Source organism: Vipera ursinii, assembly GCF_947247035.1.
Source record: "Vipera ursinii genome assembly, chromosome: 2".
In the NCBI taxonomy this organism is placed as follows: Eukaryota; Metazoa; Chordata; class Lepidosauria; order Squamata; family Viperidae; genus Vipera; species Vipera ursinii.
The window spans coordinates 28,412,720-28,484,112 of record NC_139513.1 but is presented as its reverse complement, the minus strand read 5'-3'; the positions used below and the strand labels follow the sequence as shown (position 1 = coordinate 28,484,112).

At 44.0% G+C, this 71,393-nt stretch overlaps 3 protein-coding genes and 2 long non-coding RNA genes across 5 annotated transcripts in view; all 5 read left to right on the top strand.

Annotated features, from left to right (window-relative positions):
• LOC310635387 (uncharacterized protein) overlaps nt 1–8,030 on the top strand; it is a 9,522-nt gene extending 1,492 nt beyond the window's left edge. The window contains exons 4-5 of the mRNA XM_083354266.1: nt 1,541–1,670; nt 5,656–8,030. Of these exons, the coding sequence (XP_083210392.1) occupies nt 1,541–1,670; nt 5,656–7,538 (2,013 nt within the window). The 3' untranslated portion in view covers nt 7,539–8,030. The remainder of the gene's footprint in view (nt 1–1,540; nt 1,671–5,655) is intronic.
• A 9,202-nt stretch (nt 8,031–17,232) lies between these two features.
• On the top strand, nt 17,233–27,789 carry LOC310636152 (uncharacterized protein). The gene is made up of 4 exons (XM_083355693.1): nt 17,233–17,495; nt 17,605–17,672; nt 19,765–19,894; nt 25,800–27,789. Exons 1-4 carry the CDS (start codon nt 17,390–17,392, stop codon nt 26,924–26,926), a joined length of 1,431 nt encoding a protein of 476 aa, XP_083211819.1. The 5' UTR covers nt 17,233–17,389; the 3' UTR covers nt 26,927–27,789.
• Nucleotides 27,790–27,960: 171 nt separating this feature from the next.
• On the top strand, nt 27,961–30,844 carry LOC310636153. Its single transcript, XR_014491623.1, has 2 exons — nt 27,961–30,069; nt 30,157–30,844. It is a non-coding gene; the product is annotated as an uncharacterized lncRNA (long non-coding RNA).
• A 7,578-nt stretch (nt 30,845–38,422) lies between these two features.
• On the top strand, nt 38,423–50,555 carry LOC310635386 (putative zinc finger protein 75C). Its single transcript, XM_083354265.1, has 7 exons — nt 38,423–38,475; nt 38,679–38,800; nt 39,511–39,939; nt 43,701–43,815; nt 43,925–43,992; nt 45,054–45,183; nt 48,445–50,555. The coding sequence occupies exons 3-7, from the start codon at nt 39,523–39,525 to the stop codon at nt 48,447–48,449; spliced, it is 735 nt and encodes a 244-aa protein (XP_083210391.1). The 5' UTR covers nt 38,423–38,475; nt 38,679–38,800; nt 39,511–39,522; the 3' UTR covers nt 48,450–50,555.
• A 10,343-nt stretch (nt 50,556–60,898) lies between these two features.
• LOC310635388 lies at nt 60,899–62,055 on the top strand. Its single transcript, XR_014491396.1, has 3 exons — nt 60,899–60,963; nt 61,052–61,381; nt 61,854–62,055. It is a non-coding gene; the product is annotated as an uncharacterized lncRNA (long non-coding RNA).
• Nucleotides 62,056–71,393: the final 9,338 nt, after the last annotated feature.

Genomic DNA, 71,393 nt, shown 5'->3' with positions numbered 1-71,393 from the left:
TTGTATTTTCCTTTTCCCTCGGGAAATCAGCTGATGTACATAGTAGAGGTAGTCCTTCATTTATGACCACAATTGAAACCCAAATTTTTGTTGCTAAACAACACATTTGTTAAGTGACCTTTGCTCCATTTTATGACCTTTCTTGCCACATGTGTTAAGTCAATGACTGCAGTTGTTAAGTTTGTAATATGGTTGTTAAGTGAATCTGGCTCCCCTATTGACTTTGCTCTGAGAACGTCACAAAAGGTGATCACATGACCCAAGGACCCTGGAACCGTCATAAATATGAGTCAGTTGCCAAGCATCCGAATTTTGGTCATGTGGCCACGGGGATGCTGCAGCAGTCGTGGGTGTGAAAACTGGGTATAAGCCATTTTTCATGGTGCTGTTGTAACTTTGAACACTCACTAAAAACTGTTGTAAGTAGAGGACTATCTCTACTGTCTTCTTCCATTGTCCCCTCAGCTTTTGATTGGGGATTTTTTTAGGATTTTCTTTTAAGACTACTACTTTAAAAACAAAACTCTTTCCCGTAATTATTCTCCCAACCTTTCAGTAAATAATGTTTTACAGATATTTTCATGGCACCCATTCTTTCTGTAATTCTTTGAGTTGCATTTGTGCAAGGATCCTCAAAAGTATTTAATATTCACACCGGGATATTAACATTTTTAAAAGTTTTATTTACCATCATTGATAAGAAAATAAGTGATTAAGAAGAAAGATTTTATAAATCCCAGGACATTCCTCCAAATAAAAATTATTCTGAAAGCGCACATAATCAAGGCCCTGTTGGCTTGCAAAATACCTTTTAATCCCCTGATTTGTGCCTGGATTTGGAGGCCAAACTATCCAGCTTTGCAAAGGCTAAGAAATGCCTTCCTCAAAAAATGTTCTCCATTTTCTTATTTACTGTCGAGTCAATGGCTCAGACTACTACCAGTTTCCTTGCAATCGGAGGAGGGGCAGAGTCTCTGGATATTGATGGCACAAAACACAGATCCATGGCTGATCTCTCCCAGCTCTTTCATGAAGGCGTTGAGGATGAACAGGATTGCTCCTTCTTAGCCACTTCATAAAATTCTACAAAGAATCCCTTCCTCTACAGAGACATTTATGCCTTTAAACCCAGGTTAAACAAGTTAGTGTCACTGATTGGTGGGTTTTCCAAGGGCCACCTGCTAATTGATTGTCTCCTGACACTGAGTGCCTTTTGATTGAGGATGGATGAATTGATCCTGGCTGGCTGGCTGGATATTTGGTAAATCCAGAAGGATCTTGAGGTTGATCCAGAAGGAAATTGGGGTTACTTAACTGAATTGCACTGAAAGTCCTACAAAATCATTCAAGTTGATGAAACCTGTCTAAAACATTTCTTCAATCAAAAGTTTTTTTCTTCTGTCCACTTTCTCACCTAAAGTATGGAATCCTACTAAACATAACCATTTACCTTAGTTCATAGCTTTGCTTTGGGAATTTCTAAACAATAGGATAGATCCTATAGTCCCTCCTCAATCTGTTCTGAACTGTTGCCTTTCAGGAGGGTCTTCTGCCCTTTGAGGAGGTGGCTGTGTATTTCTCAGAGGAGGAGTGGTCTCTACTGGATCCTCACCAGAAAACGCTGCATTGGGAAGTCATGCTGGACAATTATAAGAACGTGGCCTCTCTTGGTAAGGGTTTCCTATTCTGCAGTCAGGCAGTTCAGGAAGACATTTTGTAGTCAGATGCCACGGATTGCTTCTTATGAAATCATCTCCAAATAGATATCCTCTCCTCAGAGGGAGAAGGAAAAGTCATGCTGTTCCACTGCTCCTATTAAGGAAATAGGTCAATGGCAATCTGTATTTGTTTTTTGTATTTCTATTTAAACATATTAGTAACAAAGTAATTCCTTGGTTTGCAGTAATACCAAACTTCATCAAACAGTTTTCAAATATTTTGGCCCAGGTGCTTCCGTATCAATCCTATCAAGAATTGCCACTCATGTTTTTTGACTTAATGCCTTTATTCTGGAACCGGGAACCGAGATGCATTATAGTTCTGATCCAGACAGCATAAACTCCACGAAAATGGTTTTAAACAAATATTTATTGTCCAGAAATTCTAAGCAGGGACTTACTTTGCAGTAGATACATCCAGTCATAGTCATATCTGTCCATTCTCGTAGGTAAAAAGGAATAATTCCCCATCTCAGCTAGGCATGGTTACGAATGCCAATAGATGCTTGCATGATGCTTGATTAGACAAGGGCTTTAACCACCCTGGCACGTAGCCAGTACATCCTGTAATAAACTTTGAAGCTCCTCCCACTGACTAGATAAGATATAGGACTGACTAACAAGTAGACTACATTTCCCAGAGTCCATCTCTTAAAGAGACAGCGTTTAACCCTTTAAATGCTAAATGCTCTAACACAGTTCTTAATTCCTAATCTAGCTATATAATGGACCAGAGTTACATACTGGTCCAGCACAGCCTTTTACAAGTTTTTATGCTTTTTGAATTGCGATATTATCATTTCTATACCAAACCATAATAATTAGACAAATATACAATATATTGGAATCTGGCAAAATACCTGAAGGCAATTACAGGTAGTCCTCAAGTTACGAATATAATGGAGCCTGCCCATTTCATTCGTAACTCAAAAATTCATGGGAATAAATCTTTTTTTTTTATTGAAAAGTTTTAAAATACAGTTTTCCTTTAAAAAGCCCCCCTTCCCCCTCCCTGCTCCCCCCCTACCTCCCCCCTACCTCCCTCCCTCCCCCCCTCCCTCCTCCCCCCCTACCTCCCCCCTCCCCCCCTCCCCCCCCGACTTCCCAGAGCTAAATACAAGGTATATATATATAAAAAAGCAATCATAAACAACCATATACTAACAACTATAAATTCTAAAATCCATCACTCTCTAGCTTATATAGGATAAAACAAACCTTAGCAATATTAAATATATATAAAAAACTAAAATAGAAAAAGAAGAAAAAAACGAAAGAAGACTTATTCGAATGCTACATGAAACTTCTTAACCCTATATTTGTTCTGGATAAACTCAATCCATTTTCTCCATATAACGTTCTTGCGAATGATCTTTCAAATAGGCCGAAATCTTCGCCATCTCTGCCAGGTCAGAAACCTTTAAAGTCCACTCTTCTATGGTCGGCAGTTCCTCTTTCTTCCAATATTGACCTATCAAAAGTTTTGCTGCCGTAACTAAGTTCAACATCAACTTGGAGTCCACAACTGTAGCGTCGACAATTATTCCCAACAAAAAAAATTGCGGACAAAACTTTATCCTCCGTTTAAAAATCTTCTGCATATTCCACCAGACTTTTATCCAAAAAACCTTAACCTTCTTACATGTCCACCATATGTGAAAATATGTTGCATCTTCATCACCACACCTCCAACATTTAGGCTGGTAATTCGGATACATACTTGCAAGCTTTTTAGGATCTAAATGCCATCTATAAAACATTTTGTAAAAGTTCTCTCTTAGATTTTGAGCTTGAGTAAATTTTACATTCCTCACCCAAATCTTTTCCCACGTGTCCATTGTAATAACTTCCTGAATGTTTTGGGCCCATTTTATCATACAATCCTTAACAAGCTCTGTTTCTGAATCAATCTCTATCAGTGCAAGATATATCCGTTTGATATGTGCTGGTCCCTGATTTCTAATTTGCTTTATCAAATTTTCATCAGTCATTGCAAATCCATTTTTCTGGTCTTCTTTCCACCTGGCCCGTAACTGAATATATTGAAACCAAGTTTGAACAACCTTCTCTTCTCGCAAGAGGCTATATGATTTCAAACGCCAAACATTCCTTTCCAAGCTTAAAATTTCCTTGTACGTAGTCACATCATGTTTGAAACCAGCATGTATATTTTCTATTGCGTGTTTTGGAATTGCCCACAATGGTATCTTGCTGCTTAACTTATGTCTATACTTCTTCCAAACTCTCAGCAATGCCTGCCTTAAAATATGCATCCTAAACACAGTATCTACCTTCTTATCATACAACAAATATGCATGCCAGCCAAACAACAAATCATGGCCCTCAAGATTTAATAACCTCGATTGCGTCAAATTAATCCAATCGCTTATTCCTACTAATGCAGCAGCTTCATAATATAGTTTAAAATTAGGCAATTTAAGGCCACCTCTCTCACGAGTATCCTGCATAATCTTAAGTTTAACTCGTGGCTTTTTCCCTGCCCACACAAATTTATTGATACCACGCTGCCATTCCTCCAAGTTAGAATCTTTCTTAAGAATCGGTATCATTTGAAATAAAAATAAAAATTTGTGCAGGACATTCATTTTCACTGCTGCAATCCGTCCCAACAAAGACAATTGCAATTTTTCCCAACTCTCCAATTCTTTTTGAATTTTCCCCCATAGTTTTTCATAGTTATTTTTATATAGCTTTGTATTAGAGGGCGACAGAATCACCCCCAAATATTTAACCCTTTTAACAATCTCAAATCCAGTTAATCCTTCTAAGAGAGCCTTCTGTGAAACTGTCATATTTCTAGCCAAAATTTTAGTTTTCTGTGTATTTACTTTAAATCCAGAAACCTTCCCATATTGTGTTATTATCTCCATCAGGTCCACAACAGAGTTCTCTGGCTGGGTCACTGTAATGTAATGGAGCCTGCCCATTTCATTTGTAACTCAAAAATTCATGGGAATAAATCTTGTACCTCAAAGAAGATCACCTCCTGCTTTCATCCACATATTTGCTAATTGAATGCATGGGGAAATAGGCGGTTCATTATTTGCACATGAGGTATCTCGGTGGGGAAGGCCATGGAAGGCCTAGTGATGGAACAGGCCCCCAAGGCCTCCACGATTCACAAAGATATCTCATGCTTCCCCCTCCATTTCTGCCGTGGCATATTGACTTACCTTGAAAAGATCCATCTCTTCTGTGCCGGCCTGCTTTTGAGGCATAGGAGGGTCAACGGAAGCTCCTCTGTGCTGTAATATCTTGTGAGTTCAGGTACCCATCCTCTTTTGCAGAGAATGAGTGCCTGAACTCTCACGACGCTTGTGGTGCCTATCTCCTGCTCACCCCCACCCCGAACTCGAGCCACATGGCCACCGGCCTTGGCTTCTGTTCTGCCGAATTGGGCCTCCGGAGGCAATTGGAAGCCTCCCCCAGCTTCCGTTCAATTCTCTGTTGCAGAAAAAGAGGTCTAAACTACTGTGAGATCATTCGAAATCAGTAGTGTGAGATCTCACATCACTGATCTCACATGATCTTGCGTTACTTTAGGCTTCCATTTTCTATGAAAGCACCAAAGGCCTAGAACAGCCAAGAAAGCAAAGGTGCATACCCACAGTCCTAGTGACTCTAGGGAGACTGGGGTGCGGGGGGAGGAATTAGCTAGGGTGAATGTTGCAGTGCTACTGTGGTTATTCCTAATGGTGAATGACTGTCGTAGTGTGGAAACATTCGTAATTTCACGAGTTTTTCGTAAACACTACTGGGAGATTATCGTGTAAATTCGAACATTCGCTAAGGGAAGGTTCATAACTCAGGGATTTTCTGATTTCTGACAGAGTGATCTTTTCCCCTATTTGATTTCTGACAGAGTGTTCATTTCCCCTAACATTTCTATCACTTTCATTTCTCTTTTCCTTTGAAGGTGATAATGAGAATGACAATAAAGTCGCTAGAGAATTAATGAAAGTGTTCAAACAAAGAGACGTAATGGAGAAGCCTGCAATTCGGACGGGATTCCAAAGGCAGGAAAGAAACACTTCAAATAATTGGAATAAAGAAAGCTCATCTTCCATTGATGCACAGATGCAGGACTTTATTGATCAACAAGGAAAAATAAAGAAAAAATACATTGGGAAAGGTTTAAGACTATTCAAAGATACAATAGATGTAAACGAGCACTATCTATCCCAAGTCAAAGGACAAGATTATATATCCAAAGACAAAGGAAAAAATTACAATTGGACTTTCACACTTTCTCAAGAAATTGGGTCTCTTACGTCACAGAAAAGTTTTCACATGGGAGAGAAGCCAAATAAATGCACTGAGGATGGAAATAAGACTGTTTATAAAAGAATAAGCACAAGGGAGAAGCTATATAAATGCAGGAAGTGTGGAAAGGGCTTCAGCAAACCAAGTCATCTTACATCCCATCAAAGGATCCACATAGGAGAGAATCCATATAAATGCATGGAGTGTGGAAAGGATTTCAGAACAAGAGGTGAACTTACATCCCATCAAATGATACACACAGGGGAGAAGCCCTATAAATGCACGGAGTGTGGAAAGGGCTTCAGAACAAACAGTCAACTTACAATCCATCAAAGGTTCCACACAGGAGAGAAGCCCTATAAATGCACGGAGTGTGGAAAGGTCTTCACAACAAACAGTCAACTTACAATCCATCAAAGGTTCCACACAGGAGAGAAGCCATATAAATGCATGGAGTGTCGAAAGGATTTCAGAACAAGAGGTGAACGTACATGCCATCAAAGGATACACACAGGGGAGATGCCTTATAAATGCATGGAGTGTGGGAAGGATTTCAGAACAAACACTAATCTTACATCCCATCAAAGGATCCACACAGGAGAGAAGACATATAAATGCATGGAGTGTGGAAAGGGCTTCAAGACAAGCAGGGAACGTACATGCCATCAAAGTATCCACACAGGGGAAAAGCCATATAGATGCACGGAGTGTGGAAAGGCCTTCAGAACAAACGGTCATCTTACATCCCATCAAAGGATCCACATAGGAGAGAAGCCCTATAAATGCATGGAGTGTGGAAAGGACTTCAGGACAAGCAGTGAACTTACATCCCATCAAAGGATACACACAGGGGAGAGGCCATATAAATGCATGGAGTGTGGGAAGGATTTCAGAACAAGCTGTGAACGTACATCCCATCAAAGGATCCACACAGGGGAAAAGCCATATAAATGCACGGAGTGTGGAAAGGGCTTCAGAACAAACACTCATCTTACACTCCATCAAAGGATCCACACAGGAGAGAAGCCCTATAAATGCATGGAGTGTGGAAAGGACTTCAGGACAAGCAGTGAACTTACATCCCATCAAAGAATACACACAGGGGAGATGCCATATAAATGCATGGAGTGTGGAAAGGGCTTCAGAACAAGCAGTGAACTTACATCCCATCAAAGGATACATACAGGGGAGAGGCCATATAAATGTATGGAGTGTGGGAAGGATTTCAGAACAAGCTGTGAACGTACATACCATCAAAGGATCCACACAGGGGAAAAGCCATATAAATGCACGGAGTGTGGAAAGGGCTTTAGAACAAAGAGTCAACTTACAATCCATCAAAGGAACCACACAGGAGGGAAGCCCTATAAATTGATGGAGTGTGGAAAGGGCTTCAGGAGAAGCGGTGACCATACTTGCCATCAAAAGATACACACAGGGGAGAAGCCCTATAAATGCATGGAATGTGGAAAGGGCTTCATCAGCCATTATCATCTTACAACCCATCAAAGGATACACACAGTGGAGAGGCCATAGAAATGCATTGAGTGTAGAAAGGTCTTCAGGAGAAGCAGTGACCATACACACAGGGGAGGAGCCCTATAAATGCATGGAGTGTGGGAAGGGCTTCACCCGAAATACTCATCTTATTTCCCATAAAAGAATCCACACGGGAGAGAGGCCATATAAATGCATGGAGCGTGGAAAGGGCTTCGCTGAACATAGGTGAAGGTGTCCACACAAGAGAAAAGCCATATAAATGCATGGAATGTGGAAAGGCCTTCAGTCAACGCAATAAACTTGCATCCCATCAAAGGATACACACAGGAGAAGCCCTATAAAGTGTGGAAAGGGCTTCGGCCGACACCATACTGTTACTTCCCATAACATGATGTGTTGACGTGAGAAGTCAATCCCCAAAACAAAGATACATTTGGGTGAGAATGAATGCTAATTATAGACTTAGTGAGCTTAGTCTGTGGATTTCCAATGTACACAGACTGAATTCTGGAAAGAGGGTTGGTTTTTTTTGTCTGTTTCATCCTTCTAACTTAGAGGCCTAGAGAGATGAATTTAGTAACGAAAATAAAAACAATGGGCATGTGCCATTATAATTATTATCTATAGGTTTTTGAATTTGTTTGTATAGGTTCATTTTATTTTATTTTTTTAGTAATGCGCTTCCTGCTCCCCAACTGTCATGTTTCTCCCACTTGGTCATAGCTCTCAAAAGAATGTGAAGACATTGAAAAGGTGCTGCTTTCCCAAGCACAAATGAAAAAATAAAAGAAAAATCAAATGTATACCCTTGGTGTAGAACTGGGGCATCCCAAATGTAATCAAATTTGCATTCTCAGTGTACAACTGAGACATGAGTCAACCACTATCTATGGAGAAAGAGGGAACATTATTCATTCCAAGGCCTGAAGATGTATGAGGGAATTGTCACATGCCCATCAATGTTTAGCGTCTGGGAAGAGCTGAAACAATGAAGAAGGCAAGGGAAAAAGTGGATAAGAAAAACAAGATAACATGATAGTCAATGGAAGGACTAATTTAATTAAACAACAAAAGAAATTGAATAGTTGGCAACTAAATGATTTCCCTTATTTCAAATAATATGATTTATTAAAGGGGATACTGTATTGTTATAGATCAGACATGTCAAACACAAGGCCCGGGTGTCAGATCCGGCCCGCGAAGTGGTTTCATGTGGCCCGCGAAGCCATCCTGGAAACAGTGAGGGAATGGCCCCCGCTGCCTTGGCTCCGGCCCAGGCCAGCCAGGAGCCAATGTACAATTTTGTGGTGGCCATCTATGTTGAAATACATTCAGTCTTAGCTCCACAAGGCCATCTGGAAACAGTGAGGGACCGTCCCCTGCCGCATCGGCCCTGCCCCCTGGGTGCATGCTAGGGAGATATCACCCTTTGTGAGGAATGAAGAAATGAACCATCGCCTGGAAGTGGCCAGCACATGGCCCTGGCTACTTCAGGCAGGCTAGGGGCTGTGCAGCGTTGTGCTTCTCTTCAGATTTGTGCCACCCGGCTCAGCCTCTTAGCGCTGTGAGGAGAGGGCCATGTGCTGGCCACTTCCAGATGATGGTGCATTGCTTCATTCCTCATGAAGGATGACACTTTCCCAGCTGCATTTCTTGCCTGTTTTTCTCCCTCATCTCAAATATTTTCCCATCACTCTGTTCTTAGGAAGGAAGGAAGGAAGGAAGGAGGAAGGAAGTAGAGAAGGAGGGTCTGAGGGAAGTCCTGCCTTAGTCCTTCCCTGCTGCCATTTCACCATCCCCTTGCCACCGCCTCCTGGCCTAACCTGGGGGGGGTCTCCCATCCTATTGCTAAGGAGGTTTTGGATACAAAGCCAGGTCTCCTCAAATGGAGAGGAAGTGGGCCTCCCTCTTGACGTTGTCCTCATACCCATCATGAGCAACCTGGCTAAGGAGAGCAAGCACAGCAGCAGGGCGCCCCCTTGGGGGCTGGGCTTAGTGCTGCGGGTACTTGAGGGCTGGGCTGGGCATTTGACCTCCGCACCACCATCCAGCCTTCCCCCCCCCCTGCATGGCCTGAGAGGAACAGTGAAGCTCTTCCAGTGGACCATGCCTTGGCACTTGCCCCAGTCCCATCTCCTGCCAGAGACCCTCAGATTTGTCCCACTCCTGCCCAGGCTCCCGTAGGCACCATTGACGCAAACAATGTAAGGCTGGCCATGCCCACCCAGTAGGTCACACACACTCCAGCCACGCCCACCCAGTAGGCCACGCCCACCCTGGCCACACCCACCCGGCCCCTCAAGGGTAACTGCAATGCTGATGCGGCCCTCAATGTATTCGAGTTTGACACCCCTGTTATAGATGATTTAATGTGGTGGGAAATAGATAGCTTTTAGGAAATTGAACAAGACTATATTCAAATAGATAAGATGTGATTCTGTTATGAATTGAGATGAGGGAAACTATTACCTAAAGCCTGGGAATTACAAATATCAAATGTTAAGTTTGAATATTGATGGGAAACTAAAAATTGGGAAAAATCAATAACAGGACATTGATAGTCTATAAAGATTGAATGTAAAAGTAATTAAGATATGTATAAGCTAAAAATTTATTGATAAATGTAATAATGATGTTTTCACTTAGTTGATATAATAAGAACTGTAGTAGCTTAAATACGAGATAGTAGATATTAAGGGAAAAAGAGGAAATATTTAATGTTATAACTTGAAGTTTGTACTAAAGATTTTTGTATGTTATTGAACTATTGATTAACACAGCCACCACGTTGCTTTTTAAATACTTAAATGTAAAATTAGAAAATTAATAAAATACTATTTAAAAAAGAAAGAAAAAAAGTTTTGTGAAAACAAGGGGTGTCTGGCTTTCCTTTTACACACTGCTGCCTGCATGCTGAGGAAATACACCCAGCTTCTTCGGAAACCTGGACAGATGCCCTGGACGCAAGCTGGCTTGGAGAGATATTTGGTGATTGGCGAAGGGAAATTTTTCTGGTTGTGTTAGCTTTTTGAGGTCTTCTGGTTTTGCCATGTTTGATTCCTGTTATCCAAAGAACAGTTGCTTCTACCATCTCAGGGATGATGGTCATAGCATCCTCTGATAAACCCCATAAGCCAGCCAAGTTCCTGACTATCACCGCAACAACAAAGGAATATATATCATTGGTCGCCAAGTAACAGAATGCATTCTGTTACAAAATTAAAAAGGGAGGAATGAAGGGTCCTGTAACTGGAACAAAAAGAAATTGTTTAGCCTAACTACTTCTGTCTCGCTTCTATAATCAGCATTTGTGTCAGGGACAAATTTCACACAAGTGTGGGAAACATGTACATGGATGGGATGTACAGAAGGAGGGAATAAGGGAGTGTACAAGAATGATTGATGTCTTCCTTATGAAAGGAATAGATTATTATTCAGAAATTTCTAATGAGTCTAAAGATCGATAGAAGAAGCCAGCTGAAAGTCATAAATTCTGACAAGTAGTTGTAGCTAACCTAAACCACAAGCAGAGGAAATACAGAAATAACTATAGGAGCCGAGCTTTGTTAATGGAAAATTAGATGGTGATAGATATGATGTGTACAAAGGAGCTTCCTGGAACATGAGAGGGACAGTGGTTTTAGGCGGTTTGGATAATTTATTGGATGATTAGGGAAGGGGCGTTGAGTGTGATAGGGGAGGGGGGAATCTGCGTCGGGAGCAGGATATAAAAATGTGTCAAACAGCTGTTTAAGGTGTGACTGAACTCCTGTGTGTGTGTTTCAGTTCACCAAGCCTTTGCAGATGCTTCTTTTTAAATAAAACTTTGTTGCTGGAATTCCAAGTGACTTTGTTTTGGGATCTTGAGCCACGTTCCAAACACTTATCATGTAATGGCTCTGTTGTCTGATTTTCATTGGCTAGCAAAGTTTATAAAGCAATGTTTTATAAGGTGTGGCACTTCTGGATGTAACTCTTCCAGGGTTCCAGATTGTTTGCAACCCAGCTGTTTTATTTGATCAATTAAAGCACTGTTTCCTCAAGAAGCCTCAGCTTGAGTTGCCTGAATAAAGTTTTAATGGTATCTCAAATTTAAGTAAGGGCCAGTGAACTTACAATAGTTAAAGATGCAGAGGCTCATTATTAACAATCAACCAATAATAATTATCAATAATCTAAAGGGCCAAGAGGCAGCCAGAACAGAAAAGAAAAGTAGTTTGTGCTGGGGCTGAGAAAGTAATATAGGGGCCCTCCTCTTGAAACTTGGAGTACATCAACCTATGCAACTATTGCTGATATGCGGTCTGAGGTCGCCTCCTGTGATGGTTCTGCCCACTGGAGACAAAGGTCCTAACATGCTTAAATCTAGAAAATCCAAGAAGGGTCTCGAATTCTGAAGCAATGGTCAGTCTGCAGAAAGTAAAGGGAATAAGCAATCAAATGGAAAATAGAATAATGTCTAGTATGGATGAATGAAGGAGGTGAAAGAGAATGCAAGTGAGAAAGTGAATAAGAGAAACGTATTCTGACTCTAACTGTTGTTTAATGATGAATCCCCTTGCTGAGACCCCTGTGCCTGGCCTGTATAAGTGGATACTATCACTGCTAACAGCCTTTGCCAGATAGCAGAACTCATGAAATTACCTTTTTGTCATCCACAAGGACCTTTATTTGCATGCAGAGAAGATTACAGCAGACAAGATGTAGTAGATGATGAAATGGATGGTATTTCAAGGTCAAAAACAGTAATGGTCCTACCATGAGAGGAGACTGCATGTGAATGGTGCCCCGGAAGTGATAGAACATTCAGGGTTAAGAAGAAACAGGAAGTACGTCACAAATGAGAGGAGTTGGCTGAACAAATTAACATAAATGTTGTAGTTCCCAAACAACCACATGGTGGCAGCACAATATGCACTGCATAATACTTTATGGCTGATATAACAGCACACTCCCCATCTGGTATTGTAAAATACCACTATATAATCCTATAATGATAGTTATTCAAATGCAAAAAATATTGGTGATTTGCTTGTTGTCTTCAAGACCTGAAAGACATAAAAGAGGAACATGCATATATTGCAACAATAACAACTGCAATTTCAGGCCTCAAATAGTCTAGATTAAAGTTTAAATCACTTTTCTTCTTGAACTCAGGATCCAACAAGGAAAGGCGACGAGTTCAATCTTCAAGGGGCAAAAGCAAGACAAGTTCTGTGATGGGTCTGTTGAAAGTTTATGGTGCCTTGCCTTGCAACCTTTACCTCCTCCTTACGTATGTTCCCATCATCACTGGGAATGGCTTTCACAATGAGTCCCTTGGGCCATTCAATTCTTTCAGCTTATTGGTCCTTGAGCAGAACAAGGTCTCCAACTTGGAGATTGGGGTTCTGATGTTGCCATTTTCTGCGTCCTTGCAAAAGAGAAAGATACTCCATCTTCCATCGATTCCAGAGGCAGTTGTCTTTTGCAGAGAGAGGTTTTTGGCAGAAGTGCCAGCCTTGACCATTCAGTGTCATTAGATTTGGTGTGATAGCATTGTGCAATATGGACTAACCTTGCAATGATGCGTACAAGCTTTGTCCAGTTGGAGAACCATTCAAAGCATTGACAGTCGATGATGGTGCTCTGCTCAGATCTGGTGAGAAGTGTCTTGACGTCAGGACGAATCTCTGGATCGTCAGGATCTTGAAGATTGAAGACCTCAGCTGTGCTTTCTCCTGAGGCATGAAGAGGTAATGGTGCAACTCTTTTATGGGATGCAGAACGAAGAGAGCATTATTGTGATCCTCTTGAGTACAAAGGACACTATATTCCATTTTGTGTCTGTTCCTTTGATCCCCCTGTTACCTTTATTCAGGGGTGTGGTTTTTACAGAATCGTTCTTCAAAATAGATGTTTGGAGAGGAATCTTATATTGTCAAAAGCACATGGATTGACAAGGCTTGTTGATCAGGGCAAACGTAACAGCCTCCTTCTTCCTCGCCTCTCATGGGAAATGTACCTTTTCTTCGCACTTTGCATGAGCACCTGCCTTGCACGCAGAGTCCACCAGGGGCTCCTCTGCAAAGAGAAGGCAACACAATGGGCCTCCATCATTGAGCCACTGGAGGGCGAACGCCACACATTGCTTTCCAGAAGGGAGATTGAAAGGCATTGACATCAACCGGTCTTGCCTCTTTAGGATGCTGTATTCGCTCTCTTGAGCATTTGAGCTGTGCAGAACTCTTGAAGGAAAGAGATCCAGAAAGGGCCAGGATAAGTGGCCAGATTCTTCCAGTGTGAAGGGAGGGCTCTTGAACTGAAGAAGTTAGAGATGCATCCCAAGTTCTCGTCTTAGCAATAGATAAGAAGGAACTAAGTCACTAAGGAAAGAAAGTAAAATGTCACTCAATCCAGACAAAAGAAATTGGACAAGAGCTGATATGAAAGCTTTCTCCAAATCCCATCAACAGCTACCAGGCTTGAAAATCAACAAGAATAACTGTCATCTGATGAATCAGGAAAAAGCAAGGAATTTGTTGGAGGGAAAGGATCCTAAAGTACAAACACTTTTTGAATTGCTCTTCATCTAGAGTTGGCAGCTGGCAGCTTCTGTCCTTCTGGCAAGTGCCAGCCAGCCTAATCGAGAAGGACTTAGGTCAGTATGGATGAGCGTGTACATGTGAAAAAGAACAAATATATATGTTGTACCAGTAAACGTCTGTTATTTTAAATTCACTGACTCTCCCTGTATTTTAAAGAACGATTTGTCCCTCAGGGTGTGGGTGAAACTGGCTATTTCCCAGGGCTGTGAGAGTGTGAGTGACCATAAGCTTTAAATACAACACTCTTCGGAAGTGTAACATTGCCTAAAGCAGGTTGAGGCGGCTTCCTGATCAAGGGAAACGTGAGCGCCCCCTCCTGCCCCCGCATGGGAAATGCTCCGTCTCTCCTTGTTCCAGGAGCGCTTTCCATTCACAGAAAACCCACCAGAGGGCGGCCTCTGCAAAGAGAAAGGGACTCCACGCACTTCAGCGTTGGGCCGCTGTGGCCGGTTGGGAAGGAAGTGACGTCAGTAAGCCTTGCCTTTCTAGGATGCTGGACTCTCCCTCTTTAACCCTTTGATCTTCGCAGGCGGTTAAAAAGGCTGCAAGGAAGTCTTGAAGGAAAGAGGCACAGGTGACAAAGGGGGTTGTTTGTCTGTGTTTGTGTGTATGTTTCTCTCTGTGTGTGCTAGTGTAGACCACGTACGTTGCCCTCAGGAAGAAATCCAGATGCCAGAAAGGAAAGGGGGGGAGCCTGAATAGTCCTACACGCCCTATTTCCTGGGTAGTGGGAGAGCTTGCATGGCAAATCTCAAGGAGGAAATAAGAAAAGGTTTGAAAATGCAAAAGATTATGCCTACGTTCTCACTCTGCTGGATGACAGTAAACTAGGTTCGACTCCTCTGCAGCTCAATTTGTTTTAGGACGGTAAACAGATCATTATGTTAAGCTTTGTGCATTTAAGCCTTTGTGTTTCATGTGAATTGAGCCCCTGGATCTGACTGACCTTTTTGTGCTTAGGACACATTGTATGAACCTGCCTTCCTGTGTGAAGGAAGAGAAATGGAACATCCTAATCCAGGGTCAATTGAATGGCATTACATTTTTTGTGAACTGAATGTTCATGCTTTGTTAACCTGTTCTGAGTTTTTGTATGCTGCGTGAACCCTGCTTATAGGTAAATGTAGATCTATATTTTTAAAAAGCAAGTAAAAACAATATAGAAATGATTCAAAATGCCAAATACACTGAATGGTCTTGACTGATGTCATCAGTTTACCAAGCCAGAAAAATACTTCCTTCTATGGGAATGAGTATAGATGAATGATCCAATCCACTACTTTCTAGTTGTTGGAATTTATTTTCTATCAGAGAGTTGCAAAAGGAGGTCATTTCTTCATCTTCTTGATAGACAAAGTTATCTCTTTGGCAAAGAGGGTTAATGGCTTGTTCTGATTCCCATGGCTAGATGAACATTGCTATGAATGAAAAAGAATTTGGTTTCCTTGAACTCATTTGGATTTGTGTTACAGGACGGAGAAAGAATGGCGAGCCTTCCTTTAGCAAGTGGGGGAACTGGAAAAGGCCCTTCCAGTATTCAGTCTGGAATCGGTGAGGAGATCTGGGCAAGAACTGGCCAGAAGATCCTGGACGATGGAACCATCCTTTCCCCACTTCAGTCCTGGAATTTTAGGAGCATCCGGTATCAGGAGGATGAGGGTCCCCGAGGACTTTGCAGCCGACTGCACTACTTTTGCAGCCAATGGTTGAGACCAGAAAAGCACACAAAAGCGCAGATGCTTTACCTGGTTGTTCTGGAGCAGTTCCTGGCCATTCTGCCCCTGCAGATGGAGAGCTGGGTGCGGGAGTGTGGAGCAGAGAGCAGCTCCCAGGCGGTGGCCCTGGTGGAAGGCTTCCTTCTGAGCCAGGCAGAGGAGAAGAAGGAGGAGGCTGAGTTGCAGGTGAGAGGACTTCCTCTTGGGAGCCCAGAAGGACTTGAATATAGTAATATGTTCAAATTTTTGTTTCCTTTTAAAAATATGATTAAGCTTATCAAGATATAAAACGCAAAAAAAATGAAAATAGTAGGAACTGGGGGGAATTGAAGAGAAAGACGTATAAGGTAAAGGGGAAAAAAGGAAAATGATTGACTTCTGACTCTTTAAGGTAAAGGTAAAGGTTCCCTCACACATGCGTGCTAGTCGTTTCCAATTCTAGGGGCCGGTGCTCATCTCCATTTCAAAGCCGAAGAGCCAGCGCTTGTCCGAAGACGTGTCCGTGGTCATGTGGCCGGCATGACTAGACGCCAAAGGCGCACGGAACGCTGTTAGCTTCCCACCGTAGTGGTCCCTATTTTTCTACTTTCATTTTTACGTGCTTTCGAACTGCTAGGTTGGCAGAAGCTGGGACGAGTAACAGGCACTCACTCTGTTACGCGGCACTCGGGATTCGACCCACCAAACTGCTGACATTCTGATCGACAAGCTCAGCGTCGGACTCTTTAGTGCAGTCAAACAAAATGGTAACATTACAGCCTCCGACTTCTACTTTTACATCCTTAATATATACTAGAACTAGCCATTCTATAACAAGAAACTCTCCAGAAGTGTTTTCCAAATAGAAACAAGGTTGGATGTGTTCTTTTCTTTAACTAAAGCAGTTAATTTTGCTGTCTCTGCTAGGTCCGTCAGTTTTTCCAGCAACTTCTCCATTATGGCAATTAATGTATCCTTCCGTTTTTGTGCAAAAAGCATTCTCAACATATAAAACAGCAAAGTTTGAGGTTGTTTTTCAATCTCTGTCTATTAAAGTCCCTGGTTTTGTTTTTATACCCACTTTGAGAATCTTCTTCAGTAAAATATAAATCTTACACCAGTATTTCTTTGGTTTGTCCACCAAAATGGAAAAAGGTTCCTTGTTTACATTTATATTTTGAACATGTATTTGAATTTCCTTTATACATCTTTGGCCGGTTATCACGCATTAAATAGAATTGATACATGATTTTATAAAAAATGTGTTCCAAATTATAATTTAATAGAAATTTTAAAGTTTTCACCCAAATATCTTCCTGTTGTTCAGGCACTATATTATACACAAAATTCTTTGCCATTGGATCAATGTATTCAAATTCTTAATACCTCCTTACCAGAGTTCCCTGGCATTTATACTATGTGGAGATGCTTCACTAATCTTTCTATAGTTGCTTATCCTTTCTAGAAGAAAGATTTTGCAGAGCCATTTATTTCTTACTTCTCAGCCTAATTGATCGATACTGAGTGCTTTGCAGTAAAAAAACACTTCATGTTGTTTGATGACCATTAATGCTTTTCTCCTTCATACTATGACAAGTCCTTTACAATGGACATCAGAGATCCTGAAAGAATGAGGCATCCTTCAAATCTCCCTCAAGAACTGTTTTTGAGGAGGATCTCTCAGGAAGATCCAAATCAGGACACCTCAAGAGGTAATAATAAGGTCCTTCCACTCCTCTGATAAATCCTAACTTTCTTATCTTCTGGGTTTTCTATAGCATTTCATTAATTATGCTTCTTGAAATTCTATCTCCCTCACAGGGAAGAATAGAAGGAAGTTGACGCTTTCTTTTAGAGGAACGGAAACCGTGATTGAACCTCCAGCTCAGGTAAGAGAAGAACATTCATTTACTAGATTTGTATTTTCCTTTTCCCTCGGGAAATCAGCTGATGTACATAGTAGAGGTAGTCCTTGATTTATGACCACAATTGAAACCCAAATTTTTGTTGCTAAACACATTTGTTAAGTGACCTTTGCCCCATTTTACGACCTTTCTGGCCACATGTGTTACGTCAATGACTGCAGTTGTTAAGTTTGTAATATGGTTGTTAATAATAATAATAATAATAATAATAATAATAATAATAATAATAATAATAATTTTATTTATATACCGCCCTTCTCCCGAAGGACTCAGGGTGGTGAACAGGGCAAATATATAAAAAATACAAAAATACAAAAGTTAAAAGAAAATTAAACATATGCCAGACTAAAAACAGTAAATACAAATATTAAAAATGACCATAAAACCCAACCCATCCCCCATCAGGCCAGGCCGGCTTGTTCAAATAAGAGTGTCTTCAGATCGCGACGGAAGGAGTGAAGGTCGGGCGCCATCCGGAGCTCAACCGGCAGCCGATTCCATAGCTCCGGGGCGCCCACAGAGAAGGACCTCCCCCTGGGGGCCAGCAATCGACATTCTCTGATCGGTGGCACCCTGAGGAGGCCCTCTCTGTGGGAACGCACAGGGCGGAGGGAAGTTGATGCCGGCAGCAGGTGCTCCCTAAGGTACTCCGGACCCATGCCATGTAGGGCCTTAAACACCATTACCAGTACCTTGAATCTCACCTGGAAGACAACTGGTAAGCAATGCAGCTCACGGAGCAGAGGTGTGACATGGGAGTATCGGGAGACTCCCAACACAACTCTCGCGGCTGCATTCTGTACCAGTTGGAGCCTCCGAGTGGTCCTCAAGGGCAGCCCCATGTAGAGAGCGTTGCAGTAGTCCAGGCGAGAGGTCATGAGCGCGTGAGTGACCGTACATAAAGCATCCCGGTCTAGATAGGGCCGCAACTGGCGCACCAGGCGAACCTGGGCGAAGGCCCCCCTAGTCACAGCTACTATGTGATCTTCCAAGGTGAGCCGTGAATCTAGGAGGACTCCCAAGTTGCGAGCCCTATCTACGGGGGGTAAAAGTTCACCCCCCATTGAAAGAGATGGAATGTTCTGAATATCCCGGTATGCCGGTATGCACAGCCACTCAGTCTTGTCGGGGTTGAGTTGAAGTCTGTTCCTCCCCATCCAGACCCGAACCGCCTCCAGGCAACAGGACATCACGTCGAGGGCATCACTGGGTTGGTTTGGGGTCGAAATGAAAAGCTGGGTATCATCGGCGTACTGATGATACCCAACTCCAAAACCATGGCCCAAGGACCCTCGCACTGTCATAAATATGAATCATTTGCCAAGCATCTGAATTTTGGTCATGTGGCCACGGGGATGCTGCAACAGTCGTGGGTGTGAAAACTGGGCATAAGCCATTTTTTCTGGTGCCGTTGTAACTTTGAATAATCACTAAAAACTGTTGTAAGTAGAGGACTATCTCTACTGTCTTCTTCCATTGTCCCCTCTGCTTTTGATTGGGGATTTTTTAAGGATTTTTTTTAAGACTACTACTTTAAAAACAAAACTCTTTCCCGTAATTATTCTCCCAACTTTTCAGTAAATAATGTTTTACAGATATTTTCATGGCACCCATTCTTTCTGTAATTCTTTGAGTTGCATTTGTGCAAGGATCCTCAAAAGTATTTAAATATTCACACCGGGATATTAACATTTTTAAATGCTTTATTTACAATCATTGATAAGAAAATAAGTGATTAAGAAGATAGATTTTTAAAATCCCAGGACAGTGGCCGTATAGAAATGCCAGGATCCTGAGGTTGTTCCAGAAGGAAATTGGGGTTACTTAACTGAATGGCACTGAAAATCCTACAAAAATCATTCATGTTGATGAAACCTGTCTAAAACATTTCTTCAATCAAAAGTTTTTTCTTCAGTCCACTTTCTCACCTAAACTATGGAATCCCACTAAACATAGCCATTTACCTTAGTTCATAGCTTTGCTTTGGGAATTTCTAAACAATAGGACAAATCCTATAGTCCCTCCTCAATCTGTTCTGTACTTTTTTGCCTTTCAGGAGGGTCTTCTGCCTTTTGAGGAGGTGGCTGTGTATTTCTCAGAGGAGGAGTGGTCTCTGCTGGATCCTCACCAAAAAATGCTGCATTGGGAAGTCATGCTGGACAATTATAAGAACGTGGCCTCTCTTGGTAAGGGTTTCCTATTCTGCAGTCAGGCAGTTCAGGAAGACACTTTGTAGTCAGATGCCACAGATTACTTCTTATGAAATCATCTCCAAATAGATATCCTCTCTTCAGAGGGATAAGGAAAAGTCATGCTGTTCCACTGCTTCTACGAAGGAAATAGGTCAATGGCATTCTGCTTAGATAATATTCTATACCAGGGGTCGGCAACCGGAAAAAGGCAAAGAGCCACTCAGAACCGGTTCCGTCACAAACACAAAAAAGTGGGAGCCGCAAAATGTGCACGCGCGTGCATGCACGCACGCGCATGCGCAAAACAAGGCAAAACGTGCACCAGCCCTGCCCCCATCCACCTCCAGTATGGATGGCTCTGCCAAAAGAAAAGCAGCCGAAGCAAGCCTCCCATTGAGAGAATGGGGCGGCGGAGGCTTGCAAAAGGCGTATCCAGCCTCTGCCGGCAGACACGCTTGCAGCTTGCAGAATGGCGGATCGAGCCTCTGCTGGCGGCAGAGGCTTGCAGAGCGCGGATCCAGCCTCTGCCGCCGGCGCCGTTTTGCAAGCCGCCGCCGCCCCATTCTCTCAATGGGAGACTTGCTTCGGCTGCTTTTCTTTTGGCAGAGCCATCCATACTGGAGGTGGATGGGGGCAGGGCTGGTCCCGTGACAGCCAGTCGGGCAAGCAACGCGAAGAGCGGCAGGGCTTTATTTTTGCACCGTGGAGCTCCCCCTCCCCCCAAACTCCCCCTCCCTCCCACTTCCCAGAGCTGAATACAGGGTATTAACCGGCGGCGGAGGCTTGCAGAACGGCAGATCGAGCCTCTGCCGGCGGAGTTTGGAGTTGGGTAAGGAAGCGCAAAATTCAGGAAGGAAAGCGGGGCGGCGGGCGAACGGGAGACCTGCCGACGTTTGGGGAGGTTTGGGGAGGTGCACGCCGGGGAAAAGGCTGGGAGAGGAGGGGGTCCGGGCTGGGGGGGAGGGATGGGGTGGGGGAGAAGGAGGCTTCCCGGGCTGGGGGGGAAGCAGAAGCGAGGGATCAGGACTCCTCCTGCTTGGCTGCTGCCGCCGCCGCCACCACTCCTACGGCCGCCGCCACCTGCTCTCTCGGCTGGTTGCTTTCTGCTTCTCTCACCTGCCCTGCCCCCCCGCCTGCCCTCCTTCCTGCCTTCCTTCCCTCCGCCTCGCCTTCCCCGCTCCCGCGTTTTCCCTCTCCCCGCCTCGGATTCGGGGTGATTCCCCGGGAGAGGGCGATGGGATTCCAGCAAGCTTTCAAGCCTTCTCGGCGGTCTCCGGCACGGCTCAGGAAGCGTTTCTGTGCCGCCCGGCCGGAGCCTTTGCCTCCTTCCCTCCCCCAAGCGAGGCGTCCTTTTTCAAGTTGCAAAACCAAGCGGGGTGAAGCGGGCTGTCGGGAAAGACATTCAGGAGGGTCATCCTGGAGAGGAGAGGGAGCGGGAGAAGGAGGAGGAGGTGATCGACTCGCCCGACCCAGTCCGGGCCGGCCAGCCCCGTAACATCCGAGCTTGCACCGCGGGCGGAGAGGCAGGAAGCCAAGAGGAAGAAGACCGCCAGGAAGCTGCCTCTGCAGCCGCCGCCTCCTCCTCCTCCTCCTCCTCCGCCGCCGCCTCTGTCTCTGCCGCTGCTAGGAAGGCTGCCGGTGCTGCGGCCGCCTCTGCCACTGCCTCCTCCGCCACCAGGGCCCGACCGGAGGTGTCGCCGCTGGAGGAGGAGGAGGCGGCAATGTCTTTCCCGACAGCCCGCTTCACACCGCTTGGTTTTGCAACTTGAAAAAGGACGCCTCGCTTGGGGGAGGGAAGGAGGCAAAGGCTCCGGCCAGGCGGCACAGAAACGCTTCCTGAGCCGTGCCGGAGACCGCCGAGAAGGCTTGAAAGCTTGCTGGAATCCCATCGCCCTCTCCCGGGGAATCACCCCGAATCCGAGGCGGGGAGAGGGAAAACGCGGGAGCGGGGAAGGCGAGGCGGAGGGAAGGAAGGCAGGAAGGAGGGCAGGCGGGGGGGCAGGGCAGGTGAGAGAAGCAGAAAGCAACCAGCCGAGAGAGCAGGTGGCGGCGGCCGTAGGAGTGGTGGCGGCGGCGGCAGCAGCCAAGCGGGAGGAGTCCTGATCCCTCGCTTCTGCTTCCCCCCCAGCCCGGGAAGCCTCCTTCTCCCCCACCCCATCCCTCCCCCCCAGCCCGGACCCCCTCCTCTCCCAGCCTTTTCCCCGGCGTGCACCTCCCCAAACCTCCCCAAACGTCGGCAGGTCTCCCGTTCGCCCGCCGCCCCGCTTTCCTTCCTGAATTTTGCGCTTCCTTACCCAACTCCAAACTTTCTCTAGCGCCCCTGTGCTTTAGGAGGGGGAACCAAAGGCGGAGCCGTTTCTCTCTCTCCCCCCCCGCTTTTGCCGCTCCCCCACCCAACCAGTATCCCGCTTCTCCTTCCTCGGCAGCTTTGCAGATGGGCCACACACACACACACACACACACACACACACACACACACACAAAAGCACAGAGAGTTCCCCTTCCCCTTGTACAGGAATGAAAGGCCCCCCGAAGGAAGCCCAGCCTCTTCACCGCACCGATCCGCTGAGGAGGAAAAAAGCTTATTTCTATTGCCACGTGCAAACTAAATTAAAACAACTTGGGAAGCTCGCCCGTGGGCTGCATTTAGAAGGATTTGGGGGCTTTTGTGATTTGCTTCGCCTACAAGTGCCTTAACCACGACTAGCCCATGGCTCCAATTCAACAAATTCCCCAAACAACGCAATTCCTTGCAGCGATGCGGACAAGAGGGAAAGGAAGCCCAGCGGCCGGACTGCGCTCCCGCCCTGCCTCCCCAAGGGCTCGTGCGCGTCCTAATGGCTTGCGCGGGCCTCTTGCAAGGTTGCTGCCCCTCGTGAGCCCGCTGGCTCCGTCTCTCTCTCTCTCTTCCTTCCTCCCTCCCTCGGTCTCCCCATCCCCCTTTTCCGGCTCAGCCCCACTTCACAAGGAGACCAAAACGGGGACATCATGGCAGAGCGGAGGAGACACAGGAAGCGGATCCAGGTACCGGGCTGGCTTATCTCCTCCCTCTTTTCGCAACCGCTCTGCGGGATGAGTTTCCCTTTTCCTTCTGGCTCACCCCCCCCCCCGCCGGGTCACCCTTCCCTCCTCCCCCTCCGCCTCCTCCGAGGCCGCCGCCAGTCAGCATCTCTCCTACCGTTTCTGCAGCTTTTCCGTCGCCCCCGCCGCCGCTCCCCCTTCCCCGCGGAGCCGGCCGCATCCAGCGCCTTCTTCCTCTGGAGGGGAAATCGTGGCCCCTCCAGTTCCCGCTTCTTTGGGCCAAGCGCCGCCTTGAAGGTTTGGAGAGCTGCGCGCGCACCTCCACCCGTTCGGAGAGGTGCGCGCGCACCAGGCGACTGGGAGCCGCAGGAGACGGCTCAAAGAGCCGCATGCGGCTCCGGAGCCGCGGGTTGCCGATCCGTGTTCTATACCATTTGTTTTTCTATTTCTATTTAAACATATTAGTGACAAAGTAATTCCTTGGTTTGCAGTAATACCAAACTTCATCAAACAATTTTCAGCTATTTTGGCCCAGATACTTCCGTATCAATCCTATCAAGAATTGCCACTCAGGTTTTTTGACTTAATGCCTTTATTCTGGAACTGTGAACTGAGATGCATTATAGTTCTGATCCAGACAGCATAAACTCCATGAAAATGGTTTTAAACAAATATTTATTGTCCAGGAATTCTAAGCAGGGACTTACTTTGCAGTAGATACATCTGGTCATAGTCATATCTGTCCATTCTCGTAGGTAAAAAGGAATAAGCCCCATCTCAGCTAGGCATAGTAATGGATGCCAATCGAAGCTTGCATGATGCTTGATTAGACAAGGGCTTTAACCATCCTGGCACATAGCCAGGACATTCTGTAATAAACTTTGAAGCTCCTCCAACTGACTCGATAAGATATAGGACTGACTAACAACTAGACTACATTTCCCAGAGGCCATCTCTTAAGGAGACAGCGTTTAACCCTATAAATGCTAAAACACAGTTCTTAATTCCTAAGCTAGCTATTTAATGCAGGGCTTTTCAACCTTTTCACCCATTGTACCACTTTTAGGATATGGCAACATCTGAGTACCACCAGTTGCCCTAGCAAGGTGTCAAAAAGTTGATGACCAAAAAAAAAGGAAAAAAAAGATGAAGTACAGGTAGTCCTCGACTTACAACAGTTCGCTTAGTGACTGTTCAAAGTTACAAAGGCACTGGAAAAAGTGTCCCCCAAGCCACAGCCGAGCAAGACACCTGCCTGCCTGCCCGGCGGCGCTCTTCCTCCTGTCTGAGGTTTTCATTGTTGTGAGCATTTCTGTTGAGGATTGGCAGCAGGGGTGGGGGGTGTTTGGTTTTTATTCCGTCTGCTGGGTGGTTGCAGCAGGTTTTGGTCACTTCACATGACCCTGGGACACTGTGACTGTCATAAATATGAATCAGTTGCCAAACATCTCAATGTACATCACAAGACCCTGGGGATGCTGCAACATTCCAGCTGATCGGCGTTTCTTCTGGGCTCAGCAGTAGCACCGGGATCAGCACTGAGCTCCAGCTGGAGACTGGCGCTGATTCTGGCGCTTCCACTGAGCCCTGACAGCCCTGCAGCTCCAGCCATCTCTCGCTCAGGTGGTGCTGCCATCGGTTCAGGTCATTCCCCTCTCCTGCTACCAATTTTCTAGGATGGTCGTATACCACCTGCCAGGTGCCAATGTACCACAGGTGGTACCCGTACCACTGGTTGAAATGGACCAGAGTTACATACTGGTCCAGCACAGCCTTTTACAAGTTTTTATGCCTCATGAATAGTGATATTATCATTTGTATACCAAACCGTTATAATTATACAAATATACAATATATTGGAATCTGGCAAAATACCTGAAGGCAATTACAGGTAGTCCTCGAGTTACGAATATAATGGAGCCTGCCCATTTCATTCGTAACTCAAAAATTCATGGGAATAAATCTTGTACCTCGAAGAAGATCACCTCCTGTTTTCACCCACATATTTGCTAATTGAATGCATGGGAACTAGGCGGTTCATTATTTGCACATGAGGTATCTCGGGGAAGGCCGTGGAGGGCCTAGTGATGGAACAGGCCCCCAAGGCCTCCACGATTCACAAAGATATCTCATGCTTCCCCCTCCATTTCTGCCGTGGCAGATTGACTTATCTTGAAAAGACCCATCTCTTCTCTGCCAGGTTCCTGCTTTTGAGGAGGGTCAACGGAAGCTCCTATGTGCTGTAATATCTTGCGAGTTCAGGTACCCATCCTCTTTTGCAGAGAATGAGTGCCTGAACTCTCACGACGCTTGTGGTGCCTATCTCCTGCTCACCCCCACCCCGAACTCGAGCCACATGGCCACCGCCCTTGGCTTCTGTTCTGCCGAATTGGGCCTCCGGAGGCAATTGGAAGCCTCCCCCAGCTTCCGTTCAATTCTCTGTTACAGAAAAAGAGGCCTAACCTACTGTGAGATCATTCGAAATCAGTAGTGTGAGATCTCACATCACTGATCTCATGTGATCTTGCGTTACTTTAGGCTTCCATTTTCTGTGAAAGCACCAAAGGCCTAGAACAGCCAAGAAAGCAAAGGTGCATACCCACAGTCCTAGTGACTCTAGGGAGACTGGGGTGCGGGGGGAGGAATTAGCTAGGGTGAATGTTGCAGTGCTACTGTGGACATTCCTAAGGGTGAATGACTGCCATAGTGTGGAAACATTCGTAATTTCAGGAGTTTTTCGTAAACACTACTGGGAGATTATCATATAAATTCGAACGTTCGCTAAGGGAAGGTTCATAACTCAGGGATTATCTGGTTTCTGACAGAGTGATCTTTTCCCCTAACTTTCTATCACTTTCATTTCTCTTTTCCTTTGAAGGTGGTAATGAGAATGACAATAAAGTCGCTAGAGAACCAATGAAAGTGTTCAAACAAAGAGACGTAATGGAGAAGCCTGCAATTCGGACAGGATTCCAAAGGCAGGAAAGAAACTCTTCAAATAATTGGAATAAAGAAAGCTCATCTTCCATTTATGCACAGATTCAGGACTTTATTGATCAACGAGGAAAAATAAAGAAAAAATACATTGGGAAAGGTTTAAGACTATTCAAAGATACAATAGATGTAAACGAGCACTATCTAACCCAAGTCAAAGGACAAGATTATATATCCAAAGACAAAGGAAAAAATTACAATTGGACTTTCACACTTCCTCAAGAACTTGGGTCTGTTATGTCACAGAAAAGTTTTCACATGGGAGAGAAGCCAAATAAATGCACTGAGGATGGAAATAAGACTGTTTATAAAAGGATAAGCACAAGGGAGAAGCTATATAAATGCAGGGAGTGTGGAAAGGACTTCAGCAAACCAAGTCATCTTACATCCCATGAAAGGATCCACGTAGGAGAGAAGCCATATAAATGCATGGAGTGTGGAAAGGATTTCAGAACAAGCTGGGAAGTTACATCCCATCAAAGGATCCACACAGGGGAGAAGCCGTACAAATGCATGGAGTGTGGAAAGGGCTTCAGAACAAACAGTCATCTTACATCCCATCAAAGGATCCACACAGGGGAGAAGCCATATAAATGCTTGGAGTGTGGAAAGGGCTTCACCAACCAGAGTCGTCTTACATCTCATCAAAGGATCCACACAGGAGAGAAGCCATTTAAATGCATGGAATGTGGAAAGGGCTTCAGTCAACACAGTAAACTTACATCCCATTTAATGATACACACAGGGGAGAAGCCCTATAAATGCATTGAGTGTGGAAAGGGCTTCAGGGCAAACAGTGAACTTACATCCCATCAAAGGATACACACAGGGGAGAAGCCATATAAATGCATGGAGTGTGGGAAGGGCTTCACCCGAAATAGTCATCTTATTTGCCATAACAGAATCCACACGGGAGAGAGGCCATATAAATGCATGGAGTGTGGGAAGGGCTTCACCCGAAATAGTCATCTTATTTCCCATAAAAGAATGCACACGGGAGAGGCCATATAAATGCATGGAATGTGGAAAGGGCTTCAGTCAACACAATAAACTTACATCCCATCAAAGGATACACACAGGGGAGAAGCCCTATAAAGTGTGGAAAGGGCTTCGGCCGACACCATACTCTTACTTCCCATAACATGATGCGTAGCTGTTAGAAGTCAATCCCCAAAACAAAGATACATTTGGGTGAGAATGTATGCTAATTATAACTTAGTGAGCTCAGTCTGTGGATTTCCAATGTACACAGACTGAATTCTGAAAAGAGGGTTGGTTTTCCTTCTAACTTAGAGGCCTAGAGAGATGAATTTAGTAATGAAAATAAAAACAATGGGCATGTTCCATTATAATTATTATCTATAAGTTTTTGAATTTATGTGTATACATGTTCATTTTATTTTATTTTTTTAGTAATGCGCTTCCTGCTCCCCAATTGTCATGTTTCTCCCACTTGGTCATAGCTCTCAAAAGGATGTGAAGACATTCAAAAGGTGCTGCTTTCCCAAGCACAAATGAAAAAATAAAAGAAAAATCAAATGTATTCACTTGGTGTAGAACTGGGGCACCCCAAAAGTAATCAAATTTGCATACTCAGTGTACAACTGAGACCTGAGTCAACCAGTATCTATAGAGAAAGAGGGAACATTATTCATTCCAAGGCCTGAAGATGTATGAGGGAATTGTTACATGCCCATCAATGTTTAACGTCTGGGAAGAACTGAAACGACGAATTCCTCTCTCAAAAACGAAGCCAGAATGACCAGAAGCCCCACAAGTGATTGTGCAATTTTTTTTCAAGCATTTTGTTATTCTATAGTGTGATGAGGGCTGAGAAGAAGTCTAAATTTGATTTAAATAAAATTAAATATCAATTCTGTGGTTATGTTCGAGTCATGTATTATACTCATGTATTAAACTCTAGTTGCTTTAAAAATGTATTAACACATGAAAGTTTTTGGAAGGATTTGAGAAGCTCATGTTTGAAGCTTTTTATTTAATTGTCAGTTCTGTGTCAAACTGGACAGTAAGACTGAAAATTTCGGAAGAAAACAGAGTGTTTAATGATGCATGGGCACATTCATTTGCTTTCACAACTGACAAGACTGGTTTACCAGTATGACTAATATGTGGTGAGAAATTTGCAAACAACAAGAAGTCTAATGTTGCAAGACATTTCCAAAATAAACACGCAGCCTTTGCTGAAAAATACCCAGAAGGAGAAGAGACAAAAAAAGTCATTTCGGAATTGATGCCGAAGGTTGATCAGAGCAAGAATCAATTTAAGAAGTAGGTGACGTCTGCAAGTTCAACTACATATGCTAGTTTTGTGGCTGCTCAGGAAATAGTCAAGCACGGGAAGCCGTTCACAGATGGAGAAAATATGAAGGAATCATTAAGATTTCAGAATATCTATACTCGGACTTCAAAAACAAGAGTGAAATTGTGCAGAAAATCAGAGATATGCCCCTCTCTGCGAAGACTGTGAAAGACAGAACCCTAAAAATGGCAGAAAACATCACCAGACAGCAATTTAAAGACATCAATTCAGCTGAGGCATACTCAATTGCCTTGATGCATCCAAAGACAAAGGTGATATTGAACATATGTGAACTCTGCTGGGCCACAGGAAGAAATGTTTGAGTTGATAACACTGAAAGGCCAAACAAGGGGGGAGGACATCTGTGAGGCTGTCTTGGATTATTTAACAACCAATGAAATAAACACCACCCACCTTGTGTCAGTGGCTAGTGATAGGGCACCGAATATGACAGGAGCACAGAAGGGGTTTGTGGCTTTACTGCAGAAGTCGCTGGGTTGAAAGCTGCTAACATTTCATTGCATCCTGCACCAAGAGGCATTGTGCGCTCAAACATTTCCTCCAGAATGCACAGAAGTGAGGTTTAAATCACTGTCAGTTCCGTTTGCTACTAGAGGAGGTGGAAAGCACCTATTCTGATCTGGTGCACAACAAATTCCGGTGGCTGTCCAGAGGAGAGGTGCTAAAATGCTTTGCTGCGTGTCTGGAAGAGGTGAAAACATACCTGGGCAGCAAAGGGCTCACCTATCCTGAGCTGGAACGTCCAGAGTGGCTGGAAAAGCTACACTTCATGGTAGATATGACAGCACACCTGAACAAGCTGAACACAAGTCTTCAGAGTAAAGGAGGCACAGCCCTGCACTTGCTGGAGGAAGTTTTGGCATTTGAACACAAGTTGACAGTGTTTGACAGATTTACAGAGATGTTAAGTAGCGGGCTCTGGACCGCGTGGACCACATGGAAGACTCCGGACAACAGGATGCAGCATATTAGTCTTTATTGATGTCAGCACAGACTTGGCAAACAAAGGGTGACTAGCTCCTCTTATATATCTAGCCAGACATACCTGGGACTAATCCCCTTATCAAGATTTCCCGCCAAGGAATGCCCTGCCAATCCTGACAAGGAACCCTGCCACCTGCTGGTGTCAGTGGCTCATTGCTGTGGAAACATCCCCTATATACATAACAAGAGAGGTACATGTCTCACTTCCCCTCTTTGAGAGAGTTCAAACAAGGTAACAATGTGATAAATTCAGAGTATTTGCAGTCTGTAATCCTTGCAATGCAAACATCATTTGGGAAGCAATTCTGTGAGTTCAGAGAGGAAAAAAATACATTATCTTTCCCTGTCACTCCCCTGAGCAGCCATCCATCTGCATTGAATATGACTGCATTTGCAGGTGTAAGTCAACCCGATCTGGAGATGGAACTTGCAGACATAGCTGACAAAGAGATATGGGTGTCCAAGTTCCAATGTTTGACAGATACTCTTGAAGATGTTGCCTGTCAGAAGGCCAGTCTTGCGCTGAATGACAAATGGAGTGATATTGAAAACCTTCCCAAACAGGACAAGCTTATACTTGATACATGGAATGCCCTCCCCAGCACGTACAGAAATATGAAGAAATATGCATTTGGAGTCCTGTCAATCTTCGGATCTACATATGTATGTGAACAGGTCTTTTCCAATATGAACTACATTAAAAACAAATATCGCTCACGCCTCACAGACAACAGCCTGCAATCTTGTTTAAAAATGAAGGTGACGTCTTACAGCCCTGATATGCAGATGCTGTGTGCTGATGTTGAGAAGCAAAAATCACATTAACCAGGTAAAATAAATATTTTAATTGGCTATTATTTTGCAAATATATATTTGAAGTTCTTCAGTGAAAGAGTGCTTTTTTATTCCTTGCCAGCTTACTGCACACTCCAGTACAGATGGACTGATTTACGGGCAGACGCACAGACAGGCAGACAGACTGGCAGACGGACAGATGGACAGACAAGCTGACGGATGGGCAGATGGACTGGTAGACGGACGGACAAGCGGACGGATGGGCAGATGGACTGGCAGACGGGCACATGGACTGGTGGATGAGCAGATGGATGAACAAGCGGACGGATGGGCAGATGGACTAGCAGACAGATGGACAAGCAGATGGATGGGCGGATGGACTGGCAGATGGGCACATGGACTGGCAGACGAGCAGACGGACAGACAAGTGGACGGATGGGCAGATGGACTGGTAGACAGACGGACAAGCGGACGGATAGGCAGACTGGCAGATGGGCACATGGACTGGCGGATGAGCAGACGGACGGACAAGCGGACAGATGGGCAGATGGACTGGCGGGCAGATGGACTGGCGGGACGACAGATGGGTAGACGGAAGGACAAAATGACAGAAGCAGACAGCATTTTGGGTTTGCTGCAGGCGGATAAGTTAAGTTTGGATTTTTATTTCATAAATATGAGGATTCAAATAGACATTGAGTATTGTATTTGAAATTAATATTTAACCCAGTGTCTTTTTTTGGAGTTCAAAATGTTTCTGTTGCATGCTGAAATAAAAATTGGCAATTATTTTGCAAATATTTATTTGACATTGTTCAGTGAAATAGTCCTTTTTTTATTCATTGTCAGCGGACTGGATGCTACAGTACAGACATATGGACTGGCAGATGGGCAGATGGATGGGCGGGCAGATGGACAGGTGGACGGGCAGATGGACAGATGGACGGGCGGGCAGACGGATGGATGAGCGGACAGATGGCAGATGGACTGGTGGACAGATGGCAGATGGCGGGCAGATGCATGGATGGACAGACGAGAGGACGGATGGGCAGATGGACTGGCGGACAAGCAGATGGGTGGGTGGGCAGATGGGTGGATGGACAGAATGACAAGCAGACAGCATTTTGGGTTTGCTGCATGGGGAAAAGTTGAGTTTGACTTTTTATTTAATAAATATGAGGAGGACTCAAAAGGCCCCTTCATGGATTACTGCCTTGTCGTGGCGAAGGGGCTTGCGTAATTCAATGAAGCTATGAGCTATGCCGTGCAGTGCCACCCAAGACGGACAGGTCATAGCAGAGAGTTCTGACAAAACGTGATCCACTGGAGAAGGAAATGGCAACCCACTCCAGTATCTTTGCCATGAAAACCCTATGAACAGTACCAAAAGGCAAAACGATATGACGCTGGAAGATGAACCCCTCAGGTCAGAAGGCGTCCAATATGCTACTGGGGAAGAGCAGATGGCTAGTACTAGTAGCGCCAGAAAGAATGAAGCAACTGGGCCAAAGCCGAAAGGACGCTCAGCTGTGGATATGTCTGGTGGTGAAAGGAAAGTCCGATGCTGTAAAGATTTTTTCTCCATAGGAACCTGGAATGTAAGATCCATGAATCAAGGCAAGCTGGACGTGGTCAAACAAGAGATGACAAGACTGAACATCGACATCTTAGGTATCAGCGAACTAAAATGGACAGGAATGGGTGAATTTAATTAAGATGACCATCAGGTATACTACTGTGGGCAAGAATCCCTCAGAAGAAATGGTGTAGCCTTCATAGTCAATAAAAGAGTAGGAAAAGCAATACTGGGATACAATCCTCAAAATGACAGAATGATCTCAGTTCGAATCCAAGGCAAACCATTCAATATCACAGTAGTCCAAGTCTATGCCCCAACCACCGGTGCTGAAGACGATGAAATTGACCGGTTCTATGAAGCCCTACAGCACCTTATAGAACTAACACCAAAAAATGATGTCCTTATCATCATGGGGGATTGGAATGCTAAAGTAGGAAGCCAAAAGATAACCGGAATAACAGGCAAGTTTGGCCTTGGAGTACAAAATGAAGCAGGGCACAGGCTGATAGAATTTGGTCAAGAGAATACAATGGTCATAGCAAACACTCTTTTCCAACAACCCAAGAGACGGCTCTACACATGGACATCACCAGACGGTCAACACAGAAATCAGATTGACTATATGCTCTGCAGCCAAAGATGGAGAAGCTCTATACAGTCAGTAAAAACAAGACCAGGAGCTGACTGTGGCTCAGACCATGAGCTTCTTGTTGCAAAGTTTAGGCTTAAACTGAAGAAAGTAGGGAAAAGCACCAGGCCAGTCAGGTATGAATTAAATCATATCCCCGTTGAATATACAGTAGAGGTGACAAATAGATTTAAGGAATTAGATCTGATAGACAGGGTGCCTGAAGAACTATGGACAGAGGTTCGCAACAATGTACAAGAGGTAGCAACCAAAACCATCCCAAAGAAAAAGAAATGCAAGAAAGCAAAATGGCTGTCTGAGGAAGCTTTGCAAATAGCTGAGGAAAGGAGGGAAGCAAAAGGCAAGGGAGAAAAAGAAAGATACGCCCAATTGAATGCAGAATTCCAGAGAATAGCTAGAAGAGATAAGAATGCCTTCTTAAATGAACAGTGCAAAGAAATAGAAGAAAACAATAGAATAGGGAGGACCAGAGATCTTTTCAAGAAAATTGGAGAGATGAAGGGAACGTTCAATGCAAAAATGGGCATGATAAAGGACCAAAATGGCAGGGACCTAACAGAGGCAGAAGAGATTAAGAAGAGATGGCAAAATTACACAGAAGAACTATACAAGAATGAGCTTAACGTCCCTGATAATCACAATGAGGTGGTCACTGACCTCGAGCCAGACATTCTAGAATGTGAAGTGAAGTGGGCCTTAGAAAAGCTGAGCAACAACAAAGCTAGTGGAGGTGACAGTATTCCAGCTGAGCTATTCAAAATCTTAAAAGACGATGCAGTAACAGTGCTACACTCAATTTGCCAGCAAATTTGGAAAACTCAACAGAGGCCACAGGATTGGAAAAGATCAGTTTACATTCCAATTCCAAAGAAAGGCAGTGCCAAAGAATGTTCAAACTATCGCACCATTGCATTCATTTTTCTTGCTAGTAAAGTTATGCTTAAAATCCTACAAGCTAGACTCCAGCAGTATGTGGATCGAGAACTACCAGAAGTACAGGCAGGATTTCGAAGAGGCAGAGGAACTAGAGATCAAATAGCCAACATACGCTGGATCATGGAGAAAGCTAGAGAGTTCCAGAAAAACATCTACTTCTGCTTAATTGACTATGCTAAAGCCTTTGATTGTGTGGATCATAACAAACTGTGGCAAGTTCTTAAAGAGATGGGAGTACCAGAACATCTTATTTGTCTCTTGAGAAACCTATATGCGGGCCAAGAAGCAACAGTGAGAACTGGACACGGAACCACTGATTGGTTCCAAATTGGAAAAGGAGTCCGGCAAGGCTGTATACTGTCGCCTTGCCTATTTAACTTATATGCAGAGCACATCATGGGAAAGGCAGGGCTAGAGGAATCAAAAGTTGGAATTAAGATTGCTGGAAGAAATATCGACAACCTAAGATATGCAGATGATACCACTCTAATGGCAGAAAGTGAAGAAGAACTAAAGAGCCTCTTGTTGCAGGTGAAGAAGGAGAGTGCAAAACTTGGGTTGAAACTTAATATTAAGAAAACCAAGATCATGGCATCCGGCCCTCTCAATTCCTGGCAAATAGATGGGGAAGAAATGGAGGTAGTGACAGATTTTATTTTCCTGGGCTCCAAGATCACTGCAGATGGGGACTGTAGTCAAGAAATTAAAAGACGCTTGCTCCTCGGGAGGAAAGCCATGGCAAATCTAGTCAGCACACTAAAAAGCAGAGACATCACCCTGTCAACAAAAGTGCATATAGTCAAGGCTATGGTCTTCCCAGTTGCAATGTATGGCAGTGAAAGTTGGACCATAAGAAAGGCTGAGCGCAAAAGAATTGAGGCCTTTGAACTCTGGTGCTGGAGAAGACTCCTGCGAGTCCCTTGGACTGCAAGGCGATCAAACCGGTCAGTCCTAGAGGAGATCAACCCTGACTGCTCTTTAGAAGGCCAGATCCTGAAGCTAAAACTCAAATACTTTGGCCACCTAATGAGGAGGAAGGATTCACTGGAGAAGAGCCTAATGCTGGGAAAGATTGAGGGCAATAGAAGAAGGGGACGACAGAGAATGAGGTGGCTGGATGGAGTCATTGAAGCAGTAGGCGTGAGCTTAAATGGACTCCAGAAGATGGTAGAGGACAGGAAAGCCTGGAGGAACATTGTCCATAGGGTCGCGATGGGCCGGACACGACTTCGCAACTAACAACAACAACAACTCAAATGGACATTGAGTATTTTATTTGAAAGTAACCTTCAACCCAGTGTCTTTTTTTTTGGAAGTTCAAAATGTTTTTGATGCATATAGAAATAAAAAAAAATTCTTTGTAGCAGTTCATTGATTTCATAAATGCAACACACTATAGTTTTTTTATACATAGCACAAAGGTAAAAAACGATATACGCAGTGTTATTTTCATTTTAGATGTCAAAAGGGTTTTGAGGCTCCCAGTGTTTTGTTTTCGGTGGGAAACGGGGACTCCAAGGTGTTCAAATCTGGGTGGGCTCCCAGCAAACATGCGCCAAAGAAGTGATGGGAGAAGGAAGAGAGGAAGAGAAACACCGGGGGGGGAGCACCCTGTTTCTTCTTCTTCAGGCAAAAACTCTCTGATCAAGCCGGAATGAAGAGGGGGATGAGGAGGAGGAAGAGCAGCGATTGACAAACTGCCAGCCAAACACTTTGGGGGAGGGGGTGCAGGATGGAGAGGCGGGCAGCTTGCCTTGGAGAGGGAGGGGGGAGCCCTTCTCGTCTGCCTTTCGTTCTCTCTGCTCTATTCCCCTCGCTCCTTTTTTGTAAAAAAAATCTTTTCTTTCTTTCTTTCTTCGCAATCTTGCCCGCTGTTTCTCCACCTCCTCCATCCTCCTCCCCACCATGCAGAAAAAAAGGAGAAGGCAGGCGGTGGGGCAGGGGGTTTCCCTTCCTTGCCCAATTCCAGTGTTTGCAAGAGAGGCAGAAATGATCGCCCTTTTGCAAGCAGAAAATCTTGCAGGTCTCCTCGTGAGGAAGGAAACCCCAGATACGGGCAAGCCAGGAGAAGTGTGTGTGTGTGTGTGTGTGTGTGTGTGTGTGTGAATCCCTGGCTGCAATTCCCGTCCAAAGTGAAAGCAAAAGTAAGCATCGGGCAAAGCGGAACTCCATTTCTCGGCTTGCCTCTGTCCTTTGGAGCCGGGAGGTGCACCTTTGGAGGAGGAGGCGTCAATCCAGTTGCTGCATCTCTTCCCTCATGGGTGGGGGGGCCATTGGGGGAGGCTCCTGAGGCCCGCAGCTCTTCCAAGGGGAGGAGGAGGAGAGTGGGATCGGGGTTGCTTGTGCCTGCTGAAGAGCACCATGGCTCCGTTTGCCTGGCAAGGTGGGGGAAATTTGCTCAGCCTCACCTCCGGCCCCAAGCAGCACCTTTCCCTTGTGCGCGTGTTTGACAAGCCTCCGTTTGCCTGGCAAGGAGGGGAAAATTTGCTCGGCCTCCTCTCTGATGTATGTCTCGCTTAGGTAAGCTCCACTTTAATCAAACCCTATTCTGCACATCCCTCCGACCAGTCTGGGCCACTCACATTTAGATCAGGTTTCAGGGCGCAGCGAGAGGAACTGCCGCCTCTCCTGCCACTGAGCTCCGGGCAGGCGGATCCACATCCACCACAACCCCCGGCTAGCAGAGCCGGCAGTGGAGCAGGGTGGGGGGAGACCTGCCGGACAGAGAAGAGGCGGGCCTGGGGCACCCCAAGACTGGGCGCCCCTACCCGTGCAGCAGGTAGAAAAAGGGCCTACTCACCTTTCCAGTCCTCCCGTCTCTTCCTCCACTGCCACCAAGTGCAGTCAGAAGAAACAAAGAGGTTTGTTTGTGGGCAGTCCCACAAACGGCTTGTGGGCGGTCTCATAAACCAAAGTTCAACCAATCAATCCAAACTTTGCAAGGTTTTTTTTTTTTGGTGAGAAGTTTGAATTGATTGGTTGAACGTTTTTAGTGCCACTTTTTTTTTCAGGACTAAACATGGCAGAGGTGGACTGGGAGCCGCAGGGGATGACTCAAAGAGCCGCATGCGGCTCCGGAGGCGCGGGTTCCTGACCCGTGCTATAGGCTATTCTAGAATATCTTGTTGCAATTAGATAAAATGTAAAAACAGGATATTGATATGTATTAGTGAAAATATATTTTAAATTTTGTTGATTGACTACGTTATAACTAGAAGAGTACTAACTTGCTTATTTTGACTATGTAATCACTAAGGGAATTAGAGAGGGCATCTCTGTTGATGTAACCTGAACTATTTACAACTGGTTATGTCTTATTTTAACTACCCAACCACCATATTGTTTCACAAATACATGTTTATGTAAATATTTAAAAAATCAATAAAACTTGTATACAAAAAAAGTTTTCCACTGATCACTTTTATGGGATGCAGAACCAAGAGAGCATTATTGTGACCCTCTTGAGTACAAGAACACTAAATTCCATTTTGTGTCTGTTCCTTTGATCCCCGTTAACTTCATACAGGGGTGTGGTTTCTACAGAATCGTTCTTAAAAATAGACATTTGGAGAGGAGTCTTATATTGTCAAAAGCACATGGATTCACAAGTCTTCTTGATCAGGGCGGCACAAGGCTTCTTGATCAGGGCAGACGTAATAGTCTCCTTCTTCCTCGCCTCTCATTGGAAATGTACCTTTTCTCCCCGCTTTGCATGAGCACCTGCCTTGCATGCAGAATCCACCAGGGGCTCCTCTGCAAAGAGAAGGCAACACAATGGCCTTCCATCATTGAGCCACTGGAGGGCGAATGCCACACAGTACTTTCCAGAGGGGAGATTGAAAGGCATTGACATCAACGGGTCTTGCCTCTTTAGGATTCACTCTCTTGAGCATTTGAGCTGTGCAGAACTCTTGAAGGAAAGAGATCCAGAAAGGGTCAGGATAAGTGTCCAGATTGTTCCAGTGCAAAGGGAGGGCTCTTGAACTGAAGAAGGAAAAGATGCATCCCAAGTTCTCGTCCAGGTTCTGTCTTAGCAATGGATAATAAATGAATGAACCTTTACTGTCAAAGTACAACCATGCATACATTGAGAATGGCTGAGCCTCCATTCGTGCTGAGCCTCCATTTGTGTCAACTTACAGTGACACAAACCCTCCATCTTATTACACCATGTGAACTAATTGCACAACGCACCGGCCTCGCAAGTCAATTATGCATAAAGTTTATAAAATTATTTCCCATTCAAAAGCCTGACAGCCCATAGATAAAAGCTGTTCTTCAGCCTGTTGGTATGGCTGGCTATACTCCTATATCTCCTACCTGATGGTAGGAGAGTAAAGAGATACCATCCAAGGTGTGAGTCATCCCTGAGAATTTTCCTCACTCTTCCAAGGCAGCGAGCCCTGGCGATGTCATCCAGTGGTGTCAGGGGACAGCCCACAATGTCTTGTGCTGTGCTCACCACCCTCTGTAATACTAAGTCACTAAGGAAAGAAAGTAAAATGTCACTCAATCCAGACAAAAGAAATTGGACAAGACCTGATGTGAAAGCTCTCTCCAAATCCCATCAAGAGCTACCAGGCTTGAAAATCAACAAGAATAACTGTCATCTGATGAATCAGCAAAAAACAAGGATTTTTTTGTGTGTGGGGTGGAAGGATCCTGAAGTACAAACACTTTTTGAATTGCTCTTCAACTAGAGTTGGTAGCTGGCAGCTTCTGTCCCTCTGGCTAGTGCCAGCCAGCCTAGTTGAGAAGGACTTAGATAAGTATGGATGAGTGTGAATGTTGCATACATGTGAAAAAGAACAAATATATATGTTGTAACCAGTAAACGTCCCTTATTTTAAATTCAGTCTCCCTGTATTTTGAAGAACCATTTGTCCCTCAGTGTGTTTCCCAGAGCTGTGAGAGTGTGAGTGACCGAAAGCTTTAAATACAACACTCTTCGGAAGTGTAACATTGCCTAAAGCACGTTGAGAAGGCTTCCTGATCAAGGGAAACGTGAGCGCCCCCTCCTGCCCCCGCATGGGAAATGCTCCGTCTCTCCTTGTTCCAGGAGCGCTTTCCATTCACAGAAAACCCACCAGAGGGCGGCCTCTGCAAAGAGAAAGGGACTCCACGCACTTCAGCGTTGGGCCGCTGTGGCCGGTTGAGAAGGAAGTGACGTAAGTAAGCCTTGCCTTTCTAGGAAGCTGGACTCTCCCTCTTTAACCCTTTGAACTTCGCAGGCTGTTAAAAAGGCTGCAAGAAAGTCTTGAAGGAAAGAGGCACAGGTGACAAAGAGGGTTGTCTGTCTGTCTCTCTGTGTGTGGCGGGGGGGGGGAGGGGGTTTCTTCCCATACAAGCAGAGGCAGAGAGTTCTTGCACTAGAGAAGGAAGTGGCATATGCCAAGTCCTCATCCAGATTCAATCAGGAGTGGGAGACTCCCAGATCCCATATTTCCCTGCTGACCTTTTCCATGATTGTTGCCCTCAGGAAGAAATCCAGATTCCAGAAAGGAAAGGAGGGGACCTAGATCGTCCTTCACGCCCCATTTCTTGGGAAAAGCTCCTGGGTAGAGGGAGAGTTTGCATGGCAAAGCTCAAGGAGGAAATAAGGTTTGAAAATGCAAAAGATTATGCCTACGTTCTCACTCTGTGCTGGATGACAGTAAACTAGGTTTGACTCCTCTGCAGCTCAGTTTGTCTTAGGAGGGTAAACAGATCATTATGTTAAGTTTTGTGCATTTAAGCCTTTGTGTTTCATGTAAACTGAGCCCCTGGATCTGATTGACCTTTTTGTGCTTAGGACACATTGTGTGAACCTGCCTGCCTGTGTGAAGGAAGAGAAATGGAGCATCCTAAGCCAGGGTCAATTGAATGGCATTCGTTTTTTTGTGAACTGAATGTTCATGCTTTGTTAAACTGTTCTGAGTTTTTGTATGCTGCGTGAACCCTGCTTATAGGTAAATGTAGATCTATATTTTTAAAAAGCAAGTCTTGTGAGTAAAAAAAATAGAAATGATCCCAAATGCCAAATACACTGAATCTTCTTATTGAAGTTATCAGTTTACCAGGTCAGAAAAATACTTCCTTCTGTATGGCGTTGAGTATTGATGAATGATCCAATCCACTACTTTCTAGTTGTTGGAATTTATTTTCTATCAGAGAGTTGCAAAAGGAGGTCATTTCTTCATCTTCTTTAGAGTCAAAGTTATCTCTTTGGCAAAGAGGGTTAATGGCTTGTTCTGATTCCCATGGCTAGATGAACATTGCTATGAATGAAAAAGAATTTGGTTTCCTTGAACTCATTTGGATTTGTGTTACAGGACGGAGAAAGAATGGCAAGCCTTCCTTTAGCAAGTGGGGGAACTGGAAAAGGCCCTTCCAGTGTTCAGTCTGGAATCGGTGAGGAGATCTGGGCAAGAACTGGCCAGAAGATCCTGGACGATGGAACCATCCTTTCCCCACTTCAGTCCTGGAATTTTAGGAGCATCCGGTATCAGGAGGATGAGGGTCCCCGAGGCCTTTGCAACCGACTCTATTACTTTTGTAGCCAATGGTTGAGACCAGAAAAGCACACAAAAGCGCAGATGCTGGACCTGGTTGTTCTGGAGCAGTTCCTGGCCATTCTGCCCCTGCAGATGGAGAGCTGGGTGCGGGAGTGTGGAGCAGAGAGCAGCTCCCAGGCGGTGGCCCTGGTGGAAGGCTTCCTCCTGAACCAGGCGGAGGAGAAGAAGGAGCAGGCTGAGTTGCAGGTGAGAGGACTTCCTCTTGGGAGCCCAGAAGGACTTGAATATAGTAATATGTTCAAATTTTTGTTTCCTTTTAAAAATATGATTAAGCTTATCAAGATATAAAACACAAAAAAAATGAAAATAGTAGGAACTGGTGGGAATTGAAGAGAAAGACGTATAGGGTAAAGGGGAAAAAAGGAAAATGATTGACTTCTGACTCTTTAAGGTAAAGGTAAAGGTTCCCCCACACATGCGTGCTAGTCGTTTCCAACTCTAGGGGCCGGTGCTCATCTCCGTTTCAAAGCCGAAGATCCAGCGCTTGTCCGAAGACGTGTCCGTGGTCATGTGGCCGGCATGACTAGACGCCAAAGGCGCACGGAACGCTGTTACCTTCCCACCGTAGTGGTCCCTATTTTTCTACTTTCATTTTTACGTGCTTTCGAACTGCTAGGTTGGCAGAAGCTGGGACAAGTAACAGGCACTCACTCTGTTACGTGGCACTCAGGATTCGACCCACCAAACTGCTGACATTCTGATCGACAAGCTCAGCGTCTGACTCTTTAGTGCAGTCAAATAAAATGGTAACATTACAGCCTCCGACTTCTACTTTTACATCCTTAATATGTACTAGAACTAGCCATTCTATAACAAGAAACTCTAAATTTCATTTATTTTTATCCCAAGAAAAAAAATCCAGAAGTGTTTTACAAATAGAAACAAGGTTGGATGTGTTCTTTTCTTTAACTAAAGCAGTTAATTTTGCCGTCTCTGCTAGGTCCGTCAGTTTTTCCAGCAACCTCTCCATTATGGCAATTAACGTATCCTTCCGTTTTTGTGCAAAAAGCATTCTTAATGCTCTCAACATATAAAACAGCAAAGTTTGAGATTGTTTTTCAATCTCTTTGTCTATTAAAGTACCTGGTTTTGTTTTTATGCCCACTTCGAGAATCTTCTGCAGTAAAATATAAATCTTACACCAGTATTTCTTTGGTTTGTCCACCAAAATGGAAAAAGGTTTCTTGTTTACATTTATATTTTGAACATGTATTTGAATTTCCTTTATACATCTTTGGCCGGTTATCACCCATTAAATAGAATTGATACATCATTTTATAAAAAATTTGTTCCAAAGTATAATTTAATAGAAATTTTAAAGTTTTCACCCAAATATCTTCCTGTTGTTCAGGCATTATATTATACACAAAATTCTTTGCCATTGGATCAATGTATTCAAATTCTTAATACCGTATTTTCCGGCGTATAAGACTACCCGGCGTATAAGACGACCCCCTACTTTTAAGAAGTTTTTCAAGGTTTTTTGTCTTATACGCCGGAAAATACTTACATGCCCTGCCCTCCCTGTCCGTCATAATCCAAAATTCCATTTGGATCAATCAAACACAACTCAGTGATGCTAGACTGGATTTGCAAACAGATCCAAAACTGTCACATTCAGAATCACCATGGTATCATGTTCTCCTAGAGTCCTCCATTGAATTCAACAGACTGAAGTTATGAAGGAGAGGTTTGAATGAAAAATACGCTAGACAGTTTTAACTGGAGTGTTAAATCACCACTCTAACACCCACGCCCCCCCCCCTTTCAAAGGATTGTTTTTATGGTCCTGTCTTTCGATGTTCTTATCCCATCTCTTTCCATCTGCAATTTTCGGACAGCTTTTTGTTTAAATAAAAAACGTATCCCAAGTGTCCGACAGAAGCCCGATTCAGCCCCGTCTGATGCAGATGGTGCAAAGCCAGACTTACGGCGGGCCGGGGAAGAGCGTGTCTGCCAGCCCATTCCAGCCCCTCCCCCTCACCCAAGCGGCATCTGACCATAAGCAGAGCGCGCCCTGCTACCCGCTATGTCTCCTGGCAGACGCCCGCATCCGGCCTCACAACCAGCCGCAGAAGCCCACGCCCGGCTTTCCTTACCCGCACCCGGCTACCTGTTCCTGGGCCCCGGCCCTAGCTGCGGGCCAGCTCGCCAGCGACCAGGCCGACGGACTCCCGGCCGCCAGACACTGCGCTTTGGGAGACGCTCCCCGGCGGATCAGGGAGGGAGCGCCTGCCCGCCGCCAGGCAGTTCCAAGTTTGGGGGACTTCCGGCGGGCCGGGGAAGAGCGTGCCTGCCAGCCTGTTCCAGCCCCTCACCCTCACCCAAGCGGCATCTGACCATAAGCAGAGCGCGCCCTGCTACCCGCTATGTCTCCCGGCAGACACCCGCATCCGGCCTCGCAACCAGCCGCAGAAGCCCGCGCCCGGCTTTCCTTACCCCCACCTGCACCTGGCTACCTGTTCCTGGGCCGCGGGCCAGCTCACCAGTGACCAGGCCGACGGACTCCTGGCCGCTAGACGCTGCGCTTTGGGATCGGGGAGGGAGCGCCCGCCCGCCGCCAGGCAGTTCCAAGTTTGGGGGACTTCCGGCAGGCCGGGGAAGAGCGTGCCTGCCAGCCCGTTCCAGGAACTTCCGGGGACTTCCGGCAGGCCTGGCGCCCCTCTTGCCCGCAGACCACACAGCGGCCCTCGCCAGCCGGCCTCAGCATGGCTGCCCCAAGCCCGCCTCTCCAGCGCGTCTTCCGAGCCCACCTGGCTGACTGCCTCTTGGGCGGGGCTTGGCTCCAGACGCGCGGCTGCTCCGTCTGCAAATGTGCTCTTCCACCCACCCATTTGAGAAAACTTCCTGTCGCTGGGGAAGGACGACGAACAGGAAGTTTTCTCGAGTCCCTTGCCGCCACCACGGCCGCCGCCTCTTCGCAGAAACACGACTCCCGCTCGGCTGGAGCCCTGGGCTGAATGGAGGCAGGCGATGGCGACCCGTGGTTAAGCGGCCGATGGCGAACGGGTGATGGAAGGCAAACTCGTCAGCTTCTGGGGCGGCTAGTGCAGCTGCTGCCGTTGCTCGCTCAAGGACTGGCCGTGCTAGCGCCTCCAATGCTTGGCTGTCAGGTCCCCGACAAGAGGACGGGCAGGCGGTCCCCAGAGGCGCCCCGCTCGACCGTAGGAAGGGAGAGCCTTTACTCCCGCCGAGGCACCGCCTGACTCGCGCTGACCACAAGAATTGCTTGCACGGAGTGCGGAACTGAGAGCAGCAGCGCAGCAGGCGAGAGAGCTCAGAGACAATAAGGCGAGGCGCCCCTTTGGCGGGAAAGGAGCAAAGCTGGGCCAATCACAGAGCAGGCGGAGCAGGGAAACAGGGAGGGAAACAGGGCAGCGGCTGCTCGAGACGACGGGCACGGGCTAGTCCCGCTCCTCTCATCAGGGACCTGTCAGCCAGCATTGGAGGCGCTAGCACGGCCAGACCTTGAGCGAGCAACGGCAGCAGCTGCAGTAGCCGCCCCAGAAGCTGACGAGAGTTTGCCCTCTATCACCCGTTCGCCGTCGGCCACTTAACCACGGGTCGCCATCGCCTGCCTCCATTCACCCAGCGATCCCGCCGTCCAGCAGAAAAAAGATCCGAAGGTGTTTTTTTTCCGGCGTATAAGACGACCCGGCGTATAAGACAACCCCCCAACTTTTGAGGTGATTTTCAGGGGTTCAAAAGTCGTCTTATACGCCGGAAAATACGGTACCTCCTTACCAGAGTTCTCTGGCATTCATACTATGTGGAGATGCTTCACTAATCTTTCTATAGTTGCTTATCCTTTCTAGAAGAAAGATTTTGCAGAGCCATTTATTTCTTACTTCTCAGCCTAATTGATCGATACTGAGTGCTTTGCAGTAAAAAACCACTTCATGATGTTTGATGACCATTAATGCTTTTCTCTTTCATACTATGTCAAGTCCTTTACAATGGACATCAGAGATCCTGAAAGAATGAGGCATCCTTCAAATCTCCCTCAAGAACTGTTTTTCAGGAGGATCTCTCAGGAAGATCCAAATCAGGACACCTCAAGAGGTAATAATAAGGTCCTTCCACTCCTCTGAGAAATCCTAACTTTCTTATGTTCTGGGTTTTCTATAGCATTTCATTAATTATGCTTCTTGAAATTCTATCTCCCTCACAGGGAAGAATAGAAGGAAGTTGACGTTTTGTTTTGGGGGAACGGAAACCGTGATTGAACCTCCAGCTCAGGTAAGAGAAGAACATTCATTTACTAGATTTGTATTTTCCTTTTCCCTCAGGAAATCAGCTGATGTACATAGTAGAGGTAGTCCTTGATTTATGACCACAATTGAAACCCAAATTTTTGTTGCTAAACACATTTGTTAAGTGACCTTTGCCCCATTTTACGACCTTTCTGGCTACATGTGTTACATCAATGACTGCAGTTGTTAAGTTTGTAATATGGTTGTTAAGTGAATCTGGCTTCCCTATTGACTTTGCTCTGAGAACTTCACAAAAGGTGATCACATGACCCAAGGACCCTGGAACCGTCATAAATATGAGTCAGTTGCCAAGCATCCGAATTTTGGTCATGTGGCCACGAGGATGCTGCAACAGTCGTGGGTGTGAAAACTGGGTATAAGCCATTTTTCCTGGTGCTGTTGTAACTTTGAACACTCACTAAAATCTGTTGTAAGTAGAGGACTATCTCTACTGTCTTCTTCCATTGTCCCCTCAGCTTTTGATTGGGGATTTTTTTAGGATTTTTTTTTAAGACTACTACTTTAAAAACAAAACGCTTTAAAAACAAAACTCTTTTCCCAACTTTTCAGTAAATAATGTTTTACAGATATTTTCATGGCACCCATTCTTTCTGTAATTCTTTGAGTTGCATTTGTGCAAGGATCCTCAAAAGTATTTAAATATTCACACCGGAATATTAACATTTTTAAATGCTTTATTTACAATCATTGATAAGAAAATAAGTGATTAAGAAGAAAGATTTTTAAAATCCCAGGACAGTGGCCGTATAGAAATGCCAGGATCCTGAGGTTGTTCCAGAAGGAAATTAGGGTTACTTAACTGAATTGCACTGAAAATCCTACAAAATCATTCAAGTTGATGAAACCTGTCTAAAACATTTCTTCAATCAAAAGCTTTTTCTTCTGTCCACTTTCTCACCTAAACTATGGAATCCCACTAAACATAGCCATTTACCTTACTTCATAGCTTTGCTTTGGGAATTTCTAAACAATAGGACAAATCCTATAGTCCCTCCTCAATCCATTCTGTATTTTTTTGCCTTTCAGGAGGGTCTTCTGCCTTTTGAGGAGGTGGCTGTGTATTTCTCAGAGGAGGAGTGGTCTATGCTAGATCCTCACCAAAAAACTCTGCATTGGGAAGTCATGCTGGACAATTATAAGAACGTGGCCTCTCTTGGTAAGGGTTTCTTATTCTGCAGTCAGGCAGTTCAGGAAGACATTTTGTAGTCAGATGCCACGGATTACTTCTTATGAAATCATCTCCAAATAGATGTCCTCTCTTCAGAGGGAGAAGGAAAAGTCATGCTGTTCCACTACTCCTACGAAGGAAATAGGTCAATGGCATTCTGCTTAGATATATTCTATCCCATTTGTTTTTCTATTTCTATTTAAACATATTAGTGACAAAGTAATTCCTTAGTTTGCAGTAATACCAAACTTCATCAAACAGTTTTCAGCTATTTTATTTATTTATTTTATTTATTTTATTACATTTATATACCGCCCTTTCCTGGAGGACTCAGGGCGGTTTACAGGGTAATTAAAAACCAAAATACAAAAGTTAAAAAACCAAGTTTAAAAAAAAATTAAATTTATCCCTCTATAAGTAAAACCCCAGATATCATGTAAATTCGAATGTTCGCTAAGGGAAGGTTCATAACTTAGAGATTATCTGATTTCTGACAGAGTGATCTTTTCCCCTAACATTTCTATCACTTTCATTTCTCTTTTCCTTTGAAGGTGATAATGAGAATGACAATAAAGTCGCTAGAGAACTAATGAAAGTGTTCAAACAAAGAGACGTAATGGAGAAGCCTGCAATTCGGACGGGATTCCAAAGGCAGGAAAGAAACACTTCAAATAATTGGAATAAAGAAAGCTCATCTTCCATTGATGCACAGATGCAGGACTTTATTGATCAAGGAGGAAAAATAAAGAAAAAATACCTTGGGAAAGGTTTAAGACTATTCAAAGATACAATAGATGTAAATGAGCACTATCTATCCCAAGTCAAAGGACGAGATTATATATCCAAAGATAAAGGAAAAAATTACAATTGGACTTTCACACTTTCTCAAGAAATTGGGTCTCTTACGTCACAGAAAAGTTTTCACATGGGAGAGAAGCCAAATAAATGCACTGAGGATGGAAATAAGACTGTTTATAAAAGAATAAGCACAAGGGAGAAGCTATATAAATGCAGGGAGTGTGGAAAGGGCTTCAGCAAACCAAGTCATATTACATCCCATGAAAGGATCCTCGTAGGAGAGAAGCCATATAAATGCATGGAATGTAGAAAGGATTTCAGAAGAAGCTGGGAACTTACATCCCATCAAAGGATCCACACAGGGGAAAAGCCATATAAATGCACGGAGTGTGGAAAGGGCTTCAGAACAAACAGTCATCTTACATCCCATCAAAGGATCCACACAGGGGAGAAGCCATATAAATGCATGGAGTGTGGAAAGGGCTTCACCAACCAGAGTCATCTTACATCCCATCAAAGGATCCACACAGGGGAAAAGCCATATAAATGCATGGAGTGTGGGAAGGGCTTCACCAACCAGTGTCATCTTACATTCCATGAAAGGATCCACACAGGAGAGAAGCCATTTAAATGCATGGAATGTGGAAAGGGCTTCAGTCAACACAGTAAACTTACATCCCATGAAAGGATACACACAGGGGAGAAGCCCTATAAATGCATGGAGTGTGGAAAGGGCTTCAGGACAAACAGTGAAGTTACATCCCATCAAATGATACACACAGGGGAGAAGCCCTATAAGTGCATGGAGTGTGGAAAGGGCTTCAGGACAAACAGTGAACTTACATCCCATCAAAGGATACACACAGGGGAGAAGCCCTATAAATGCATGGAGTGTGGAAAGGGCTTCAGGACAAGCGGTGACCGTACATGCCATCAAAGGATACACACAGGGGAGAAGCCCTATAAATGCATGGAGTGTGGGAAGGGCTTCACCCGAAATAGTCATCTTATTTGCCATAACAGAATCCACACGGGAGAGAGGCCATATAAATGCATGGAGTGTGGGAAGGGTTTCACCCGAAATAGTCATCTTATTTCCCATAAAAGAATTCACACAGGAGAGAGGCCATATAAATGCATGGAGTGTGGAAAGGGCTTCACCGAACATAATGTTCTTATTTCCCACAAAGGTATCCACACAAGAGAAAAGCCATATAAATGCATGGAATGTGGAAAGGGCTTCAGTCAACACAATAAACTTACATCCCATCAAAGGATACACACAGGGGAGAAGCCCTATAAAGTGTGGAAAGGGCTTCGGCCGACACCATACTCTTACTTCCCATAACATGATGCGTAGCTGTTAGAAGTCAATCCCGAAAACAAAGATACATTTGGGTGAGAATGTATGCTAATTATAACTTAGTGAGCTTTGTTTGTGGATTTCCAATGTACACAGACTGAATTCTGGAAAGAGAATTCATCCTTCTAACTTAGAGGCCTAGAGAGATGAATTTAGTAATGAAAATAAAAACAATGGGCATGTGCCATTATAATTATTATCTATGTGAATTTATATGTGTATAGATTCATTTTATTTTATTTTTTAGTAATGTGCTTCCTGCTCCCCAATTGTCATGTTTCTCCCACTTGGTCATAGCTCTCAAAACGATGTGAAGACATTCAAAAGGTGCTGCTTCCCCAAACACAAATGAAAAAATAAAAGAAAAATCAAATGTATACCCTTGGTGTAGAACTGGGGCACCCCAAAAGTAATCAAATTTGCATTCTCAGTGTACAACTGAGACATGAGTCAACCAGTATCTATGGAGAAAGAGGGAACATTATTCATTCCAAGGCCTGAAGATGTATGAGGGAATTGTCACATGCCCATCAATGTTTAGTGTCTGGGAAGAACTGAAACGACGAGGAATTCCTCTCAAAAACGAAGCCAGAATGACCAGAAGCCCCACAAGTGATTGTGCAATTTTTTTTCAAGCATTTTGCTATTCTATAGTGTGATGAGGGCTGAGAAGAAGTCTAAATTTGATTTAAATAAAATTAAATATCAATGCTGTGGTTATGTTCGAGTCATGTATTATACTCATGTATTAAACTTTTTAGTTACTTTAAAAATGTATTAACACATGAAAGTTTTTGGAAGCATTTGAGAAGCTCATGTTTGAAGCTTTTTATTTAATTGTCAATTCTGTGTCAAACTGAACAGTAAGACTGAAAAGAGCAGAGAGGTTAACTGAATTCTTTTTAAACCCTTTTTTCTCTCATCTACATTCTTTCTTTCACTAATTATAGCTAAATCTCTCTTTTTCCCCCTCTTGCATTGTCACCTACAAATCCAGAAGTATCTCTTCAAACCGTTGGAATCTTCAGGTCTTGCAGTTAAAGGAGAATTTGTACTTATGTTTTTCTCTGTTCATTCCTGATCTATAGATTGATGGGTTCCAGTATCATTGCTGTGGCTAGTCCAGATTCTTGCCTCTGAATGACAATTTTTGGGTCGTAGAGGTAAGCCAGAAGAGATAAGGCCTGTCACAAGCCAGTGTAGTTATCTTAGACTTCCAAAGACCCTTTTTGCCTTCTATATTAAAAGTTGTAAAGTCACATTCCTGCATTCCTACATTTACAATTATAAAGTCACATTCCTGCATTCCATTCCTGCCTCTGGTGATAAAACTCTTTCTTCTCCATTTACAATCACATTCCTGCCTCTGGTGATTCTTCATTTACAATTGTATATAACAAGACTTGTTTCATGTAATTGCCCATGCCTCAAGATATGGCTTCCTGTCTCCTGTAATTGTCTTTGCTTCAAGTTATGCCTTTCAAGTCATGCCTTCCTGTGATAACCCTTGTCTTCCCTGTTAGCATTTGTATATGGTTCCTGTCTCCTGTAATTATCCCTGCCTCAAGTTATGTCTTCCTATGATAATCCTTGTCTTCTTTGTTAACATTTGTATAAGATAAGCTATGCTTTATTGTTTCCTGTAATGACCTTTGCCCTCTTCATTAGCAGTTCTCTGTTAGCATTTGTATATGATAAGCTATGCTTTATTGTTTCCTGTGATGACCTTTGCCCTCCTCATTAGCAGTTGTATGCTATGAACTATGACCTCACATATGTTAATTCCTCATGTGTACTTCCCCCTCCCTGGTGAAACCGCCCAATAAAAGAGGGATGTGCAAAGCTGTTCGGGGGCAACAACATCCACCCCGGGCACTCTGTGCTCTCTCACCTTGAACAAACTTGTGTTGGTGCCTCAGTTTGTCCTAGGACTCTGTTCCTGCGCTATCGCAGTTCCCAAGTGTGACCGTTGGAACGTCCGGCACACTGGGTCGGTGGCAAAGGGCAAAATCCTTCCATATTCAAGGTGTTCACCCTTGCGAGGGTCCCTCTAAATTCTCACCCCTGCTACGGGGCTCTAAGAGTTGAGGCCAGAACCCTGACCGGTCGCTCGACGCAACAAGCCAGAACTTTTATTTCAGGAGCTGCTAATGTGTCGCCATCTTGTCTCCTCCCTGCAAGCACATCTTCCTGAGGTGTATTCCCTACGTAATAAACAATAAACTAGAAAAAGGATTATGAGGGATGAATAAAACAGGGATGGATGAATGAAGAAAGAAATGAAAGGCAAGGCCAGGGTAAAAAGTGGATAAGAAAAATGAGATAACATGATAGTCAATGGAAGGACTAATTTAATTAAACAATAAAAGAAATTGAATAGTTGGCAACTAAATGATCTCCCTTATTTCAAATAATACATATAGTAATAGAGGGAGATCTATTTGATGATCTAAAAGCACTGACACGGAAGGCTAGTTGGCAAAGGAAAGCGAGAAGGCTGAAGAAAATTGGGGTTTTGATTTATTAGAGAGGATTTCATTACTAATTGATATGAAAATCAAGAAGTTGAGATAAGGGGAATTTGGGTCATTAAATTTAAAACATTTGGAAATTAGTTGAAAATAAGGATTCTATTTGTTTAATATTTAAAAATTAAACCCAAAAGAAAAAAAATATGAATATGTTTGATTTATTGATTAACCCAGACAATATATATATATATACTGTATAATGGTTTTGGTTTATTAAAGGAGATACTGTATTATTAATTGGATGATTTAATATGGTGGGAAATAGATAACTTTTAGGAAATAGAACAAGACTATATTCAAATAGATAAGATGTATTTTGAATATTAGATTCTGTTATGAATTGAGATAAGGGAAACTGGTTACCTAAAACCTTGAAATTACAAATATCCAATGTTAAATTTGAATATTGATGGGAAACTAAAAATTGGGGAAAAACAGGACATTGATAGTCTATAAAGATTGAATGTAAAATTAATTTAAGATATGTATAAGCTAAAAATTTAGTGATAAATGTAATAATGATGTTTTCACTTAGTTGATATAAGAACTGTAGTAGTTTAAATACGAGATAGTAGATATTAAGGGGAAAAGCGAGGAAATATTTAATGTTATAACGAAGTTTGTACTAATGATTTTTGTATGTTATTGAACTATTGATTAACACAGCCACCACGTTGCTTTTTAAATACTTAAATGTAAAATTAGAAAATTAATAAAATACTATTTAAAAAAGAAAGTAAGAAAGAAGGTTTTATGAAAAGAAGGGGTGTCTGGCTTTCCTTTTACACACTGCTGCCTGCATGCTGAGGAAATACACCCAGCTTCTTCGGAAACCTGGACAGATGCCCTGGACGCAAGCTGACTTGGAGAGATCTTTGGTGATTGGCGAAGGAAAAATTTTCTGGTTGTGTTAGCTTTTTGAGGTCTTCTGGTTTTGCCATGTTTGATTCCTGTTATCCAAAGAACAGTTGCTTCTACTATCTCAGGGATGATGGTCATAGCATCCTCTGTAAATAGTGATAAACCCCATAAGCCAGCCAAGGTCCTGACTATTGTTGTTGTTGTTGTTGTTAGTTGCAAAGTTGTGTCCGACCCATCGCGACCCTATGGACAACGTTCCTCCAGGCTTTCCTGTCCTCTACCATCTTCTGGAGTCCATTTAAGCTCACGCGTACTGCTTCAGTAACTCCATCCAGCCACCTCATTCTCTGTCGTTCCCTTCTTCTATTGCCCTCAATCTTTCCCAGCATTAGGCTCTTTTCCAGTGAGTCCTTCCTTCTCATTAGGTGGCCAAAGTATTTGAGTTTTAGCTTCAGGATCTGGCCTTCTAAAGAGCAGTCAGGGTTGATCTCCTCTAGGACTGACCGGTTTGATCGCCTTGCAGTCCAAGGGACTCGCAGGAGTCTTCTCCAGCACCAGAGTTCAAAGGCCTCAATTCTTTGGCGCTCAGCCTTTCTTATGGTCCAACTTTCACTGCCATACATTGCAACTGGGAAGACCATAGCCTTGACTATACGCACTTTTGTTGACAGGGTGATGTCTCTGCTTTTTAGTGTGCTGTCTAGATTTGCCATGGCTTTCCTCCCGAGGAGCAAGCGTCTTTTAATTTCTTGACTACAGTCCCCATCTGCAGTGATCTTGGAGCCCAGGAAAATAAAATCTGTCACTACCTCCATTTCTTCCCCATCTATTTGCCAGGAATTGAGAGGGCCGGATGCCATGATCTTGGTTTTCTTAATGTTTAGTTTCAACCCAACTTTTGCACTCTCCTTCTTCACTCGCAACAAGAGACTCTTCAGTTCCTCTTTACTTTCTGCCAGTAGAGTGGTATCATCTGCATATCTTAGGTTGTTGATATTTCTTCCAGCAATCTTAATTCCAAGTTTTGATTCATCTAGCCCTGCCTTTCTCATGATGTGCTCTGCATATAAGTTAAACAGGCAGGGCAACAATATGCAGCCTTACTGGACTCCTTTCCCAATTTGGAACCAATCAGTGGTTCCGTGTCCAGTTCTCACTGTTGCTTCTTGGCCCGCATATAGGTTTCTCAAGAGACAAATAAGATGTTCTGGTACTCCCATCTCTTTAAGGACTTGCCACAGTTTGTTATGATCCACACAATCAAAGGCTTTAGCATAGTCAATGAAGCAGAAGTAGATGTTTTTCTGGAACTCTCTAGCTTTCTCCATGATCCAGCGTATGTTGGCAATTTGATCTCTAGTTCCTCTGCCTCTTCGAAATCCTGCCTGTACTTCTGGTAGTTCTCGATCCACATACTGCTGGAGTCTAGCTTGTAGGATTTTAAGCATAACTTTACTAGCATGAGAAATGAGTGCAATGGTGCGATAGTTTGAACATTCTTTGGCACTGCCTTTCTTTGGAATTGGAATGTAAACTGATCTTTTCCAATCCTGTGGCCACTGTTGAGTTTTCCAAATTTGCTGGCAAATTGAGTGTAGCACTTTTACTGCATCGTCTTTTAAGATTTTGAATAGCTCAGCTGGAATACTGTCACCTCCACTAGCTTTGTTGTTGCTCAGCTTTTCTAAGGCCCACTTCACATTCTAGGATGTCTGGCTCGAGGTCAGTGACCACCTCATTGTGATTATCAGGGACGTTAAGCTCCTTCTTGTATAGTTCTTCTGTGTAATTTTGCCATCTCTTCTTAATCTCTTCTGCCTCTGTTAGGTCCCTGCCATTTTGGTCCTTTATCATGCCCATTTTTGCATTGAACGTTCCCTTCATCTCTCCAATTTTCTTGAAAAGATCTCTGGTCCTCCCTATTCTATTGTTTTCTTCTATTTCTTTGCACTGTTCATTTAAGAAGGCATTCTTATCTCTTCTAGCTATTCTCTATTACCTCAGTAACAAAGGAATATATATCATTGGTCGCCAAGTAACAGAACACATTCTGTTACAAAATTTAAAAGGGAGGAATGAAGGGTCCTGTAACTGCAACAAAAAGAAATTGTTTAGTCTAACTACTTCTATCTTGCTTTTATAATCAGCATTTGTGTCAGGGACAAATTTCACACAAGTGTGGGAAAGATGTACATGAATGGGATGTACTGAAGGAGGGAATGAATGAACCTTTATTGTCAAAGTACAACCATTTATACAGTGAGATTGGCTGAGCCTCCCTTCGTGCCCCCACCCCCAACTTACAGTGACACAAATAAGGGAGTGTACAGGAATGATCGATGTCTTCCTTTTGAAAGGAATAGATTATTATTCAGAAATTTCTAATGAGTCTAAAGATCGATAGAAGAAGACAGCTGAAAGTCATAAACTCTGACAAGTAGTTGTAGCTAACCTAAATCACAAGCAGAGGAAATACAGAAATAACTATATTAGCGGAGCTTTGTTGACAGAAAATTAGATGGTGATAAATAGGATATGTACAAAGCGGCTTCCTGGAACATGGGAGCGACAGTGGTTTTAGGCGGTCTGGATAGTTTATCGGATGATTAGGGAAGGGGCGTTCAGTGCAATAGGGGAAGGAGGAATCTGCATCGGGAGCAGCACGTCAATTTTGATGATTTCCTGAAAGGTGACCACCCCCAGCCCGGTACCCGTGAAGAGCCGGACTGTAAATAGTGAATTCCAGGAACAAAGGAAGTCAGGTCAATATTTTTTTTGGAGGGGGATGCCACAAGGGTCCTGGAGGACTGGCAAGACACACATACACTAGGTGTGAATGTCCCAAGGGTCTGAAGGACTGGCAAGTTAAAGGAGGTGGGTCAAGTACCAACTGCCGGGAAACTCTGTGCACAGACCCAGGTAAGAAAATAGGGCATTTTTAGTTACCTGGGTGGCTGGGTGGGTAGGCTGGTGTGAATCTGAGACCTGTGAGAGTGTGACTGAGACGCCCCGAGAACCATAAGGGCTGACAAGGTGAAGGGAGTGCAGACTCTTGAGTAACTGATTTCCATACCTCTGCAAGGAGATTGGTGGGGAAAAAGAGGAAGTGACTTGGTGAAGCATAAGGTGGTCTCACTAGGTCGGTAAGGATAAGAGAACCAGATGGTAATCACTGATGGGTAAAAGACCTTCCAAGAAGCCACAGAAGGATAAAAAAGGGGACTTCCTAGACCAGGGAAAAGGAGATTCATCCCTCCTCACAGTCTCCTGGGTAAGATCCTGGCTGGATGGAATCATCTTCCTTATAGTAGAATGCTAAAAGATTTAGATAAAGACCTGATGATTCAATATTGTTATTTTATATAGAGGCAGAAACAAATAGATGAGGGAACAGTGGCCACAGTTAGGTAGTTTTAATTACTTCATTTGAGGGCAAGGTTGACAGAATAAACTATATACTTGAGGTAAAAGTAAAAGTATTACGATAAAGTATTGCTATTTTAAATGCTAGCAGGATGGGATGGATTCATTTGGAAAATACACCTGGGATAAGAGTAAAGGTACCATGACTCAATATTGTTATTTTGAGTGGCCAAGAAATCATATTAAAAGCACTAGTGCATTTTGCTCAAAATACTGTATGGAAGTTTTAAAAATTGGCTATGTCAAGCACTAAACATATAGGTTAATAAAAGAAGTTTATATGCTTGTTGGATCCCAGGTAATATATAGTCCATTTTTGTTAGAGGAGTGTGGAGGTAGTGTGTGTGTGTGTGTGTGTGTGTGTGTTGTGTCTGTGTTGTGTCTAATAATAATTAATAAAAAGGCCTTACTTACATCACAGGGCACCTGGGTCGTGAGTCTGGGCTGACAGTTTTCCACCTGACAAGCCTAACATCTTAACCACTGAGCTGCCATCCTGCCCTATAACTAGGTATAATAATATTTAAGTCAGAGCTGAAGGAGCTTCTTGAAAGAGAAGCAAAACGTCTTCAAAGAAAAACAAGAAAGTTCAGCTGTCTCTTGAAAAAGCACCTTTGTGACATCCATGGAGCACACACAGAATAGATATCTCTCTCAACAGATATTTCCATAATGATCCATAAGTGCAACTACTGCAATGTCCACATTGCAACCTGGCCAGAAAGTGATTGCCGAGGAGCTCAATAGTTTGCTTCCTTGAAGGATCTCTGCAATTGGAGGGTACCAGCCCTTTCAGGCAAGCAAGGCCAAGAATTGGGCACCACAAAGCCTATTGGGGCTCTATGATATTGTTGTGAGATATAATAACAGAATGTTGAAAGCCTGTCAAGAGTTTTCCACTGATCCGTCTTCCAGTTCATGAGCGCGGCACTTCCGGACATGCAAGAACAGTTTGCTTCCTGCTGTCCATTCCTTTCTTTTTTGGAGGACCCTGAAAAGGGTCAAAAATCACCCTGGAGGGGCGATTACCGAGAGGACTTCCCTGGGATCACGGAAGGGTGGCAGCCCTCCACTGGAATCCGGGATCATCTTCTTTGGCCTGAAGAAGAAGAGACCGGCCACAAAGATGGCCAATCACTAAGCTGCTCCTTGCCGAAAGCCAAAAGCACTACCTAGCATTAAGAAGCAATCTGGAGGACCTGGGTGAGCTTTTACGTTTCCTATTCCCTTAACCATTTTCCGGTGGGACTTTCCTCAAAATCTCCTTCCCCATTTTTTGAGAAAATGGAGAATATCTACTTTGGGAACAAATCTTAAAGCCTCAAAGCTAGAAAAGAAATTCAATTAATTCAGCTAAGCAATTTCATCTGGATTTACTAAAAAGCTTTTATTTGTTGCTGGGGATCCACTATCCAATCTTCTCTCTAAGCTGTGAATTAAAGAAAAAATTTGGACTAATCCTACAAAAGTTCTATATTAATTTTGGGGAAAAAAAGAAAAAGAAAAAAAAATCTTACATTGCATGTTATGTTATTGATGACGTGGCAAAACCTGGTGCAGCAAGTAAATTTCCTTTTTCTGTTGTAAGAGCTGACTGAATAACAGCGCTGTCCTTGAAACAATGCTTAAAGATAAGTGTGGGAACACCTGGCACTGAATACAACTTTTCAGGAGGTGAAAAATCTTTCACTATTATTAAAACAGCCTCCATGGAAGATTTAACTGCAAATAACAATGAAATGGATGAATACATCTCACCACTTGATATAAACTGATACTGGACACGATCTTGGCAATGACAGAGCAAATTAAAGCCAAACTGCAAGAAAAATCTGCCAACTTAAAGCCACCAAATCAAATTCTGACTGTAAATGAGGAAAAGATAACTCAAAACCAAATAGAAGAAGTGGAAACCAACACTGAAATAGGAGATTTCAAAGAACAACAAAAGCAACCTACAGAAAACCTTAAAGTCCAAAATTTAATGGCAACTACAAAACTTACAAGCCAAAAAGCAACAGCACCTGAAGAAAGCAACGTCAAGAGTGAAGTCACTAAAGGCCTTCAAACACACTATATTGAGAATTCAATTAATCAAATGACAACCATAATACCAGCTACTACATTCTACCTAACCCAGATAGAATTGGAAGAACAAAAAGATTTGACTGAGTTAATGACAACTATATTATATCAGCCACCAAAAACTGAATTATCAAAGCAAAAATACAATGGTTACATACAATGGACATTTTCCTTGCAAAACTGACATTTGGATACGCTCCCTGGATTCAAATAAGGGGTATAGGAAGAAAGGAAGATACATTTGAGAATTTAAAGATGCCAAGACGGAAGCATGATTGGCACAAAAGGAAGGCAAGAGTTAGATTTAAAAAACTGAACTTGTTTCTCTTTTAGGATTCCTAAAGATGGACTATAAAAATATCTTTCTATGGATTAAGGGGAATCTCTAAAAATATCACTGATTTTACATTTAGATTTTAGATCTGTAAAGGAAAACAAAAGTAAGCTTTTAGAATATAACTCCGAACTATATTATAGAATTTGGAATGACATATCAAAAGGTAGTATTTCAATAATTGATGTACGGTCAAGATGACATAAAATATTCAGTGGTGACTTTTGAGCTATAATATAGAATCTAGAATTTTATATATAAATGATAGCATTTTAATAATTGTTCAACAGTTAAGGCAAAAAATATATTTCTGATAACTGGTGATTTGTTAAGATGAAAAGTAGACTTTAATGATAAAACGTAAGAATGTTTTGTAATGAACAATATAACCCTTGTAGACAAAAGAACTGTTCTTTATTGAAATAGGGAATTGTGGGTTATCCAAAATTAAGCTTTTTCCTATATAATATAGGCCAGGGGTCAGCAACCTGAATCGGTGAAAGAGCCACTTGGAACCGGTTCCCTCACCAAAAAAAAAAAAAAAACAAAAACTGGGAGCCGCAGCTTGCAGGATTAGCACACACACCCTTTCCATCCCCGCCTCTGCACGAGGATCTGCCTCGCGGCGCTTGGCAGGAGAGGTGGCGGTCCCTTATCTATCACTCTGATCTAAATTTGAGCAGGTCGGAGGGAGGGGAGTTTACTCAGAGGCAGCAGAGGCAGCAGTTCCTTATTGCTCCGATCTAAATGTGAGTGGGTCAGAGTGAGCGGCTGAGGGGAAACGGTTTTGGAGCTTCTCACGGCCACCTTTGTGTGCGGCTGGCTTTTTAAAAAGCATTTTAGCTTAAAAATCTGGGTAAGGAGGCGCAGATGGGGCTGCCAGCCCCAAGGACTCGGGTAGGCAACCTTGGCTGTTTTATGACTTCTGGGCTTAAATTCCCAGAATTCCTGAGCCAGCCATGCTGAGGAGAAATGGAGAGGTTTCCATGCTGAGCCATGCTGGCTCAGGAATTCTGGGAGTTGAAGTCCACGAGTCATAAAAGAGCCAAGGCTGCCTACCCGTCACAAGAGGAAACCAGATTCACTTGACATCCTGAATACTAACTTATTGACTGCAGTGATTCACTTAGCAACTGTGGTAAGGTCGCAAAATGGAGCAAAAGTCATTAAACAAATGTCTCACTTAACAACACAAATCCAACCCAACCAAATAAAATGGCTTAACAAAAAGGTATTCGTCTCTTAACAGTGATTTTTTGAAAACTGCTGGAATACTGCTGACTAAAGAAAAGGCCAGTTTATTCCTCAGGTGACTGTCCTACTTTCCAAGTAAGTGCTTTATGGGGAGGGAGGGGGGGAGGGAGAGAGAGAGAGAGAGAGAGAGAGAGAGAAGGAGAAGGAGAATATGAATATATGTGGTTGTCCTTATTAGACTTTTACTAAAGAACGCTTAATGAAATATGTTGATGTTTGTTTAGTTAAGAGATGAGGTATGGGGATACTTTTGCTGTATTTACAGATGGTAGATTAGCTGCTAAAATTGTTTTTACCTGTTGGGGTGAAGGAGAAAGGTGTTTTTTTTCCCTTTCTCCTATCTTTTTCTCCACCCACCCACCCCATTTTTTTTCTTTTGCATTTTTCTATTTGTGGTTTTTATAGTTTGCACCCGCTTTTACTATTTTCATTTATAATCCTTAATATAAATATTTGAAAAAACAGAGGACATAAAAAAGACTGAGAGAGAGAGACAGAGACAAAGAGAGATAGAGAATAACCTGCCTTATTGAGAGCTGTCCTGCTGCTGCACCTTGAGTGGGGAGGACGAGCTTTGCTGCTTTCTGCTTGGCCATGCCTGGGCTATGTCCTGCTGCTGCCTCCCAACCTCCACCTTTGCCACTGGGTAAAGCAGCAGTGGAGCACTCTGTCATGGGGGGGAAGCAGCAGTGGCAGTGGAGCACTCCATCGGGTTGGGGGGGGGGAAAGTAGTGGAGGCTGGGTGCTCCGTGTGTGTGTGTGTGTGTGTGTGTGTGTGTGTGTGTGTGATCTTTGCAGGGAACTGGTTCTTACATTATTTGATTCACAATACTAGTTATAATTGCCACTGTGCGACACCTGTCGGCATGAGATTTATTTTGTTTTTTTGCCCCCCAGTAGGCCAACCATGGACAAATCATCCAAGAGAAGAAAAATTTCGGAAGAAAACAGAGTGTTTAATGATGCATGGGCACATTCATTTGCTTTCACAACTGACAAGACTGGTTTACCAGTATGACTAATATGTGGTGAGAAATTTGCAAACAACAAGAAGTCTAATGTTGCAAGACATTTCCAAAATAAACACGCAGCCTTTGCTGAAAAATACCCAGAAGGTGAAGAGACAAAAAAAGTCATTTCGGAATTGATGCCGAAGGTTGATCAGAGCAAGAATTAATTTAAGAAGTAGGTGACGTCTGCAAGTTCAACTACATATGCTAGTTTTGTGGCTGCTCAGGAAATAGTCAAGCACAGGAAGCCGTTCACAGATGGAGAATATATGAAGGAATCATTCATTAAGATTTCAGAACATCTATTCTCAGACTTCAAAAACAAGAGTGAAATTGTGCAGAAAATCAGAGATATGCTCCTCTCTGCGAAGACTGTGAAAGACAGAACCCTAAAAATGGCAGAAAACATCACCAGACAGCAATTTAAAGACATCAATTCAGCTGAGGCATACTCAATTGCCTTGATGCATCCAAAGACAAAGGTGATATTGAACAAATAGCGCTGTTCTGCCAATATGTGAACTCTGCTGGGCCACAGGAAGAAATGTTTGAGTTGATAACACTGAAAGGCCAAACAAGGGGGGAGGACATCTGTGAGGCTGTCTTGGATTATTTAATAACCAATGAAATAAACACCACCCACCTTGTGTCAGTGGCTAGTGATAGGGCACCGAGTATGATAGGAGCGCAGAAGGGCTTTGTGGCTTTACTGCAGAAGTCGCTGGGTAGAAAGCTGCTAACATTTCATTGCATCTTGCACCAAGAGGCATTGTGTGCTCAAACATTTCCTCCAGAATGCACAGAAGTGATGAACCTTGTGATTCAGATTGTCAATAAAATAATGGCACAAGGTTTAAATCACTGTCAGTTCCGTTTGCTACTAGAGGAGGTGGAAAGCACGTATTCTGATCTCCTGGTGCACAACAAATTCTGGTGGCTGTCCAGAGGAGAGGTGCTAAAATGCTTTGCTGCGTGGTCTGGAAGAGGTGAAAACATACCTGGGCAGCAAAGGGCTCACCTATCCTGAGCTGGAACGTCCAGAGTGGCTGGAAAAGCTACACTTCATGGTAGATATGACAGCACACCTGAACAAGCTGAACACAAGTCTTCAGGGTAAAGGAGGCACAGCCCTGCACTTGCTGGAGGAAGTTTTGGCATTTGAACGCAAGTTGACAGTGTTTGACAGAGATTTACAGAGATGTTAAGTAGCGGGCTCTGGACTGCGTGGACCACATGGAAGACTCCGGACAACAGGATGCAGCATATTAGTCTTTATTGATGTCAGCACAGACTTGGCGAACAAAGGGTGACTAGCCCCTCTTATATCTAGCCAGACATACCTGGGACTAATCCCCTTATCAGGATTTCCCGCCAAGGAATGCCCTGCCAATCCTGACAAGGCACCCTGCCACCTGCTGGTGTCAGTGGCTCATTGCTGTGGAAACATCCCCTATATACATAACAAGAGAGGTACACTGTCTCACTTCCCCTCTTTGAGAGAGTTCAAACAAGGTAACAATGTGATAAATTCAGAGTATTTGCAGTCTGTAATCCTTGCAATGCAAACATCATTTGGGAAGTGATTCTGTGAGTTCAGAGAGGAAAAAAAGACATTATCTTTCCCTGTCACTCCCCTGAGCAGCCATCCATCTGCATTGAATATGACTGCATTTGCAGATGTAAGTCAACCCGATCTGGAGATGGAACTTGCAGACATAGCTGACAAAGAGTTATGGGTGTCCAAGATCCAACGTTTGACAGATACTCTTGAAGGTGTTGCCCGTCAGAAGGCCAGTCTTGCGCTGAATGACAAATGGAGTGATATTGAAAACCTTCCCAAACAGGACAAGCTTATACTTGATACATGGAATGCCCTCCTCAGCACGTACAGAAATATGAAGAAATATGCATTTGGAGTCCTGTCAATCTTCGGATCCACATATGTATGTGAACAGGTCTTCTCCAATATGAACTACATTAAAAACAAATATCCCTCACGCCTCACAGACAACAGCCTGCAATCTTGTTTAAAAATGAAGGTGACGTCTTACAGCCCTGATATGCAGATGCTGTGTGCTGATGTTGAGAAGCAAAAATCACATTAACCAGGTAAAATAAATATTTTAATTGGCTATTATTTTGCAAATATATATTTCAAGTTCTTCAGTGAAAGAGTGCTTTTTTTATTCCTTGCCAGCTGACTGCACACTCCAGTACAGATGGACTGATTTACGGGCAGACGCACAGACAGGCAGACGTACTGGCAGATGGACAGATGGACAGACAAGCGGACGGATGGGCAGATGGACTGGTAGACGGATGGACAAGTGGACGGATGGGCGGATGGACTGGCAGACGGGCACATGGACTGGTAGACGAGCAGACGGATGGACAAGCAGACGGATGGGCAGATGGACTAGCAGATGGATGGACAAGCAGTCGGATGGGTGGATGGACTGGCAGATGGGCACATGGACTGGTGGATGAGCAGACAGACGGACAAGCGGACAGATGGGCAGATGGACTGGTAGATGGATGGACAAGCGGACGGATGGCCAGATGGACTGGTAGACGGACGGACAAACAGACGGATGGACAAGCAGACGGATGGGCGGATGGACTGGCAGATGGGCACATGGACTGGTGGGTGAGCAGATGGACAGAGAAGTGGACGGATGGGCCGATAGACTGGTAGACGGACGGACAAGTGGACGGATGGGTGGATGGACTGGCAGATGGGCACATGGACTGGCAGACGAGCAGGCGGACGGACAAGCGGACGGCTGGGCAGATGGACTGGTAGACGGACGGACAAGCAGACGGATGGCCGGATGGACTGGCAGATGGGTACGTGGACTGGCAGACGAGCAGGCGGACAGACAAGTGGACGGATGGGCAGATGGACTGGTAGATGGACGGACAAGCAGACGGATGGGCGGATGGACTGGCAGATGGGCACATGGACTGGTGGATGAGCAGACGGATGGACAAGCGGACAGATGGGCAGATGGACTGGCGGGCAGAGAGATGGGTGGACGGAAGGACAAAATGACAGAAGCAGACAGCATTTTGGGTTTGCTGCAGGTGGATAAGTTAAGTTTGGATTTTTATTTCATAAATATGAGGATTCAAATAGACATTGAGTATTGTATTTGAAATTAATATTTAACCCAGTGTTTTTTTTTGGAGTTCAAAATGTTTCTGTTGTATGCTGAAATAAAAATTGGCAATTATTTTGCAAATATTTATTTGACATTGTTCAGTGAAATAGTCCTTTTTTATTCATTGTCAGCGGACTGGATGCTACAATACAGACATATGGACTGGTGGATGGGCAGATAGATGGGCAGGCAGATGGACAGGTGGACGGGCAGATGGATGGACAGATGGACGGACGGGCAGATGGACAGATGAGCGGACAGATGGCAGATGGACTGGTGGACAGATGTCAGATGGTGGACGGATGCGTGGATGGACAGACGAGAGGACGGATGGGCAGATGGACTGGCCGACAAGCAGATGGGCGGGTGGGCAGATGGGTGGACGGACAGAATGACAAGCAGACAGCAATTTGGGTTTGCTGCATGGGAAAAAGTTAAGTTTGACTTTTTATTTAATAAATATGAGGAGGACTCAAATGGACATTGAGCATTTTATTTGAAAGTAACCTTCAACCCAGCGTCTTTTTTTTGGAAGTTCAAAGTGTTTTTGATGCATACAGAAATAAAAAAAATTCTTTGTAGCAGTTCATTGATTTCATAAATGCAACACACTATAGTTTTTTTATACATAGCACAAAGGTAAAAAACGATATACGCAGTGTTATTTTCATTTTAGATGTCAAAAGGGTTTTGAGGCTCCCAGTGTTTTGTTTTCGGTGGGAAACGGGGACTCCAAGGTGTTCAAATCTGGGTGGGCTCCCAGCAAACATGCGCCAAAGAAGTGATGGGAGAAGGAAGAGAGGAAGAGAAACACCGGGGGGGGGAGCACCCTGTTTCTTCTTCTTCAGGCAAAAACTCTCTGATCAAGCCGGAATGAAGAGGGGGATGAGGAGGAGGAAGAGCAGCGATTGACAAACTGCCAGCCAAACACTTTGGGGGAGGGGGTGCAGGATGGAGAGGCGGGCAGCTTGCCTTGGAGAGGGAGGGGGGAGCCCTTCTCGTCTGCCTTTCGTTCTCTCTGCTCTATTCCCCTCGCTCCTTTTTTGTAAAAAAAAATCTTTTCTTTCTTTCTTTCTTCGCAATCTTGCCCGCTGTTTCTCCACCTCCTCCATCCTCCTCCCCACCATGCAGAAAAAAAGGAGAAGGCAGGCGGTGGGGCAGGGGTTTCCCTTCCTTGCCCAATTCCAGTGTTTGCAAGAGAGGCAGAAATGATCGCCCTTTTGCAAGCAGAAAATCTTGCAGGTCTCCTCGTGAGGAAGGAAACCCCAGATACGGGCAAGCCAGGAGAAGTGTGTGTGTGTGTGTGTGTGTGTGTGTGTGTGTGTGTGTGAATCCCTGGCTGCAATTCCCGTCCAAAGTGAAAGCAAAAGTAAGCATCGGGCAAAGCGGAACTCCATTTATTTATTTATTTATTTATTTATTTATTTATTTATTTATTTATTTATTTATTTATATTTATATACCGCCCTATTCCCTGAGGACTCAGGGCGGTTTACAGGGAATTAAAAATCCAAAATACAAAAATTAAGAACAAATTAAAAAGTATTAAATTAACCCTGTAGTCAGTTAAAAAGAACCCCAAATTAAAAATTCCTCCTCAGTCTGGGCCCGAGAGCTGAAAGAGCCAGGTCTTCAGGCCCCGGCGGAATGATCGGAGGTCGGGGGCAGTCCTCAGCTCCACCGGCAGCTGGTTCCAGAGGGCAGGCGCTCCCACTGAGAAGGCCCTATCCCTGGGTGTCACCCGCTGGCAATCTCTCACCGGCGGAACCCTGAGCAGACCCTCCCAGTGGGAGCGCACTGGGCGAAGGGCGTTTGATGCCGGCAGCAGGTGTTCCCTCAAATATCCCGGACCCAGGCCATGTAGGGCTTTATAGGTGATAACCAGCACCTTGAATTTCACCCGGAGGGCAACCGGAAGCCAATGCAGCTCGCGGAGTAGAGGTGTTACATGGGAGTATCGGGAAACCCCCATTACAACTCGCGCGGCCGCATTCTGCACCAGTTGAAGCCTCCGAGTGGTCTTCAAGGGCAGCCCCATGTAGAGAGCGTTACAGTAGTCCAAACGGGAGGTCACAAGCGCATGAGTGACTGTGCGTAGGGCGTCTCGGTCCAGATAGGGACGCAACTGGCGCACCAGGCGAACCTGTGCAAAAGCCCCCCTGGTCACGGCTCCTATGTGATCTTCAAAATTGAGCCGTGAATCCAGGAGGACGCCCAAGTTGCGAGCCCTATCAACGGGGGGTAACACCTCACCCCCCATCATTAGAGGTGGAATAACATGGTTAACCCGAGACGCCGATATGCACAGCCACTCAGTCTTGGCAGGATTGAGACGAAGCCTGTTTCTCCCCATCCAGACCTGAACCGCCTCCAGGCACCGGGACATCACGGAGAGGGCATCACTGGGTTGGTTCGGGGTGGAAAGAAAAAGTTGGGTATCATCAGCATACTGGTGATACCCCACCCCAAAACCACGAATGATCTCGCCCAGCGGCTTCATGTAGATGTTGAACAGGAGAGGTGAGAGAACCGACCCCTGAGGAACTCCACAAATGAGAGACCTCGGGGCGGATCTCTGCCCTCCTGTCAACACCGACTGCGAGCGGCCCCGGAGGTAGGAGGAGAACCACCGTAGAACGGTGCCTCCCACTCCCAACCCCCTGAGACGCCGCAGCAGGATACCATGGTCGATGGTATCAAAAGCCGCTGAGAGATCTAATAGGACCAGGACAGAGGAGCAACCCCTGTCCCTAGCCCTCCAGAGATCATTCACCAGTGCGACCAATGCCGTCTCCGTGCTGTGTCCGGGTCTGAAGCCCGATTGGTACGGGTCCAGATAATCAGTTTCCTCCAGGAACAGAGGGAGCTGATGCGCCACCACACTCTCAACAACCTTCGCCAGAAAGCGAAGGTTGGAGACTGGACGATAGTTGTTTAAAACAGCCGGGTCCAAAGCAGGCTTCTTGAGGAGGGGTCTCACCACCGCCTCCTTCAGGGCGGCAGGGAAGACACCCTCCTTCAAAGAAGCAGTTATTACTGCATGGAACCAGCCTCGTGTTCCCTCCCGAGCCGCATAAGCTAGCCAGGAGGGGCACGGATCCAACAAACAGGTGGTGGAGCTCAGTCTCCCCATGATCCTGTCCACATCATCAGGGGAAACAGGGTCGAACTCAGTCCAGATAACATGCTCAAGACCGCCTGATTCCTCCACATCAGACTCTGCCCAGTCAGAGTCCAGGCCGGTCCGGATCCGAGCGATTTTGTCCGCCAGATGATGACTAAACTCCTCGGCTCGTCCCTGCAAGGGATCCTCTCTCACCTCCTGGTTAAGGAGGGAGCGAGTCACCCTAAACAGGGCGGCCGGGCGATTATCTGCGGATGCGACAAGGGCGGCAAAGTAGTTAGACTTCGCCGTCCTTATCGCCGCAAGATAAGACCTTATAAAGGTTCTTAACTGCAATCGGTCGGATTCGGATCGGCTGGATCTCCAACCGCTCTCTAGACCTCGTCTCCGACGCTTCATCTCCCGGAGCTCCACAGAGAACCATGGGGCCCAACGGGATCTGTGCCGAGTCAGAGGTCGCATGGGTACAATGCAGTCGAGTGCCCTGGTGGCAGCCGTTTCCCAGTCGAGTGCCCTGGTGGCAGCCGTTTCTCGGCTTGCCTCCGTCCTTTGGAGCCGGGAGGTGCACCTTTGGAGGAGGAGGCGTCAATCCAGTTGCTGCATCTCTTCCCTCATGGTTGGGGGGGGCCATTGGGGGAGGCTCCTGAGGCCCGCAGCTCTTCCAAGGGGAGGAGGAGGAGAGTGGGATCGGGGTTGCTTGTGCCTGCTGAAGAGCACCATGGCTCCATTTGTCTGGCAAGGAGGAGGAAATTTGCCCAGCCTCCTCTCCGGCCCCAAGCAGCACCTTTCCCTCGCGCGCGTGTTTGACAAGCCTCTGTTTGCCTGGCAAGGTGGGGGAAATTTGCTCAGCCTCACCTCCGGCCCCAAGCAGCACCTTTCCCTTGCGCGCGTTTTTTTTTTATTGAAAAGTTTTAACATACAGTTTATCTTTAGCAGTCCCCCCTCCCCCTCCCCTCTCCCTCCCTCCCTACCCCTCCCCCCCCCGACTTCCCAGAGCTAAATACAAGGTATAAAAAAACAATCATTAACAACCATATACTAACAACCATAAACTCTAAAATCCATCACTCTCTAGCTTGTATAGGATAATACAAACCTTAATGATATTAAATATATAGAGAGAGAAAAAAGAAAAAGAAAGAAATAAAGAAAGAAAAAGAGAAGGAAGACTTATTCAAATGCTACATGAAACTTCTTAACCCTATATTTGTTCTGGATATACTCTATCCATTTTCTCTATTCCATAATATAACGTTCTTGCGAGTGATCTTTCAAATAAGCCGAAATCTTTGCCATCTCTGCCAGGTCGGAAACCTTTAAAGTCCATTCTTCTATGGTCGGCAGTTCCTCTTTCTTCCAATACTGACCTATTAAAAGTCTTGCTGCCGTAATTAAATTCAACATCAACTTAGTGTCCACAACCGTAACATCTGTGATTATTCCCAACAAGAAGAGTTGCGGACAAAACTTTATCCTTTGCTTGAAAATCTTCTGCATATTCCACCAAATTTTTATCCAGAAGGCCTTAACCTTTTTACAAGTCCACCATACATGAAAATATGTTGCATCTTCATCACCACACCTCCAACATTTTGGTTGATAATTCGGATACGTACTTGCAAGCTTTTTAGGATCTAGATGCCATCTATAAAACATTTTATAAAAGTTCTCTCTTAGATTTTGAGCTTGTGTGAATTTTACGTTCCTCACCCAAATCTTTTCCCACGTGTCCATTGTAATAACTTCTTGAATATTTTGGGCCCATTTTATCATACAATCCTTAACAAGTTCTGTTTCTGAGTCAATCTCTATCAATGCAAGATATATCCGTTTAATATGTGCTGGACCCTGATTTCTGATTTGCTTTATCAGATTTTCATCAGTCATTGTAAAACCATTTTTTTGATCTTCTTTCCACGTGGCCCGTAGCTGAGTATATTGAAACCAATTCTGAACAATCTTCTCATCTCGCAAGAGACTATATGGTTTCAAACACCAGACATTTCTTTCCAAGCTTAAAATCTCCTTATACGTAGTCACATCATGTTTAAAGCCAGCATGTATATTTTCTATTGCGTGTTTTGGAATTGCCCACAATGGTATCTTACAGTCTAACTTATGTCTGTACTTCTTCCAAACTCTCAACAATGCCTGTCTTAAAATATGCACTCTAAACACATTATCTACCTTCTTATCATACAACAAATATGCATGCCAGCCAAACAACAAGTCGTGGCCCTCAAGATTTAATAATCTCTCTTGTGTCAAATTAATCCAATCACTTATACCTACTAATGCAGCAGCTTCATAATATAATTTAAGATTAGGCATTTTAAGACCACCTCTTTCACGAGTATCCTGCATAATCTTAAGTTTAACTCGTGGCCTTTTCCCTGCCCAAACAAATTTATTGATACCTCTCTGCCATTCCTCCAAATTAGAATCTTTCTTAAGAACCGGTATCATTTGAAATAAAAATAAGAATTTAGGCAGGACATTCATTTTTACTGCTGCGATTCGCCCCAACAAAGACAGTTGCAATTTTTCCCAACTCTCCATTTCTTTTTGGATTTTCCCCCATAATTTTTCATAATTATTTTTATATAATTTTGTATTAGAGGGCGACAAAAGCACCCCCAAATATTTGACCCTTTTGACAATCTCAAATCCAGTTAACCCTTCTAAAAGGGCCTTTTGCGATGCTGTCATGTTTTTGGCCAAAATTTTAGTTTTTTGTACATTAACTTTAAATCCCGAAACCTTCCCATATTGCATTATTATCTCCATCAGGTCCACAACAGAGCTCTCCGGCTGGGTCACTGTAACAACCAGATCGTCTGCGAACGCTCTCAATCTATAATCCTGATCTCTAATCTGTATACCCTTAATTCTTTCCGAATTTCGTATTTTTACCAATAATATCTCCAATGTTAACACAAATAACAAAGGCGATAGCGGGCACCCTTGCCTTGTACCCTTCTCAATATTACATACTTCTGACAAGCTATTGTTAACTATTATTCGAGCTGTTTGTTTTTGATATAATGCCCTAATTGGTTGCAAAAATTTATCCCCAAAATTCATTTTATCTAAAACTTTCATCAAAAATTGCCAATTCAATTGATCAAAAGCTTTTTCAGCATCTAAAAAAATTAGCGCCGCAGGGATCTGGTTGTTCCTTTCCAAAAATTCCAACACATCAACTATATGCCTCACGTTATTTTTCATTTGCCTACCACTAATAAACCCAGTTTGATCCCCATGAATCACCCGTTGCAGAACCCTCATCAATCTATTAGCCAACACCTTAGCAAATATCTTGTAGTCTGTATTTAATAGTGATATCGGTCTATAGTTCTTTACTTGAGTAGCATCTTGGTCTTCCTTCGGAATCAGAGAGATAAAGGCAGTTCTCCAAGATGGAGGCACCTTTCCCCCTCTCTGGATTGTCTGGAACAATTCCTTTAACGGTTTAACCATCTCTAATTGTAAATTTTTGTAGTAGGCCGCAGTCAAACCATCTGTACCTGGCGCTTTGTCGACCTTCAACTCCTTAATTGCTGTAAATATTTCTTCTTCTGTAATCAAGTGATTAATCTCCTCTTTTTGTACTTGCGTAACAACCGGGAAGCTAGCATTCTCCAAATATTCATCAATGTCTTTTTCATTAATCTTCTCCTTAGCATATAATTTAGAATAAAAATCCACAAAGGCTTCCTTAATAAGATCCTGTTGAAACACTATCTTCCCCTTATGTTCAATTTTGTCTATGTTAGAAGCCCTCTGCTTTTTCCTTAGTCTATAAGCTAGCCATCTACCTGGCTTATTAGCATTGCAGAAAGTATTATGCCTGGCAAACCTCAAGTTGGTTGCCACTTGATCAGCCATTAATTTATCAAATTGTCCTCTTAATAGCTTGATAGCCACCTTAGTCTTCACATCCAATGGATTCAAAATCAAAGCATTCTCTTTTTCCTTAATTTCATTCTCCAATTCTTTCCTTCTAGCTTCCAAAGTACGTTAAGTTTAAGTTTAAGTTTTATTTAATTTGTATACCGCCCTTCTCCTTGGTAGGGACTCAGGGCGTTTCACAGGGCATATATAAAATACGTCTATGTTTGTTATTCATATATATCAACACTCCTCTCATATAGGCCTTGCTAGCATCCCAAACCATATCCATAGAAGTATCCTTATTCATATTAATTTCAAAAAAATCCTTCATTCGCTGTTTACACTCTTCCACATTTTTCTGGTTTCTAAACAAATTCTCATTTACGCGCCACGAGCGCCTATCTCTGTTGTCCTTATTAATCTCTAACCATACTGGGCTATGGTCAGAAATAGCTCTTGCACAAATCTTTACCTTCTTAATCCTAGTCAGCAAAATAAAGTCAATCCTAGAAAAAGATTGATGTCTATCAGAAAAAAAAGTATAATCCTTTTCATGCGGGTGTCTGTCACGCCAAATGTCTCGCAATTCCAAATCATCCTTCATTTCAAAAAAAGACTTAGGCAGTCTGGCATGACACAGAATACGCTTAAAAAAACCAGCCTTATTCATCTGTACGTCCAAAACGCCATTCCAATCCCCCATAGAAATAAACGATTTGTAATCCAACTGGGTAAGCTTTGTATGAAGTAAGCTAAAAAAGTCAGCCTGTTGTTGTTGTTGATTAGGAGCATACAGTCCAACTAAAAGCGTTTTTTTGCCTTCTAGCAACAAATCTATCATTACGTATCTTCCATGCTTATCTGCTTCAATTAAGTTCGCTGCTATAGCACTTTTAACATAAACAACCACTCCGTTTTTCTTATTCATTGCAGAGGCAACAAATTGCGTACCCAATCTTGAGTTCAGTAAAAACTTTTGGTCCATAGTCCTAATATGCGTTTCTTGCAAGCAAATAACATCAATTTTAAATTGTTTTAAATATTGAAAAACTTTCTTTCTCTTCTGAGGCGAATTTAATCCATTAACATTCCAAGTTAAAAATTTAGTCGCCATACTTGTCGCCCCGAAGCTTTTGGAGCACCTCTTCAATGGCCCTGTCTCCTTTGGGCCGCGCTCCTCCCATTGCCTCGCTGTAAGTGCGCTTTGAAAGTTCCATAAACTTCTGCTGGTCTTGTTCTTTTATTTGTTTTGCTCTTTTTAAAGCAGCACGCGTCACCCTCTGCTCTCCAGCATCAGCCAACAAAGTTGTAGTTTGATCCCCTCCAGCACCATCCTCCTCTGTCTGGCCATCTTCAGCCTCATGAGGTTTTTCTTCACCAAATCCCTTTGCCGCTTCCAGAAGTGATAGTGGGGTTGCTTTTAAAACATCATTGTAGAAATCACGCGCCTGTGCCACAGTAACCAGATGGTATCTTTTACCTTCATACATCGCCACCAGCCCAACTGGAATCTCCCATCTGAACCTTATATCACGTTGCTTACAGTAAGTTCCTGCACAAGAAATGCAAAGTCCTTTCTTCTCCTTAAAATCTTTGGAGGAATTTCCTTTAGAACCAAAACTTCTTGGTCAGCAACCACTACTTTAGTATCATAGGCAGCTTGAATAACTTCATCTCTGATTTCTCTCTTTGTAAAATAAACCACCACATCTCTAGGTAACTTCCTCTGTCTAGCAATCCATGAATTTACACGAAAAACTTTATCCATGCATCCCTTTATTTCAGATGCTGGCTGACCCAATACTGCTTCCAGAGCTTCAGAAATCAGCTGCTTTAAGTCTTCTTTAATATTTTCTTTTAAACCTCTGATTCTAACAGCATACTGCATCTGGTGAAACTGAACAAGGCTTAACTCTCTGTCCATTTTGTCTCTTAAATCTTCATTCTCCAATACCTTTACTTCTAGTACAGCATTTTTTTGAGTCAAATCTTCCACTTTTTCTTTCAAACCTTGCACACATTCAGCCACACTTTCCACTGTAGACAAAATGTCTACCCTCATCGCACTAAATTTCTCTTCCATCCTCTCTTCTATTCTCTCCTCCATTTTTGCCAATTTGTCACCCAATTTTTCTAAAATTACCTGGACATGCTTTTCAAGGGCATCTTGTAAATCCTTCGATGTCAATGCAGCAGGAGGAAGCAAGGCTTGCAACGATGTCTGTTGCACCGGAGAAGTTCCAGCACTCCAAAGAGTTTTTGAGGGAGGTTTAGCCGCCATCTTTTACTTTCACTTGTGACGCACTTTCACTTTAAGTTTAAAAAGTCCATTAAGCTCGAGAGTAAAAATAAAGATCCTC

Bases quoted from the DNA above. Each gene is read 5' to 3' on its own strand.
- LOC310636152 (XM_083355693.1), top strand. From the start codon at position 17,390: ATGGACATCAGAGATCCTGAAAGAATGAGGCATCCTTCAAATCTCCCT. The intron at 17,496-17,604 runs GTAATAATAAGG...TCTCCCTCACAG, and splicing joins AAATCAGGACACCTCAAGAG to GGAAGAATAGAAGGAAGTTG. The intron at 19,895-25,799 runs GTAAGGGTTTCC...TTTCCTTTGAAG, and splicing joins TAAGAACGTGGCCTCTCTTG to GTGGTAATGAGAATGACAAT.
- LOC310635386 (XM_083354265.1), top strand. From the start codon at position 39,523: ATGGCAAGCCTTCCTTTAGCAAGTGGGGGAACTGGAAAAGGCCCTTCC. The intron at 43,816-43,924 runs GTAATAATAAGG...TCTCCCTCACAG, and splicing joins AAATCAGGACACCTCAAGAG to GGAAGAATAGAAGGAAGTTG. The intron at 43,993-45,053 runs GTAAGAGAAGAA...TTTGCCTTTCAG, and splicing joins TGATTGAACCTCCAGCTCAG to GAGGGTCTTCTGCCTTTTGA.